The 72,089-nt window shown below is 35.9% G+C and overlaps 1 protein-coding gene across 1 annotated transcript; it reads left to right on the top strand.

Moving 5' to 3' along the window:
- The first annotated feature begins 31,130 nt into the window (after positions 1 to 31,130).
- Positions 31,131 to 51,689, top strand: GMNC (geminin coiled-coil domain containing). The gene is made up of 7 exons (XM_059165045.1): positions 31,131 to 31,187; positions 41,845 to 42,532; positions 43,759 to 43,799; positions 44,224 to 44,398; positions 46,146 to 46,234; positions 47,826 to 47,942; positions 49,466 to 51,689. Exons 1-7 carry the CDS (start codon positions 31,131 to 31,133, stop codon positions 50,084 to 50,086), a joined length of 1,788 nt encoding a protein of 595 aa, XP_059021028.1. The 3' UTR covers positions 50,087 to 51,689.
- Positions 51,690 to 72,089: the final 20,400 nt, after the last annotated feature.

Consider the following 72,089-nt stretch of genomic DNA (forward strand, 5'->3'; position numbering starts at 1 on the left):
ATAAGGAATTAAGATTGGACTCAGAACACATGGTTTATCTTTGTGTTCCACAAAGTTTAGAGCCTCAGATGGGAAGATTTGGAATGCTGGGTGTTGGAATCATCTGGAGACTTCTTTACTTACATGTAACATGCTTGCACAGTGATAACTCAAATGACTTCCTCCTTCCATATAATCTTAGAGCCTCTCCATGTAGCCGGCCTCTCTATATCACCTGTCCAGGGATGGTGGCCTCAGTGTAGTAGGGTTTCTAACACTGCAAACTCCAAGAGGGAATGTTTCAACGAACAAGATGGAAGCTTCATAGCTTTTTTAAATCTATGCTTACTTAGCACCACTTCCACCTAATTTGTCAACAGTCACAAGCCCATCCAGATTTAAGGGGAGGGAACATAGTTACCTACCTAAAACCACAATGAGAGATTAATTTTAGAGAAACATGCATGGGGTCAAGGAGTAGTTGAAGATGAAAAAAAAAAGAACTAGTGATTTGATATGAGAAGGAAAATTCTGGAAAAGCCACAATGTTTGAGAAATCAATCAGCAAAGATTGCGGATTTTGGGATTATTCTGGGACTGAGAAAAATAGTGAAATGAGAAGGAAGTTTAAAATTCAATTTATTAATCAATTTCATGGAGAAAATGCCATTAGTAAAGTAAAAATGTAAACAAATTGGGGGAAATACGGGACTGAGAAAAATAGTGAAATGAGAAAGAAGTTTAAAATTCAATTTATTAATCAATTTCATGGAGAAAATGCCATTAGTAAAGTAAAAATGTAAACAAATTGGGGGAAATACAGAACAATGTATTTACCATTGTATTTACCATTTATTTTAATACTAAAATTATTAAATTTAATAATTTAATAATATTTAATACAATTTAATAAATGGTAAACACATTGTATTTACCATTTATTTAATATTTTAATATTTTATTTATTAAAAATAAAAATATTTAATATTTTAATAAAAATATTAAACACCAAATATTTAAGTAATATTTAATATTTAATACCATAGTATTTTAATATTAATTAATGATAAAATAATATTATTATTGCAATAATTAAATTACCATTTAATATATTAATATTTAATAAAATAAATTTATTTTAATGGTATTTTAATTATAAAATACCATTTATTTAAATACTAAAATTTATTTTAATACTTTAATAATGGTAAAAATACCATTTATTTAATATTTTAATGATTTCACAAGTTAATAAGACCAACAGCCCAAGGGAGAAGAACATAGTGTTCTAATAATGAACTAACATGAGATGTAAGCCCGCAGCATTATGTGAAAATTGGGCATAACTTCTTATATAATTATTAGGTTAGATTAACAAGTAAAAATTCAAAAAAGAAATTCTTTTTCAGGTTTAAGAATTTTTTAAAGTAGTTTTTAAATGATGACTATGAAGCATAAGAGAAATTTGACATTTTTTCATCATGTTTGCTGAAGGCATCAGGTACATATTTGAGTTTCAAACACGTCTTGAGTGTAGCGTGTGCTTTGTTATAGAAGATTTTGTGTGGAAAAGTTGGAGGATAATTTTACTATGAACAGAATGAGAGAAGAATTTCATAAACTTTATACAAAAATATGTTTCAAATAATTTTAATTTATTACATTCACAGAACACATGGATATGCACACTGGTAATTGCTGCATTTGTAAGTTCATAAACTCAGGTTTCCTTTTGAATAGCAGAATACAGAGAAACCATCCGTTCCCAAATGCTGCTCTCTCTTTATCCCAACAGGTGGGCTTCAGGCTTTTCTATACACGTAGTTATTGCAGACAAATCTTTCTCCCTTTCTCTAAGCCATTCGCCCCTCCCGTGAGCTCCAGTTCTTTATGATGAGATGACTCATTAAGCTTTCTTCCCTGCAGGAAGCTGACACCCAATTAATGAGCTGACACTGTTCTGTGTCAGCTCTCACTAGTGCAATAAGGCTCTGTTTACAAACACAGGCTGTTGTGCCTGTTAGGGAGGGCAGGTTAAAATCCCCCTGCTGGGCCAGTTTGTTCAAAATCATAAGGCTTCTTTAAACAATGTCTTTGTGCCTTAAACATCAGACATACTGCTTTCAGCAGGATGCAAGTCACCCTAATGGCAACATCCTGTTTGGTGGGAAAGGGACCAATGGACTTAGCTTTTTTATTATAAATAATATAAATGGTAATATTTTATTGCAAAACTGTTCTCAATGTTATATAATGGTAGACAATTGTGTACTTTTAAGATAAAATTTCAGGTTTGAAGACTTTTTTTTTTCTTCCCCCAACTACAAATATGGTTAAATCTAAACTCCATCTGTGTTTTCCTCCCTCCAGTTAAAATTCCATCTGCCCTTCTCCATTTGGCAAACTACTGTCTTACCCCAGGCCCCACATAAAATATCATCTCTGTGAAATCTTTCTTGAATTCCTCGGGAAGGAGTAGCTCTTTGAAGAGTTCCTACAAGAATTTTTAAATTGTCCTATAGTGGTATATCACAACTAGCTTCCTTTTAATACTTCTTCACTAAAGAAATGGCCAATATATAGTGTAGTGCATGACACATAATACATGCTTGTTTAGGCTTCTAGTGCTGTAAATATGGATTTCCTACTATTGTGCTCTATACCTATTGGTACCACTGTTACTTCATCTTACACCTAAGGAACTCATTGCTTACTAAAATCATTTCTCTTCCTATTTAGTCTGTATTCTATGTCTTTCCCACATGACTAGTTAGTTATCTAGATCAACCATATCAGCACCTATGTAAAACTAGTGGCAGGTATAGTGCCAGCCAAGAGCCTTCTCTTCCAACCTTCCTGCTAAGTTTGGTAAAGAGAACATAACAGACTTCAACAAGTTCTGGGCTGTGAATGACAATTGAAAATGACCTCCAGCTATACATGTCACAATGGTCATGTCTCAGTCTCTGAGGGATAGAAAGAGAGAGAGAGAGAGAAATGCAGAAGTGAGAGTCCAAAAGTACTAGATGTAAATAAAACACAGGTGTCCTGATGTTGAGCATCAGGACAATGTGAAAATATTAGATGGTTTTAAACAAAGATGGATAATGAGATGAAATTTGCATTCCTAAAATATTATTTTTGTAACATTGTGGAGTTTGGATTGGAAGAAGGTCTCAAAGGATATGGGAAGACCCAGTTTGGAATCTACTAGCAGATGAAGATTATTGTAGGTTGGGCAGGTTTAGCGGTAGTTGTCAGTGGTATGGTTGTGACAGAGGTGAAAAGATGTGATAGGTTTGAGATTTAAGTACCAGTTGTTGGTGAGAGATATTATATGAGAAATAAAGAGGGGAAGTGAAAATGTAAGAAATATGTCCTGGGATTCATAGTTAGTGAGTGGTATAGGCAGACTTTGACCTGAGAAATCTACTCTAGAATTTGGGCACTTTATACTATCTCTCAGCACTACTCCATGCTAGATAAATACTGAAACATCTAAAAGCCAGCATATACTTCCTCAAACTGAGAACAGATATATACCTCCTTAAAGGAAGTGTTCCACCCCTGAGAGATTCATCAAATAGTCTTTTGGTCAAGTCAAGAAGATACCTCTCTAGACTTTGTTTCACTCAAGAAAATCCTAGGCAGAAGACAAATGGGAATGAGAGAGTTTTTTATGATCTTAGATGTCTCTTTTTTATTGAGAAAGTGTGTTGGAAGTAAATGGGGAGAAGGAAGGAGATAAATCTGGAATTTCTAGGTCTTAACTTAAAAAATCTGTAGCCATGTGGGTTTTAAGTGGCCAAGTCTTAAGTTTTAGCTGGCTGTGAAGTATGGCTACTCTATTGCTGCCACACTTTATCTTCAGTCTTATTTGAATATCTTGCTAACTTGAAAAGCACTTTGGACAAGACCATCAGGAAATGTGGGTTTAGTCACTAATTTGGTATGATAATCTGAGTCACTTGAATTTCTAATGTTCTTTCCACCACTGACTTTCTATAACTTATTAATTGTATTCTTCAGGTTTCAAAATTTAGACATTTGTTGCTAACTTGTACTTTTTCAAATATATTTATTTAATTCTTTGAGAGAGAGAGCAAACAGGGGAAGAGGGAAAGAGAATCTCAAGCAGACTCCCCACTAAGTACAGAGCCCCCAAAGGGGCCTCCATTTCATGACTCTGAGACCATAACCTGAGCAGAAATTGAAAGTTGGACACTTAACTGTCTGAGCCACCCAGGAACACTCAGATTTGTGCTTTTTAATTTTATTCTGCAAAAATCCATTATGGCCATATTGTGCAGTTATTGGTGTATAATGGAAACATGGATATACAAGTATTTATTTTTCATATGTTCCTTCTGCAAGAAATTTATCAAGTGAGACTTCAGACACAGTGCTAATTAGTAAAATATAAAGATATATTAATCATAATTGCATATTATAAAATTATAAGTGCATGGCACTCTATATATTTTATCATATCATTCTTGCAAGAATCTGTAAGATTATTAACATTGTTATTTTATGTTGAAAGAGACTAAAATGAAAAGTTAAGCAACTTGACCAAGGTCCTATAGTTATTTAGAGACAGAGTCAGAATTTGAATACATTTTTTTCCACATTCAAAGTTCATGTTCTTAATAATTATAAAATATTTTGTATCCTACATGATTGAACCTCCTTAAGGATCCATTTGGAGGCACTTAGAGCTAGCAACAAGCAATGTTTTAACCTGCTCCGTTTCCGACCTGGGCCGGTTCACCCCTCCTTAGGCAACCTGGTGGTCCCCCCCTCCCGGGAGGTCACCATATTGATGCCGAACTTAGTGCGGACACCTGATCGGCATAGCTCACTACAGCCCAGAACTTCTGGGCTCAAGCGATCCTCCTGCCTCAGCCTCCGGAGGAGCTGGGACTACAAGCGTGCACCACCACCCCCAGCACAATGCTTTAAGTATGCTAACAAGAGTTCAGAAAAAATGGAATGACTGCTTTCTTGCCAAAAGGAGAACTGTGGATCTGGGTTTTGAAGAATGAGTAGAAGGTTACCAGACAGGAAACCAAAAGCAAAATCAAAACCAAAACAAAGCAAAACACTGCACATGCAATAATAAAGAGGAAAGCGTGGTTTTGCTTAGAGAGCATGGAGTTTGGATGGAACATCTCCATCTGTGAATGATGGAAATACAAGCCAAGGCTTGAAAAGGAAGTGAGAGCAGGATCATGAAGACCCACATATATATTACAAAGTAATCAGGGTTTCACTTTTTCTGAGCATAACTTTCAAAGCTGTTTAATGGAAACTTTAGTAAACGTTAAAACTGCTTTCTCTGGTTCTTTTTTGCTTACAATGTTTCCACCACATCACATCACACAAACCAGCTTACTTGAATTTGCCAGGCATTGGTATTTTCTTAAGATGCGATTCCTACTTTTTAATTAGTCTATAATGTAGTTGAAAAGTGACATTACACATATACACACATGTATATATGTAAAATACTTAAAAGAAAACTTTGTATATATAGGTATACGTGATGCTTAAAATGAAGCTGCACAGTATATATAATTTTCCATAAAACAAAAAGTGACACATAACATTAATAAGTGAAATATGGTCCTGTATGTTAGGACCCTACAAATGGTACAGAAAACATATGAGCTACATTAATTCAGATGCAGGAGCAAGTTCTTAGAACAAAATAGGTCATGAAAATATACAAAAATATACAAAGAAATGCCTTGTCTTTCAGTTTCTTCACAAGTAAATTAGCTGTTACAGTAAATAGAGTGCTTAAAATGTAATAAATGATCAATAATATTAGTTAGATAATGATTCTTTGAGGATCAGGAATTGTTGATAGTCACTGAAAAGGTGGTGGGGGGAATAGGAGAGGATACAAAAGAAAGAGGTATGTCTGAGGCTATGACTAACTGGAGTGAATAGAGAAGTTGAAAATCCAGATAGAGTTAGATATGCCAGGATCATAATGGAGGCAGCTTAGGAGGATAATGGAGAAAAACCTGAATCCCCCACTGGGCCATTTTGAGAGTTTCCTACCTCGAGCAACTAACCATTCTTATGAAACTTAGCTTGTTGACTGTTAAATAGGTTTTATTATTCAGAAGTGTTTAGGAGAGTATATAGCATAGGAAAGAATGTATTATTAAAAGACACGATTAAGACATCTATCTTACACTGAACACCTGTACAACAACCCTGTTTATATCTATTTTTTGCAAGTGTATAATCCATTACTATATTGAAAGACTGACCTGACTCTAACATTTAGCCATTGATAAGAATGTCTTGTACCAAATTAGTGGTAAAGAGTTATTTCATACTAGTCAGGCCTACAAATTTTAGAAAAACATCCTACCAAGATTCAGGATCAAATGAAGGCAGTCGAGTCCTTTCAGGTCTAGAATCATCCAGAATCATAATGTATGTATCATACACATTAAAGAATTTTTGAAATTCTGCAAGAAAGAAGTCTTCTGAACTCTGTTTCTTCTGATTTCTTCACATGTATTTGAGCCCTGAGCCATTTTTATCATTAAGTATTTACTAATATTTAATGGAACTATGGAACCTGTGGCCCTGCTTTGTTAGAACCAAGGGACAGGGCTGCAGTCTTTCTAAAACTTGACTGAAACAGCATGATGTGCTTCCACATGGCTGTTCACAGGGCCTTAGTACTTCTTTACAGGAGTCTCTTCCCATGGCTTGCTGAGTGTCCCCAAGACATGGCTGTTGGCTTCCTCCACAATGAGTGATCCCAGAGAGATGTCAAGGCAGAAGCCATGATGTTTTCATGAGGAAGTATTATAGTAACCCACATGATTATGTTTGGCATAATCTATTTGTTCCAAAAGAGTCAGTAAGTCTAGTCCTCACTTAAGGACAGAAGCACTGGGCTCCATCTCTTGAAGAAATGAGTATCAGAGAAGTTGTGAGCATATTTTTGATCTACCACATTGCCCTTTTGAATTTAAGTGGAGAAACTCAGAAGCCTGCCTGTGTTCTTAGTCACCTCTTTGTTCCTCACTACCTCTTTAGGTTTTCACCGGACAAATCCCAGGCTCCCTCAAAAAGGAGTTTAAAACCATTATTAGCATAGAAAATTCTTAATTCAGAAAATGTTTCTGTTGCAAGTAAATGACCATGTTCCTTGTCCATGTTAACATAGCTAACGATTTTTGCAAATTCAGGTAAAATTTTACTGAGAAAGACTTCAAGCATTTAGATATTTTCTGAAGTATAATCAGAAGGTCCTAGGTTCTACTAACCATGAAGTCTTGACATCCTGAGACAATTGATAAATGTAGGAAGTTTGATTTAAGAATGGCTCCTATGCTAATCATTAAAACAACTGAACATTCCCTAAGCAAGATAAGGTTTTCTTACTTATAAATAAAATTACAGTACTAACAACTTGATTTTTTCTCATAAGTATACTGTATATTTCTATCCAATTATTCTAAAAATTTAAATATACAGATAGAAGTTTTCATATAAGAAACATGACAGACATTCAGGGTTTTGGTCTCAATTGTGTGAACTTGAGAATCACATCGCTGTAATCAATCTGGTTCTCTTGTAAACATAAAATAAATAAAATATGTTGTTGAATTAAATGGTCTAAATGCTCTTTTGTGCAAATAGTTTCTGGTCCTAAAAGTCCCACTTCTAGTTTAAAGTAAATCCTGGAAATATCTTAAATCTATAAGCTGTTATTTCTAAGGGGATAAATAAAGGATATAAGGTGTGTGTGTGTTTGTGTGTGTGTGTCTTTTAGAGAGAGGGAGAGAGAATGCGGGAGGGGGCAGAGGGAGAGGGAGAGAGAGAGAGACTCTTAAGCTGGCTCCACACCCAGCATGGAGCCTGACGTGGGGCTCTCGATCTCACAACCCTGACATCATGACCAGACATCATGTCCAAATAAAAAATTGGACATTTAACTGGTTAAGCCACCCAGGTTCCTCGAGGATATATGTTTTAAATAGTTAAAAATGCATGAAATAATATTCAGGAAAGGGTATTTTTAAAATTTGTTTGTTAAAAGCAAAATATATAATCCAAATGTTACAAATGATCCCATGTGAAACACGCAGGTATTCTTAATACTGATAGAAAGCTTTATCTTTATACAAATGTCAAATAGATATTTTGTCCTTGAAAATAAACTATCTTAATGATTGAAATGGCTTAATTTAAAAGATCAAACAATAAAGCAAACTACCAGGATGTAGGTGAGTAATACACATTTATATAAATAAGAAAAAGCGAACTGATTTATGCCCCCAGGTCTTAAAATAATACATTGCAGGGACTCAGCCCACAGCTTATAACAAAATAAGCATAGTTCATAACAAAATAAGTGGATTTAGCAGTATTTCAATATAAAGGAATTAGATCTTTTGGGGTCTGATCTTATTATTGATATACTCAATAAACTTCTATCAACTGAAATGAAGACCCTAAAAAAAGGGGTTCTTTTCACAGCAAATATTTAACACCTGCTGTATGCAAGGCACAATGATCAAGTGACACCAGTAAGTTAATCAGAACAATCACACAAGTAGTCTAATGAAAAGCCATCCTCTTTTGGCCCTACTGATAGTGTTTTTCAAAAATTAGAAGCTCTGCAGAGATAGAGCACTGATCTGTGAGTTCACCTCTCAGTGTGAGGCAGGCAGTTAGCAACCTTCCCTTCACCAAAAAGACCCTATTGAACTCTTTGGTCTGTGCAATTTCCTTACCTAATGACCTAAACAAGTTCTGTTTTTAGACTTGATTGATCCCCACCATTTTGAATACTCTGTTTCTGTGAAATAAAACCTGAGGTGTCAGACCACTTGAAGACAAAATTATGTGAGAATAATGCTTCTCATTATATGTCTCATTTTTAGTGAACATATATTTGCACAAAAATTGTGCCAGGCCTGATGCTAAAAACTTTATGTACAAAAACTTATGTACATTAACGTTCATCCTTACATCAACTACCTGTAGTAAATCAGGTAGGACAGGTGATATTTTCAGATGAGGAAACAATTTTCTCAAGGCCATATTGTTGCTAAGTATTACATCCCTGCCTCAAACAAGCTAACACAGATCCCATGCTCTACATTGTTGCACTTCTTGTCCTTCTTATTTGAAGTTTCCCCTGGCTATATTTTCAGCAAGATGTAGAGTTTTGGGTGTTTAAAATGAATTACAGCTAATTTAAAAAAGAAATTATGTAAAACCATTCTCAGGAAAACAATAATCATATTCACACACACATACACGCATATATTCACTCACACATGCTGTTCATGTGTACTTTGTGTAATGGCAGAGCATAGAAATGAGTCTACTTGGTCATATCTGTAAATCTTCTCCCAACTATTAATTCACTAATAAATGCTATAAAGTTGTTAGTGACAATCTAGTAAGGGAGGCTACATAATCAATTTTACTTAAGTGTCTATACTATTTGATCTATAAAACATCCATCTCTATTATCTATACTATCCTGAACAACCAACATAAGAAAACCAGTAAGTAAAGGACAAAGATTTGAAAATATTTAGCAGATCTTCTAAGAATAGTGTTTTCTGCTAGCTAAACTAAACCTCTATAGATATCATGGAGGTTTTTGGTTTTTTTCTGTATCCAGAAATTTAGTGTTTTAGATTAAGTTGACAAACCTCAGACAACAGGTCTAAGAGACAATGAACAAAAGCTGATGATATCCTTATTGATTATGGCTGACTTTGAGTGGGAGCCTTTATGGTACAGAAACTATAGCACCCTATATATTTGGGTACAAGTGACGGATACCAAGTACAAGTATGGTATACAAATTTGTGGATAATGGAAAAAATATCTTTTTGGTTACAGCTATGCAATTGAATACCAGACATGTGATTTTCCAATTTATCTGACAGACATACAATTTAAAGAATATTTCAAGCTATCCACTATTAATTTCCCAAGAAATCTTCCCTTTTATACAATTGAAAATCCACTTTATTCTTCATCAGACTTAGTCACAATTTAGTCTAATATGTCAGCTCCCTATCCTTTCTCCATCTGCCTTTTTCTCTAAGTGATTCAAGTATAAATAGTGTACTTGCATGGCTTGACTGAAGGCTCTCCCTTAGCCTTTTTCTCAAGGCTTCTCCTATGGCAATGAAGCCATAAGAGACTCACTCCGATAAAAGATGACATCTGTGCTTTAGATCATTGTGAACCATTTCAGGTAGGCCATGTGTTGTACCTTGACCTAACATCTCATTTCTCTTCCCACCACTGTGGCCAATTAAATGGGGGCCATGTAAGGAGCCAGTTGACTGGTTGTGTGCGGACTATCACCACAAGAGCTTAAGGGCCACAAATCTCTGTTATTACCAAGCTGTTGCTGCCAGAAGCATGCTGATTCCTGACAAAAAGAATAGATTAGGATCAATCAAATCTCCCCCAGGCTTGTCAGTGGGACTTTTAACCACACCTTCTACCTCAAACTTTCCCCTTTACCTCCTTCCAAACACCTACGCAGCAGCAAGCTAACAAGGTGTCTGCCAAACCATATGTTCATAATTAGTTAACTTCTTGTCTGTCGCTAGAGGCACCACTGATTCAGCAACAGCCCTCAAGGGTGTTGGGCATCCAATAAGACACCACCAACCAGCAACGGCCCCTCCCCTCAGCGGTAGGAGAAGAGGCATACTTAATTCCAGCTGTGGCATTGTTAAGTGAATTAACTTTATCCTCAATTTAAAAAGCCAGCATGAAATCAAAGGAGACCTCAGAAAAGAAAAATAGAGAAAATGAAAAAAAAAAAAATGCTTGTAAAGGTTAACTCAACAAGTCTGATGAATGAAACTCAACTGGTTGGCCCCATTTAGCCAATCACTGCAAAGCAGGTTTCTGGCACCCTTGTTACTTCTGGCATAATTCTTCCTTTTATTTCCCAGTTCTGTGGTTAAGGTCTCTTGTTACACACAGAGGGGATCGATGATATAATTGTTTATGAGCCAGTGGAACACATTTTTAGGTAGTAGTGAGGTTACCAGGCAATGAGAAATTAATGTTAGAAACAGCAGTGTACGATGCTGGCTAAGAAATCTCATCTCAAGGTAAGAAGTGCTACATGTAAACTTATATTTGCAATCTACTCTTTGAGGCTATAAATGTTTGAGTGTGTGATTTTCTTTATGAAAAAGAGTTGGCAAACAACACAAAAAGTTCTAGGGAAATAAGAATTATGAAATATTTTCCCACTAAGGAAAAATATCTAATACTTGATAAAAATGTATACTTTCATTAAATTTAAATGAGTCACTGATGAATTTACTCTACTTTCAGCAAAATTATTTATACAGATACTACAATAAATTTATCAATATGTTTTCTTAAAGGATTAAAAGTTAATACTGAAGGTGTATATGAACCTGAGGTTTAATAGCCAAAATTTGTCAATCTCATTTCTTGTTTTGAAGCTTCCGAGAGTTTGGGGAATAAATGAAAACATCTCTAAACTTGCAAAATCTTAAGGACAATTTTTAAAAATAATCTAAATATCATGAACTTTAATTTATATAAAGTAATAAAGTTATCTAAATTGGAATAAAATATTAGTTAAGTAAGAATATGTACTCCTAATGTATACACTTAAAATAAAAATTGCTATAAAATTGAGGGACAAAATGTAATTGGCCAAACAAACAAACATTTATGTTTTTACAAAATTGTGGATATAAACATACAAGAAGATAGAAAAGTTAAATTTAAAAAATAAGATTAAATACTTTCTGTAATAATGAATTATAAAAGAGAAACCAATTTATTATTTTAAGCAATGCTACTCTTAGATTATTGTGATTTTGATGCTGTTCCTGATGTTATTAGGAAATCCTTTCATAAAGCAATCTAAGAATTTTGGACAATGTAAAGAACAGGGACAGAACAAACCTATGATCTAGATAACTACCTAGAATAGGTCACTGTTTTTAGTATCAGCTTGAGATCTAATTTCATTGTCAATCACATAATCTCTACCATTATATTAAATAACCACTGAGGTTGGCCGTGGACTCAGGGGTCTTGAGTAACAGACATTGTCATGATGATACGTGGCTTAAAGTAAATTAAGAAACAACTGATGTGGTTTGGGACCAGGGAATTAGAAAGCATAAGCCAAAGGGAAAATGTAGAAACCACAGCTTGGTACAAGTTACAGGCAATTTTCTTAATAAACCCTTTCTCGATAATGTCAGACAAGACACATCAAGCGTCTTCCCTATCCTTTAGGGAACAAATAACAATCACAGCCAAACGTTTATTTTCAAAGACTAGTTAGTCACCATCCCCCTAAAAATAATTTTTTTTGCAACTTATTTGTCGTCAGGCAAGTTAACACTTAAAAGAAAAAAGAACAAGAAAATAATCTGCTAAAAATTGCCCATTGATTAATAAACCCCCTTTTCAGTTTAATCACTCCAAATTTTTAATTTTGATGCATTTTAAACAAAATAAAGCATGATGTGACTAAAAATATAATATTAGTTCCATAGCCAAGAGTATTTACGATTCTAAAGTAGGAGTTCTTTATTTTAGCTTTCAATGTGATTGGTTTTTAATGGTTTAATTTATAATGATTATTGTACAATGGGATATGGAGATATTCAGATTAGAAATAGGAAATAATGGTAATCATATCTTAAGAACAGATTTTGAGGAATCTTAACATCTCACAGCCGGATTACAATAAGAAATAGTGAACCCTGGAAGAAGAGAGAACGGTGATATAATGATGAATGGGATGTTTTAACAAAAAACTGACAGTGGTGAGCAGTGTGGATTGGAGCAAAGCAAGAGGTGGTTGAAAATGCTGAGCACTACATTTGTGACAGGCCCTTGGGCAAGGACAGCTTAAATAGGACTAGATGAAAAGAGACAAATATGAGATATATTATTATGGAATGAATCAGGTGACTACAGCTAATGAAAGGAGAAATTCAAGATGATAATGCCAGATTGGCAAGCTTCGTAGTGAAAACCATGACAGCTGCAAAAGTGATGTGAAGACAAAGATATTGGAAGTCAGTTTTTGACAGAGGAAATAGTGAGTATAGTTTTAGTCAGATTAAACTTGAGGAGTGTTATGCACAATAGGAATAAGAATCTGGCAGGTCTGGATTCTGATCGGCAGAGGGGAACATTTCAGTCTGAGAGTTACTGATACGATGGGGATTGCTGGACATATGTGGATGGTGTACTCTTCAAGGGAGCAGATATAAACCAAGAGGAGCGATAGGTCAGGCCCTAGGTGTTAACTCCCAAGATAAAGGGGCAGAAGGGAAAGAAGTTAGGAATGAGAACATAAAAAGAGCTGAAAAGAGGAACAGAAACTACTAGAATTAGTCAAATCCTAAAGATTAAAAAAAGATAAAAACATCTCATGGAGCCTTAAAGAAAATGGTTAAAAGTCCAGTTAAATCCAATTAAACATCACTGGAAGTTTTCAAATTCCATTTCTCAAATATGAAAGCCAGTGTAGTCAAATGGTATGGAGTCAGGAGTACACAGAGAGGCGAGATTTTATAATGTATTACTTAGTAGTTTATAACCATGCTTTTAGGGGAATGGGTCAGTAATTCTCCTTTTTTAATGCTGTTCTTATCCTAGTTTGGATATGGTGGTTATACTAGCTTGATAAGATGAATTGGGGTATGTTTTCTCTTTTTCTCTTCTCTGTGACTATTTGCAATAAACTGAGATTATCAGTTCTCTGAAAATTGTATTAAAAATTGGACTATGAAACCATCTGAGCCCAGTATGTATGTTAGAAGGGGGTTTTCAACTATGCATTTAGTCTCTTTAAAAGCTATCACTGTATTTTGAGTTATTTTTCTCTCTTGAGTCATTTTATTAATTCATATTTCTAAGAGTGATCATCCTAAGTTTTCAAAGATATTTGCATTAATAAATTCATAGTATGTTAAGAGTTTAAAAGACTTATTTATTTACTTGAGAGAGGGAGAGAGAGCATGTAGGGGAGAAGGGGCAGAGGGAGAGAGAGACACAGAGAATCTTTTTTTTTAATTTATTTGAGATAGAGAGACAAAGAGAACACATGAGTGGAGGGAGAGGCAGAGGGACAAACAGACTCCCTGCTGAGTGCAGAGCCCTTACCAACCAATGATGCAGGGCTCCATCCCAGGACCCTGAGAGCATGACCTGAGCTGAAGTCACCCAGGCACCCTGGAAAGAGAGAATCTTAAGCAAACTCCCAGCTGAGCACAGAACCTGACCCAGGGCTCAATCTTATGACCCTGAGATGAGGACCTGAGCAAAAAATCAAGAGTTGGACACTTAACTGAGTGAGCCACCAAGAAGCCCCAGCATGTTATAATTTAAAACAAAAACAAAAAAACAAAACAAAACAAACAAACAAAACTTAGTTATACTAAAGTTATAGCTCCCTTATTTCTAAAAATTAAATCTCTCTTTTCATAACCAGGGAATTATATATGTCTATTGGATTAGTTTCTTTCAGAAAACTACTACTAATTAGTAGTAGTTGATTAGGATTTTTTTTCAGTTCTTTGTTATAATTGCTCCGTTTCTTTATAATTTCTTTTCTTCTACATTTTAAAATTCTACTTTATTCTGGTTTTTGTTTTAGATTAAAAGATTTAGTTAATGTGAGATTTTTCTTTTTTCCCAGTATATTCATTTAAGCGTTTGAATCACAATCCTTAACCTTTATTTCACACACATTTTTATGCAAAATTATTTTATGTAATTCTAAACTTTTTATGATATCCGTGTGATATTTTTTTCTTTAGCTAATTTATTAAACATGTAGACATGGACTTTACTTTTTTCAGGAGTATTGGCTTTGGTTTATATCCTGATTCTTAATTTTCTTAAAGGGCCCATAAATTACTAGAGATTATTCACTAATCTCTGAGTCCAGCAAAGCTAAAGAGTGAGTTCAACAAGGCTAAAGACTGAATTGTCCAAGACAAAAAATGACAGAAGCTTGCACCATGGTGGGGAATGGAAGTGGAAATAATTGGAGTCTTGGAAATTCATTTAAGATTGAGACTTCATGAATGACTGTAAAAGGTGTAGAGGGTGAAGGAGGGGTCAAATATGGCTTCCTTGATAGATTCTGCCTGGATTGGAGGAAAGGTGGTTCCATTTACTGACCTGGAGAAGGTTGAGAAGGATGGCAACAATTGTGTTCAGGTTTGGACAAGTTGTGCCTATGCTGCTTGGGAGGTAGCAAGTAGGAGATAGGAAGAATATAACAAATACACAGATCTTGAGATTCCAGGAATCACTCAGGCTAAATATATAAATTTTGAAGTCGTCAAGATGTAGGAAATCACTGAAACTATGGCAGTGGATCAGTTTGCTCCAGAAAAATTTGTAGAAGAAGAAAAAGGATGAGACTGACAGCTTGAGCAATTCCAGTGGTCTCCTAGAAGGGGAGTTGGCAATGGAGACTCTGAAGTCACAGGTAAATTGAAGAGGAAGAGAACTTGTGGTATCCAGGTACACAAGAAAATGATGTTATTTTGACAAAAAGAAAATTATGAGCAAAAAGATGCCATTAATAATAAAGTTAAGATGAATAAATTGAAAACTATATTGATGCTTAAAATATATTATAGTAAATTGGGTTATAAACCCATGATTTTCAAACTGAAGTACCCTTAGTATTATGACATACTAATTACGACTAATAGTAGTATTTTGACTATTACTAATAAGGATTTTAATTTAAGAAATTCATATGAATTGTACACTTTTTGTTGACAGGATTAAATGGAGCTTTTAAATCCTTAAGTCTAGTAGAAATTCTAATAACAAAATACCTTGTGATGAGTGCCTACCCATGCTTCCACAAGAATGATAATCACTTTACACAAAGCACCTTTGGAAAAATTGTCATTTCTGGAGCATAAAATGATTTTATATAAATGCTTTCTTTAATATAATAAATATCTCCGTTTTGTTTTGTGATTTCTACCTTGCCAAGTACTTCCCATATTACTTCATATAATTGTTACTGTTGTTGAAAGAAAAAGGAGATTTCTCTTCTCTTCTCTTCTCAATATCTGCCTTAACCTTAGAGAAGGACACTTCTGTCGACAATTCTAACTTCTTTCTTCAGTCCCTTTCAGGTTTCTGCCCATAAGAAAAGGGTTTGGTCATTGACTCTTCTGGACATGAATCAAATCATGTTTTGCTGGTAGGCAAAGTTTCTTTTCTGAAAGAAGAAGGCAAATGCCTTGCTTTCTCTTTACCTTTGTGAAACCAGGTGTCAAAATCTTTATGTTCCCTATTCCCATGTGAAAAACACACCTAGTCACGCCACTGTCAGGGTCTAACTTTGCAGTGCAAGCCATGTATTTACTCTCTCTTTCTTCTGTCTGTGCTCCAAGGTGAAGGAGAAGAGCTATAAGCAACCATGTGACTAGTTGAATAAGTGGAAGTTGTTCTACAAAATAGCCCTTCTAGATTTAAAGAAATCTTACTTAGACATCCACTCCTAAGTGCATTCTTCCATCATATTTTACTGGAGGTACCCTGTATTGGGGCTTATCAGGTGAACACCCAAATTAGTGTGTGTGTGCACACGCACACACACACAGATACACACACATTCTTTTCCTCATTGGTATATTATCTTTTTATGTTTATACATTCCCTTAGCAAGTAAAATCAAGAGAAGAAATGAATTATTATTCATGTATTGCAAATTTAAAAACTGAAGTCCTGAGGTCTTAAAACTAAACCAAGGTAAAACTATTCATAAAAACCAGACCTAGGATTTATATCTAAATTTTTTCAGTTTACTTTTAGTCTTCTTATACCTAATCTGTATCTTTCCCACTGACATTATGTAATTAGTTAAATTTGATTAATAAAAATGTATGTAGCATTTTTTGCATTCTTATATAAGATCTTTGTCATTTGTATTCATCAATAACTCATATTATTTATTTTACTAACACCCAGTAGTATACGGACTTTATGGATTTCAGAAAAAAAACAGTGCTCCAAACTAGAGGAATAGCATTTTGAAAATGGGAGCTAGAGTGAGAGAGAGGGGAGAAAAAACATTAAATGTTAATCTAATTTCCATACCTGAATATGAAATGAAATATTATCCAATAAGTCACTGGCTTGTCATCTTTATACAAACATTATCAAAATATGAGTCCCTGGCTGATGTTCCGACATCAAAACCTTTACAGATCAAAAAAGACAGAGAAAGAGGACAAATGCAGAGTCACACTTAATAAATAGAACAGAACTATAACTGTCTCAGCCTTGAAATATTATAGTCAGAAATGGTAGCTGTTAGCTTCATGCAATTGATAATGAGTTCACAGTAAAAATCCATGTAACTTCTGAGGAGTGTAAACATCCTAGGAGTTCAAAAATGGAATATCTGATTATAGAGAATATAGAGCTAATGGAACAGAAAAAAAAAACAAATATTTAAGACTTGGATATAAATATTCTCAGAATTCTAAGGAAAGATGTTGGGAAACAAGAAGCAAGAATTAGAGATATTGATTGTCAAAAATATAATAGCTGAAGTGAAAAACTGAAAGAATTAGAAAAGAGAATGATACAGCCCAATATTAATATGGATGTTAGGCAGAGACGTGTCAGTACTTTCATACCAGGAATGCAAGGAACAAAGGAAAATAGTGCAAAGAAAGTAATAAATTAAAAGAATAACTGAGAATTCCTCATATTAAGGCGATAAGATCTTAGACTGAAAAGCTTGGTAGAGTTTCAGGCCTTAAAGAGAAGAAAATCTCAACACCTTAAAAACATACTGGGAGAAAAGTGGGAGACAAACTATGAGAGACTATGGACTCCGGGAAACAAAGTGAGGGTTTTAGGAGGGAGGGGGTTGAGGGGATGAGTGAGCCACGTGATAGGTATTAAGGAGGGCATGGATTGCATGGAGCACTGGTGTTATAATAAATGAATCACAGCACACTACATCAGAAATTAATGATGTACTGTACGGTGACTAACATAACATAATAATAATAAAAAAGGCATGCTGATATATAAGAATATCAAATATAAAAAAAAGGACATCAAAGATAAAATCTAAAGGATTCTAAGAGAATAAGAAAGTAGCTTTTTAAAAAAAGATTTTATTTATTTATTTGATACAGAGAGAGAGAGAAATCACAAGTAGGCAGAGAGGTGGGCAGACAGAAAGGGGGAAGCAGGCTCCCCGCTGAGCAAAGAGCCCGATATAGGTCTTTATCCCATGACCCTGAGGTCACCACCTGAGCCAAAGGCAGAGGCTTAACCCACTGAGCCACCCAGGTGCCACAGAAGTAACTTTTAAAAGCAACAAAGAATCAGGTTGTCTTGGTGTCTCAGTGGGTTAAAGCCTCTGCCTTCTGCTCAGGTCATGATCTTGGGGTCCTGGAATCGAGCCCTTCATAGGGCTCTCCGCTCAGTGGAGAGCCTGTCCCCCCTCTCTCTCTGCCCCTCTCTGCCTACTTGTGAGCTCTGTCAATTAAATAAATAAAAATCTTTAAAATTAAAAAAAAATAAAAGTAGCAAAGAATTAAATTAATGTTAGCTCTTTTTGATCTACAGATAAGTTGAACTATTTCTTAATAAAAATAATACAAATACTAATTAACTTTTCATCTTAACCTATATTTCCATAAAAAGATGAATAAATCTCTCTTTTTTTAAAGATTAATTACTTATTTGAGAGAGAGTGTGCAGAGGTGAGGGGCAGAGGGAGAGGGAGAAAGAAACCCAAGCAGACTCCATGCAGAGTGCGTGGAACCAGAAGTGGGCTGCTCCCACAACTTTGAGATCAGACGTGAGCCAAACCAAGAGTCAGTTACTCAACTAACTGTGGCACCCAGGGCCCAGGAAGATGGGTGGCTCCTTATTTGTTCACAAACTTGCTAAATCTGCCTTTTTGGGGATATAAGTAATGAGCAGATAACATTTTAATTTGAAATATGTCTTTATCAACTTGCACTTCTTTATTTTTCATAACATAGTCTTCAAAAAGTACAAGGGATATCATAATTCCCCTTTTATAATGCTATCAAACAAAAAGAATCTTAGTTGTGAATAATGGCTTTCAGAATCCTACTCATGATTGTATTTCTCTTCCACTGGCTCCTAAAAGTGCTCTCTCCTATGTTCATAAATTTAAAAGGTAGATGATTCTAAATCCAGTTGGTTTTTAAAGCAAATGAAATTAGCCTCATGCTAGAAAGTCATATTAATACAAACTTTCATATTTGATGCAACATGTTTTTTTTTCACATTTACTTTAAAATAAAAAGTAGAATCACATTTTTCAATCAGAATGTGGACTATCATTAAGAGACACACATTCCTTACTTAAATCTGGCTCTATTAGAAAAGTCTTCAGGAAGCCCCCTCTAGTGTCTGAAGGATGCAACAGCTCACTGGGGAAGGATTTGAGAGACAAGGATGTGAGAATTTTAGATTGTCTCCTCTAATTTGGCTCAAAGGGACCATGGAAATCATCAACTCCAATATCCATTCAGTTTAAAAATTGGAAAATTAAATGTCCAGGAAGAAAGTGCTTTGTCTAAGGTCACACTGAAAGTCAACAGTATTTATCAAGTAGTAGAACTCAGGTCTCCTGACTCCAAGTTCACGGAAAACTCTATTTTGGCCTGTGGACTTGGATTTGGGTCAAGTAGGCCCACAGTGAAATAAAAGTAAGGAATTTTGAAGATATGGGATTTCTTTAAAATGTAAAGGATATAGAAATGAGGAAATATTCATTGGGATAAAAGAGAAAAAGAGAAGGTTAACAAAAAGGGCAAAGGAATCATAGTTCTTTAAAGAACAGGAATCCAGGGATGGGGGAGAAGGAGGATGGGTTAAGATTTAACATATGTCAGAATTTATCTGATAGGTTATTGGAAATTTTTTTAAAATATTAAAATATTTTATTTGTGAATCTGAAAATAAGATCACTAATGAAGTTTAGCTACTCATTTCCCACTTATTAAAAGTTGTCACCTAAAAAAAAAAAATAGGTGCTACCTAGCACCTATCTTATTTGTCACCTGTCTTAGTAGAGTTTACTGATAATGTAGAACATGCAAATATCATAACAAAGCAATAAGCCTTGATTTTCCACTCTACTCAAGTTCATGATGATGGACTGGCAGTGGCGGTGTGAGCTAAGCTAAAAACGGTCCTCATGTATTATCTTTGAATAGAGTGTGCAGTTTTTGGTCTCCCCATCTTTCCCTCAAAATGTATAAAGGGCAAGGATCCTCTAGAAAATACTCTAAGAATTACCTCTAAAAATGTCAGTTTGAAACATCCTAGTTACTTTATCCCTGAGTGTATGACTTTTGTCTGCACACTATTGCTGGAAGTAGTCTGCATAAAATATTTAACTCTTCCTTGTTACTGGGCATTGAATGTGATGGTGTGCTGTAGAGGTAGAGGTGTGTGCTGGGAGCTCATAATCTTATGGGGAGAAACAAAAGTTTGAAAGAAAAGGTGGGAACATATTGTGTCTAGTACCTTTTAATTTCAGTCTTTTCTGTGCCTTATAAATGATGGAATGTGATGCTGGAGCTCTCTTGTGATGTGTTCCTAATCTTGCCAGGTACTAAGGATACCTTACACAGGAGTTCCTCCTTACCCATCATACAGATGCAGAGGTAAATGAACAAAGAATATACAGCTTGAATCACAACTTGACAGACAGATAAAAACGTTTTAGAGATGAGGCCTCCACATGGAACAAACAGTGCAAGCAGTGAATTAAGAGAGTGCTAGACATGCTTGGGGAAGAGCATGTCAATGGTTCAGAATTTCTCCGTCTCTGTAATATATTTCATGGGACGGAATTATAAAACTCCTTAAGTCTGGCTTTTTACTCATTAATTGAGCTGGTCTGTGCCAGATAAGAACAATGGTAGTGACTTAGAAATAAATGCACTGTGGCTGCCTTTACTGAATCTATTTATAGCCACTCTCATCATTTGCATCACACTTTGTAAAGTCCCTTTTAAAAATAAAAAGGGCTTCATGGGAATTTCATTCTCTACCTCATCTTCAACTTTCATCATTGTTATCATAGATGAAGTTAAATACCAAATAAGTAAAATATACTGAGAGCCAAACCTGTGCCAGGCACTGTTCTGCGTACTTTCACATGCATTGTCTCATCTTATTTTTATAAAACACTTTCATCAGTGGGCAGTCCTATTGGTCCATCAGTATAAGAGAAAGAGTCAAAGCATCAGAGCATTACCAGCAGAGCATCTCCACCATCTCTCTCAGCAAGTTGCTATATTTAAGTTAGTATATACAATATTTTATTATTCCTATATTTTAGAAAATATTTTATTTATTTATTAGCCAGAAAGAGCATGAGTGGGGGGGTAGGGGCAAAGGGAGAGAGAGAAGCAGACTCCCTGTTGAGGAGCCTGATGCAGGACTCAATCCCAGGACCCTGGGATCATGACCTGAGCCGGAGGCAGAAGCTTAACTGTCCGAGCCACCCAGGTACCCCTGATCCCATAATTTTTAAGTGTGAAACATTGAAGTGAATCTCACAGAGTTATACTTATGAAAATTTTGTATATCTCATGGGAATACCATTAAAACTAAAAATGCTCTAAATGTTTTCCAACTAGCGAATGATTCTACCATGCTTCAAGATATAGGATACCTACTTGCAAAGTACAAGGAAAGTATAATGGGTACACCCATCCTTGTGGAAGATGAGACAGACAAGCGATCTAAGTTCAAATTGCAATTCTACCCCTATGGCAAATACTATTTCCTCCAAGATTCCATTTTCTTATTTCTTATTTTTAAAAATTTTTTTAAACTTTTTAATTTTTTTAATTTTTTAAAGACTTTATTTATTTATTTGACAGAGATCACAAGTAGGCAGAGAGGCAGGCAGAGAGAGGGAGGAAAGCAGGCTCTCTGCTGAGCAGAGAGCCTGATGTGGGGCTTGATCCCAGTACCCTGAGCTGAAGGCAGAGGCTTAACCCACTGAGTCATCCAGGTACCTCTATTTTTTATTTATTTTTAATTTTATTTATTTGAAAGAGATAGAATAAATGAACAGGGGGAGGAACGAAGGGAGAGGGACAAGCAGACTCCCTCCGTGCAGAACAGGGAGCCCAACAGGGAGTGAGGACTCCCCACTGAATGAGGACCCAGAGGTCTTGACCCAAGCAGAAGTCAGAAGCATAACTGACTGAGCCACCCAGGTACTCCTCCAATTTTTTACTTTATAAAACATGGTGGAATAACTACCTCATTTTAAAATCACATAATACAAGCTCTTATTAATCAAATATAGTTGATTCTTTTCACTCTTTGTCACAGCTTCCCTTTTTTAATCTGCATTCACCATCCTACCCAGAAGCTTTCATTCAGTCATAAGAGGGACCCAAGTCGGGCAAATTATTCTACAACCAAGTACTCGGAAGGGATGGCTAAATTAAGTTATACATTATATTCAAGAGGAAGAGATTAAAATGCATTTAACTAGCTTTGGGATGTCTTTCATAACTTCTTCTTGTCACATTATCTGATGATAATCCACATGTTTTCAATACTTTTCTCATTTATTCTTGCTATGCTTGATCTCTTCCTTCCATAAAGCACCTAGTCTCTTGACTGTCTTCCTCAATTATTTCAGCTCTCTTGAGAAATTATTTCTTTGTGATCCAATACTTCTACTTGTCCTTTACCAAAACCTTAAAATCTGTCACTATACCTATGTTCCTATAAAACTTTTCAACAAACCCTCAAATACAGATCAATCCAAACATCCTTTTGATCTGTTTCTACCCCTATGTTACTGATGACATAATTTAGTTACTATACACTCATGGCCTTTCTCTTTATCTGAACCCTAGAGCTGACTGTTTCCTCTCTGTTTCCCTTCTGTGGCAATTTTTAACCGTCATAATTTCCCACAAGCCTGTATCTCTGTCTCTCAATGGATTTATTATCTCCTTTTTTTTAGAGAAAAATAGAAATTATCCAGTAGATACTTTCTTAATCTTCTTTCAAATGTCACACTAGGGAGCCTGGGTGGCTCAGTCATTAAGCATCTGCCTTGGGCTCAGGTCATGATCCCAGAGTCCTGGGATTGAGCCCCGCATTGGGCTCCATGCTCAGTGGGAAGCCTCCTTCTCCCTCTCCCACTCCCCCTGCTTGTATTCCCTCTCTCGCTGTCTCTCTCTGTCAAATAAATAAATAAAATCTTTAGGAAAAAAAAAGGTTGCATCACATCAATTTTCCACATCTTTTTATCGCTAATTATTCCCTTTTCTTATTGAAGTTCTAACCCCTATGCTTTTTCTGAATTTTGAATCTTCTATCCTTTCTGTCTTGAAAGATACTTATTTTATTAAAATTTTGCATTTGGATAGACTATGTTCATGTTTATAAGACATAATGTCATTAGGATAATAATTCTTCCAAAAATGATAAATAGATTCACTATAATCCCAACCAAAACCCAGCAGTCTTTGGCAGAAACTGAAAAGCTGACATTGAAATGCAAATGGCCAAGAATAGTCCAGATTTTTTTTTTTAAGAGAAAGAAAGAGATTGAAAGTGAGAGTGCTAGAGGTGTGGGGCAGGAGGAGAGGGAGAGAGAATCTTAAGCAGACTCCGTGCCCAGGGCAGAGATGGACGGTGCTGGGCTGGATCTCCTGACTCTGAGATCCTGACCTGAGCTGAAGTCAAGAGTCAGAACCTTAGTAGACTGAGCAACCCAGGTGCCCCTAGCCTGGATATCTTTTGAAATGAATAGAAGATAAGATTTCAAAACTTAGTATAAAATTATAGTGATTAAGACAGTGCATTACCAGAGGGGAAAAAACAAACAAACAAACAAAAAACAAGATGAGTTGAACAGAATAGGAAGTATAAGGTAAACTCAAATATATGATCACTTGATTTATGACTTGTGAAAGTAGTAACACTGAAGTGTAATGGAGAAAAAGTACAATCATTTTAACAAAAATACTGAGTCAGGTGTATATCTCTTGATATAGAGAAAGGTGAGAGAAAGGAGAAAGGTGAATCTTAACCTCAACCTAACACAATAAAACATTATATCAGATAGATTTCAGATATAAATGCACAAGGTAAGACAACAAAAACTTCAGAAGAAAATATAGGGGTATCCAAAGATTTTAAAAACAGGACACAAAAGAATTATCATAAAGGAAATATCAGTTAAATAACATTAACGTTCAGAATTTCAGGACATCAGAAAAAATCAATTGGAGTGCAGAATTAAAACACTAAGTAGGTGAAGATACTTTTGTTGATAATGAAGCAAATACTCCATTAACTTTTAATAGGATTAATGTATGATAGATAGATTTTGGAGTTCTCATTAAATATTTGATTACATTTAAGTACCCACTAAATGATAGGAGCAATATACTAGAATCTTTATGCATGTTATTTCATTTATTCCAAATCACAACCATGCAAACTATGTGGTAATATATTTATAAAGAAATTAAGAAATATATTTATGAAGAAGGATTTAGTAATTTACTCACAATCTCACTTCTAGTAGGAGACAGAGCTACGATTTAAGCCACAGTCTGAGTTCAAGGTCCAAATTCTTTATAATGTGTCTTGGTTGACTTTATTCAACATCTAAATGTGTGCATATTCTGTATGACCCACTTCACAGGTAAAGTATATCTTAAATTCTAAATAGAAAGAGATTTGAGTATAATTTTTATGCTATTATCCTCAGTGGTTTCTTAAATTTGAATAATCTAACAGCTAAGTGGGCTTAAGACAATGCTGAAGGGAATGCAGAAGGAGAAAGGAAAACTTCAGTGAAACGGAAGAAAAGGAGATCTAGAAAAACTCTGATATATAAAAAGACATAGAAGTGAATGGTAAGACATTATATAGCCCAGAAATAGAAAAGTGGTATTTCTGTGGAATGGAAAGATAATGCTAGCCTAGAAATATGGAGAGATGTATCCAAGAAAGAGCTGTGCTAGGGTCTCCAGTGTGAGCCAGACAAAGTCCTGTGATCTCTCTGCTAATAAGTTCTTTGTCTACAGAATGAGAGAAATGAACTAAAGGATCTCAAATGTTCTTTGCATCTCTGATATTAAATGAATTTCTGTATGTCTACCACGTGCTACACATAGGGCAAAGAACATACATAGCCATTGCAGAGTAAACCAAATCTGTCACAACTGATGCTTTTCTTTTCCATATATTTTTCAAAATTAATGATTATTTATATTTAAGTCAATGCTTTAAAGAATTGAATTTATTTAAATCATAGTGCTTTTTTTCCCTATGAACTTTTGGTTTCACTTCTACCAGTCATGTGTTTCATATTAAATTGTATTGAGTTCAGTATTAGGAGGACCATGATAATTATTTAGTGGCCCATGTGACTATCTTGGCCATTCTAAAGTATATTTCTCTCACATTTACATCTTATACTTAAGTTTCTTTAATGTAAATAAATACCATTGCACAAATCTCTGGGCCACAGATAGACATACATACTTAAGTACAGTGTGAATCAGCCAAAATCCTATAGAGGGCAGTATGGTTTTAGCTGACACAGTATTAAATCCAATTTTGATGTAATGAGTGTAAAACTCTTTCTTTAAAAAAAAATAAAAGGGTGAGGGGCAGAAAATTTCTAATTATAAAGTTACATATAATCATTATAAAATCTATAGAATATGCCACAGTAAATATAATTTTTAAATATGCAGTAATTTATATTTTAAAAACACACATATACACATATAATCACATATATAATTATATATATAATTATAATTATATGTAATATATATAACCACTTAAGTTATATATATGTATTTAGTAATACATATATATGTATATGTATGTATGTATGTGTACATATATAATCAGTTCTGTAACCCTAAATAGTGAGCAACAACAGTTACTTAATGCTTTATGGAGTAGAAAATGGTTAACTTTACAGAACAAGCAAGTTAAAAAAAAGTAAAAATAAAAACTAATTCTTCTGATTTCTTGGATCTTAGAAAGATCAATTTTCATCAATATGAAAATAAAATGAATATTATTCTGCCAAAAATAGCAAACTGATAAAAGCATAAAACAAAATGAAACATACAAAATACTTTATCAATTACTATTTAAACTGGAAATGGACTACAATCTCTCATAAAAATACTTATGTTTTTAAACTGGATTTTAAAAAAACTAGCTCTATGCTATTCATAAGAATCAGGATGAAAATTAAGGAAAATCTTAAAGCCAATGCAATTAAGGCAGAGAAAAAGAATGGCAATGTCAGAAAGTGGATTTTATGATGAAAGCACTAACAAAATATAAAGTGGATTGGCATGTGTTAACAAAAGACACGGGGTGCCTGAGTCGCTCAGTCAGTTAAGTGACAGACTCTTGGTTTTGGCTCAAGTCATGGTCTCAGGGTCATGCGATTAAACCCCACATTGGGTTCTGCAGAACCCACATTGGGTTCTGGACTCAGTGCAGAAGACAGCCGCTCGCTCTCCCTCTGCCCCCTCCCCCATGCTCTCTTTCCCTCTCTCAAATAAATAAATAAAATATTTTGAAAAAGACACATTTTGTGAGGAAGATATGCAGTTAAAGACCTATGTATGACAAATAATATGATAGGTAAATATAAGAAGTACATATCAGAATATAATATATATTATATGTGTCATATATAATATATATAAGTTGATGAAAAAATATTAAAATAAGAACCAGCAATATGTTTCATTTGAAATTTGAGTAAATCTAAGAACTTTGTGACTATTCACTTATAATCTTCACCATAGTATCTTTGTGAAATTGACACAGTCATAACCTCTGTTTATACTTGAGAAAAAAAGATAAATAAATCAAACTTTTTTTGAGAAGTCCAATAAAAAATGATAAAGCCTTCATTAACCTGTTCAAGGACAAAAGAATGGAAGTAAAATACATAAGATTAAAGATAAGACTTAACTGCAGAGGATATTAAAAATAGTAAAATGTTATGATACATAATTATATAGCAACACATTTGAGAACCTAAAGAAATGAATGATCCTTTGGCAAGCTATATAATTACCCCCGCTGAGTGAAAAAATAAGTGGAAATTTTTATTTATTTTTATTTTTTCTTCTTTTTTAAATTAACATATAATGTATTATTTGTTTCAGGGGTACAGGTCTGTGATTCACCAGTCTTACACAATTCACAGCACTCCCTAGCACATACCCTCCCCAATGTCCGTCATTCAGCCACCCTATCCCTCCCACCTCTCTGCCCTCCAGCAGCAAGATGGAATCAGAGAGTGAGAGAAACCATAATAGACGCTTAATCTCAGGAAACAAACTGGAAGTGGAAATTTTTAAATGATTGCTAATAAAAAAAATGAAGGAGTAAATTAGAGATATTAAAAAGGAATTTGATAAAATTAGTCTTTCTAATAATAACACCAAATAAAATTAGAAGAAATGAGTAAATTTAATACTTCACTATGCAAATAAAACAACACATATTGTTATAAATAACAACGCTTTTTACCTCATTTTTTGTAAGATAACAGACTGCCTAGTGAAGCCTGCTTTTAACATGAGTTTTCAATATTGGCTGGAGGTGTTCTGAAAACAATAGGGTAAAGAAAGAAAAAAGTAGTAGTGATACTAGAAAAGAGAGAATTTCACTTCTTTCTGCTGTTTTTTGTGATCATATCCATCAAAGGAGATTCTAGAAAAATCTATTAAAGTTAATATGAGAATTTGTAAAAAGTCTGGATACAGGACATGTGTTTAAAAAAAAAAAAAAAAACCACAGTGGTTTTCTTTTTAGCTTTGAAGCACATAGGAATGGAAAGAGGGAAAAAAAAAACCTCAGAGTCATAATAGCACACATACACAGCTGAAAATATTTAGAAATTAACAGTGTAGAATAGGACCTACATGAAATGTGTAATAAATATATATGAAATTACATATGAAATATGTATGTGTGTATGTATATATATAAATTGTGAAGTACATAAAATATTCTGAACAACTGAAAGAAAGAAGCTGAAAGCTGCTAATTGAAATGTGAAATATTACAGCCAATTTAAAAGAAGCAATCTAGCTATATCTATGAAAATTATAAACCCTTTGACCCAGCAAATACTTTCCTGGAAACTTATCCCTAAGAAATAAATCACTCCTACATAAGGATATATGCATGGGAAAAGTTTATTATATGATATTTATGGAAAAAATATGGAAATAATCTGCATACCCATTGAGAGAAATTACTGAATATATTATATAATATTATATAGCCAATATAATATTTTAGCTACTATATTATTTTATAGCCAACAAAATAAAAAGAATAAAATTATTGCAGTTTATTTCATTTCTACAAGGTGAGAAAAAATATTATATGGACAAATCTATATAATATCCTTATAATCTTTTGTAAAACGATGTTAAAGTGTAAAATTATGCTAAAAATAGCTGTACAGGGTATGTGGGCATGTATTATATATAAATGTCTATCTATTTAATTATGCAGGCATGGATAAATAAAAATAAATGGGGGACAATGTCCAGAGCAGGGAGAGACAAATGATCACTATGGCTGTATAACAAATAACCTTAAAACTTAGTGGCTTAGAGCAATGATTCTTGATTGAGGGTGATTTTGCCACCTCCCAAAAGACATTTTTTGATTGTCATCATTTACTCATCATGTTACTGTAGGCAAGAGGCCAGGGATGCTCCTAAATGTCCTACAAGGCACAGAACAGCCCTCCACAACAAAGAATTGTTCTGTCCAAAATATCAGTAGGGTGAAGCTGAGAAATCCTTGCTTAAAGAAATGACAATATTTATTTTGCTCAGGAATCTGCAATTTTGTCAGGGCAGAGCTCAGGAGAATGGTTCACTGCAGTACTACCCAGGGTCAGGCTAGAAGACCAGGCTGAAAGCATGTGAATCCTCTCTCACTCAGGTGGTTTGGTTTTGATAGTGACCATGTGTTAGGACCTGAGACTGTCAATTGGAACGCCTATCTTCTGCAGCCTGGTCTTTCTCATAGCAGTTTTGCTAGGTTCCAAGGTTGAGTATTGAGAGGAAGAGACAGAGAGATTGAGAAAGAGTCATAAGACCTTGAGATGATTATTTGGTTGAGGCAGCGCCAAAGTCCCATATAATTTCAAAAGGAAGGAAAACACACATTGTGATGAGAGTGGCAAGTTTCTAAAAGCACACATGGGAATGGAAATACTGCTGTGCCAATTTTTAAAAAATATATCTGCCATACAAGCAACGAAGAAAGATACATATTTTTAAAATTAGGGTGTACAAATAATGAATGTTGGAACACTGAAAAAATAAAATTAAATTTCTTCTACCCACTTACAAGATGGGATTGGGAGGGAGACAAACCATAAGTGACTCTTAATCTCACAAAACAAACTGAGGGTTGCCGGGGGGAGGGGGTTTGGGAGAAGGGGGTGGGATTATGGACATTGGGGAGGGTATGTGATTTGGTGAGTGCTGTGAAGTGTGTAAACCTGGTGATTCACAGACCTGTACCCCTGGGGATAAAAATATATGTTTATAAAAAATAAAAAATTAAAGTCTAAAATAAATAAATAAATAAATAAATAAATAAAATTAAATTTTAAAAAGTTGGGACAAAAAATAAAACTGATAAGAAAAAAATGACTTCTGTAAAAAGTAAAAATGCATGTGGACATTTTAGAATTCCTGATAAGATTAACAATTTTACACATCAGTAACCATTTGTTACTTTCTTCAATGAATATTTGTGTCTTTTGCACATTTTTTCTATTGTGATTTTAGAGTTTCCTTATTTATTTGTATGTATAGTTTATTATGAATTTTCTTCCACCTCCTCCAGTAAACATTTAAACTTCTTCTTTTTTTTTTTTTTTAAAGATTCTATTTTTTTATTTGACAGACAGAGATCACAAGTAGGCAGAGAGGCAGGCAGAGAGAGAGGAGGAAGCAGGCTCCCTGCTGAGCAGAGAGCCCGATGTGGGGCTCGATTCCAGGACCCTGGGATCATGACCTGAGCCGAAGGCAGATGCTTTAACCCACTGAGCCACCCAGGCGCCCCAACATTTAAACTTCTTAAAGGAATAGAAAAATACAAGAAGCTGGCATAGAAAAAATAAGAGAGACAGAAGAAATTAAAGAAATTCAAAGACAGCAGTGAAGACCAGAAAAAGGGTAAAAATTAGTGTGATAAAACTTTTACCTTCCTATAGGCTCTACACTTACACAACTAATGGAAGAAGGGAAACCTGGACCGAATTCTCAATATATATATTTCTTTTAGTATAAAAAACAAAGCTGGCCAAGGGATGGTTGGGGAACCATGAGAAAAGAATATAGTATTTAATAAAATACAATGATTTCAATGAAATGACAAGCTTCATAGGTCCTCTTAACACAGAATTGGAAACCAAACCTTCCCAATATTGTGTGCCTTGCTCTTTGTTCATAATGTTATTTATGAAATATTATTCAGCCATAAAAAGGAGGGTATCTTGCCATTTATGACAATATGAATGGACTTTGAGGACATTATACTAAGTGAAATAAGTCAGAGAAAGTAAAATACTATATGTTCTCACTTGAGGAATCAAAAACCAAAGAAACAAAAAACCGAACTCGCAGACATAGAGACTAGATTGATGGTTGTCAGATGTGGGGGCTGGAGGGGTTGGGGAGGGAGGCAGATGATTGAAGATGGTCAAAATGTCAAAATTCTAGTTATGACAAGTAAATCATGGGGATATAATGTCTAGCATGATGACTATAGTTAATAATACTGTATTGTATAATTGAAAGTTGATAAGAGGACAGTTCTAAAAAGGGGGAAAAATGTATTTATGCTTAGAAAGTTCTCCTGCAGGCAGAGTCCAGATTAATAGATTCCTTGAAAAATTAAAAATAGAGCTACCCTATGACCCAGCAATTGCACTACTGGGTTTTTATGCCAAAGATACAGATGTAATAAAAAGAAGGGCCATATGCACTCCAGTGTTCGTAGCAACAATGTCCGCAACAGCTAAACTGTGGAAGGAGCCAAGACGTCCTTCTACGGATGAATGGGTAAAGAAGATGTGGTCCATATATACAAGGGACTATTACTCAGGTATCAGAAAGGAAGAATACCCAGCTTTTGCATCATCATGGATGGGACTGGAGGAGATTATGCTAAGTGAAATAAGTCAAGCAGAAAAGGTCAATTATCATATGGTTTCACTTATTTGTGGAACATAGGGAATAGCATGGAGGACGTTAGGAGAAGGAAGGAAAAAATGAAGGGAGGGAAACAGAGGAGGAGACAAACTATGAGAGACTATGGACTCAAGGAATCAAACTGAGGGTTTTAGAGGAGTAGGGGGTCAGGGGATGGGTTAGCCCAGTGATGGGTATTAAGGAGGGCACATATTGCATGGAGCACTGGATATTATTCACAAACAATGAATCATGGAACACTGCATCAAAAACTAATGATGTACCGTATGGTGACTAACATAACATAACAAAAGATAATAATAATAAAAAATAAATACCCCCCCCCAAAATATAGTGCTTTTTGTGTTAGAAATAGCCTAAATAATGATGCTTAAACAAGTAGTGTAATATGGCTAATGTAACTGCACTTTAATTTCGTATTATTTAAGTTTTTCCAATGTTATTTAGAATACTTATTAGAATAGCTTTTTAACAGTTCTGAATTATTATAAAATAAAAACACAATAGCTAAAGACTGCATCTTTAACATGTGACTTCCTAATAAACACTGCAAAATTATTATAATCACTAACCATTCATAAAATAACAACACTGAGTAATAACCAGTTTGGAAGGACCTTTGGAGATCCAGGTTCTGGTTTAACTTTGCATTAAACAATAAGTAACTTTGGGCAACTCCTTAGAGCTCCTGGGTATGTCTTAGGAGATGAGAAACCAGATGATATGAGGTGTACAGCACCTTGCTATTCTTAAAATTTTAAATCTCCATATCTTAAACCTTGGGAATAATACAGAAGAATGAAAAAGGATATTTTTGTATTGTTTTTAAATGAGAGTTAGTTTTACACAAGGGTTTGGGAACCTATATTGTTTAAGGTGTAACCGGTTGGAGGAAGTACTTCAATTTTGTAGATCCTCAAATTTGGAAGGCCCTTATTATTATTATTTTTTTTAGATTTTTATTTATTTATTTGACAGACAGAGATCACAAGCAGGCAGAGAGGCAGGCAAAGAGAGAGGGAGGAAGCAGGCTCTCTGCCGTGAAGAGAGCCCGGTGCGAGGCTCGATCTCAGGACCCTGAGACCATGTCCTGAGCTGAAGGCAGAGGCTTTAACCCAGTGAGCCACCCAGGAGCCCCAGGAAGGCCATTCTTTTATCCAGTATTTGAAGATGTGGAAATAAATCTAACTGCACTCACCTAGTTAAAACCTTTCAATAATTTCCCACTGTGGTTAGGATAGAGAATGATGCCTACGTGACCCAGTCTCAGCCTATCTCTCCAGCCCCATTACTCAGCAGCGTTTCTGTTTCCAGTATGTGTTTTAGGGCTTTCTCAGGTGCTCTTGAGTCTTCCTGGTTGCATATTTGCCGCTCTTTCTCCACCTGTTCAATTCCTACTCTTCAAGTTTTTGCTAAAATATCGTTTCCTCAGGAAAATATACCTACCTAGACACCTCAGTCTCCTCCCAGCTTTTCCCTCCTAGGACAAATAGTTTAGGGACATGGTTCAACACTCACATAGCATTTCATAATTCTTGTGTGTGTGTGTTTATTGCTGTTTTAATTTATGTCAGTATTTGTACAGTATTTCCTCCTCGGGTATAAACATCATAAAGACAGAGACTATGTATATTTTGTTCAGTGCTTTCTCTCCGGTACTTATGTAAGGCAGCAGGAAATGGAAGAGAAGCTCACTTGCTTTTTGAGTGAATCCTTTCTTGCATTCACTAACGAACCTCCCTGCTTTCCAACCTTAGAAGGAATACCTCCAAGGTTGGAGAACCCACCACTGCCTAGGAAAAACAATTTCTTTTTTGACAACCCTACTAGAAGGAGCTTTAACAATTGAATATAAAGCTATATCCCTGTAATTTTTACTTTATGTTTCTGCTTCGACCTCTGGCTTTCCATTGAAAAAGTGATTCTTGAGGATCATCAACTATGTAGGACTTTCACTGTTCTATACATACATTTTCAGCAAAACATAGTTGTAGCTCCAATGCAAAAGTAATGCTTGCATCATGCCTGTAGAGCTAACTGAAGAACAAAAGATGAGAACAAACTTTTTTCCACAAACAACAAAAGCAATACACTTAAGTTATGGCTTATTAGCCTCAATAAAATAGAGGATTTAGTGAACCAGTTTTCACCTTCTTCTTCTCTTCTGATTGCCCAATTTTGGTCCATTTCCTCCTAATATTCTTTAAATTTATTTTTTAAATTTTACATTTTATGAATGATATTATCATCTGCTTTAGCTGTGTATTTTTTTTTTTTTTAAATTTCTGGAAATCCTGATCTGGTCACAATCTGAAGTTTTCACAGGCATCAATGTGGAGGAAGCTCAATTTGGTGATCTTTACCTTTGAACTTAACCCTGATAAGTTATGACTTAGTGTAACGTGACCCATGAAAGTGGTGTACTCCAAATTCTCCTTTTTTGTCCTTTACTAAATCTTGAGACTTTAAGACCTAGGCTGGACTCGTTATATCCTCTTACTAAGTGTGCTCTTCCTACTTACCACAACTAGTTCTGAGGATCTAAGTGACCCTGAGAATGGAGGAAAAGATGCTCTAGGATTGGGAATTAACAGGGATCCTCCCCTATTATGAACATTCTTTCCCATTGCTGCCTCTTTCTACCTTCCAAATCACCCTTCATCCCAATTTTACCAAATCTCAGCAAAACTGCCCCCGTATAAGAAAGGGGAAGGAGTTCTTTGTCCCTCTTAATCTCACAAAGCAAACTGAGGGTTGGGGGGGGGGGTGGTTAAGGAGAAGGTGGTTGGGTTATAGATACTGGGGAGGGTATGTGCTATGGTGAGTGCTGTGAAGTGTGTAAGCCTGATGATTCACACACCTGTACCCCTTGGGGCTAATAATACATTATATGTTAATAAGCAAAAATCTTTGTCCATGGAATTAATTTTTTATATGCATGGAAAATCAATTACAAACATAGATTTCTAATCTCAAAATCATGTTGAATTTTGAGTTCTTAGTTTTGGAAATAATTTTAAGGAGCACATATTCTTGGTATTACCAGTGGATGAAAGAAATAGAAAACGTCTGAGGTTACTGGTAATCCAAACTTTTTTCAAATTCCTCTAGTGACCAAGAGCATACAGCTCAGAGTATCAGGTTCTATATTTACATAGCACTGAGTGTTCAAAATGTCTTTCTTTTTTAAACTAGTATCTGGCAACTTGTTAATTCTACCTACTGGCACTGCTTCTTTTTAATCTTTCACTACATTTTCTTTTGAAGATTATAATCACATCCAGTTAATTTTTTCTTCTGTATGTGAAAAAATGGACCAAATCCTTCTTGTATTTTATTGTATTTTTATCTTGGTGCCAAAGCCCCACTAATTCTTTGTTGATTCTGGTGTTTTGGAACAATGCAGTATTTAAATGAAACAGTTATTTTGTTATATTTTTTCCTCCTTTCTGTAGAGTTCCACAATTTTTAAAACAGTTTTGAGTTTTGGGGGAAGAAGAAAATAAAGCATTTCTCACACTGCAAATTTGGGTAGAAGTAGAAACATGGAATTCTTGTTTTAGGTAATATATACACAGACATTATCACTACTGTTCAGGTTGTTTCAATTTTAAATGTGATGTTATCCCACAAAAATATACCACTAATAATCATCTGTATGATTTCATGTATATTTGAATAACTTTTTTCTGATTATGAAAGCAAAACATGTTTCCTGTAAAATTTCAGGAATATGCAGGAAGGTGTAAATAGAATCATAATCACACTTCCCTTACAAAACCACAAACATCATTAATATGTTAGTATATTTTCTTTTGTTTATTTCTTTTATATAAATATACTTGTATACCTTTTAATACATTTAATATAATATTGCTGGTCCATGTCTTTAACTTTTCCCAAAAACATTTTCTATGAATATGCAATCCGTGATATGGACATACTGCAATTTAATGAAAGAGTTTCTTATTATTGGATGTTTAGAAAGTTTTTACAAGTGTTTTTTATACTGATATAATAAAGTTGTACATGATTTCTGTTAGATATATTGCTTTTATAAAATTTTTCTGTGCTTGCTGATAAAAATATATGGATATTCTAAAGTTCTCAGAATATATTTGCATATGGCTGAATTCCATGTATATTTTTTCTCCTGATTACTTATGTTTTATTACATACCATACAATTATTTCTTCATATATTTATTTACATATAATTACACTCCTGGGGCTCCTGGGTGGCTCAGTGGGTTAAAGCCTCTGCCTCTGGCTCAGGTCTTGATCTCAGGGTCCTGGGATCAAGCCCCACATCGGGCTCTCTGCTCAGCAGGGAGCCTGCTTCCTCCTCTCTCTCTGCCTGCCTCTCTGCCTACTTGTAATCTCTGTCTGTCAAGTAAATTAATAAAATCTTTAAAAAAATAATAATTACACTCCTTTCTTTCTGTGCTATGTTAAGAAATAAATAAGCAGCAGACACAAAACACAGGCACATGGAAAAGAATGTTCCCTTTAACACTTAAAAATGTTTGCTTGTCAAACATGACTTACATCTGTAGTTTTAGTAGGCTTCCTAATATGCATTTCTGAATAATACAGATTGGTTGCCCTATCACAGGTGACACTGGCCAGCCACACACAGGTGATGCTGTCTAACTGGGACAGAGCTTTCCCTGAAAGCTTCCTTCAGGGGAAGATGCTGTGGATGTTGACATCACTGTGGAAAACACATTTCCTTTTCTTCTTTCAATTTCATCAATCAAATAAATCTGTTTTCATGGAAATCATTGACCCTTTATAAAAAAGCCAGGAATAGAGAATAAGTCTTTGTTTCCCAACATCTTTACACTGACATTTATAAGTATTTCAAAGCAGTGGGTGTCATAGATTTCTCCAGAAACATGCATGGATATGTACGAAAATATAAAAACATGTATATGTATACACTTCTAGACCGAGACTAAAGAATATGCAAAGAATAATTGCTAAGAAAAATTTTTTAAGATGAAACTTCTACGTTATGCAACTTGAGTTTTTACTAAGTGTGTGCTAGGACAACAAACTATTTTTTTCAAGAGCTTAGTCAATTTGCTTGCTTATTTTTTGGTATCTTTTCTCCTATAAATGAAGCTATTAAAATTTGTTTGTATGTTTAAGATTGGCTATGATTTGGTCATGCAGTTCTAACCCTGTTATTCCAGAGGTGGCAGCCAGAAAGATTTCTGATTGGAGGAAGCAAAAACTGTGTTCACCATTGCCCTCTAAGGATTTTGGAGTTTTACTTTATTGCTGGTGTGGTTCTCTATTTATATTCAAATCCTTCTCTATACTCATTCTAATGGCATTTGGCATTATTAATTTCATACCAATTACAATTCTTGGTATTGTCTCAGATATTTTTTGAATGTATAAATTCTTCCACCCACTAGAGGTTGGCATTATGCTTTCAGGTTGTGAAAAAGAAATATGCTAGGGCACCTGAGTGGCTCAGTGGGTTAAGCCTCTGCGTTTTGCTAAGGTCATGATCTCAGGGTCCTGGGATCCAGCCACACATCAGACTCTCTGCTCAGCAGGGAGCCTGCTTCCCCCCCACCCCCACCCCAGCCCCCTGCCTGCCTCTCTGCCTACTTGTGATCTCTGTCAGTAAAAATTGCAATTTAAAAAAAAAAAAGAGAGAGAGAAATATGCAAAATAGATTTGGGTTAGAAACACCCAAATTTATTATTACAAACTTTGATTTGACTACAAAGAAAGTGATTTTGCCACAAATTATTGGGTTAATAAGAAACAAATTAACATTTTATAGATTATGGATTTCAAAAATATGGAATTTTAAATTAACTGTAGCTTAACATTTTGTATCTAAATATATTTCTTTGTCTTCCGTTCTTGAAAGAGTCACATTATTGCAGATTCTCTGAAAATTCCAGGGCTAGAAGGAATCCAGTCCCAGCTATTCTGTTTTGCTGTTACATTCTGAATCAAGCTTTTTGAAGTGACACCCTTATTTCTATTATCTTCCAGATAAAATTGGATATCATTGTAGCTGCCAGCTCACCTTTCTGGTTTTTCATGCTTCAATCAGCAATCCATCCACCAACCACTAGATCAAAAATCCTTGACAGGGATTTTAGGATCAATAAAGGCAGTGAAGCCCAGTTTATGAAAATACTAGTGCTCCTGAAACAGAAATTCCTTTTTCATTTTTTTTTAAGATTTATTTATGTGATAGAGAGAGACAGCATGAACATAGGGAGGAGGGTAGAGGGAGAAAGAACCTCAAGCAGACTCTGGGCTGATCTAGCCCTGAGATCACGACCTGAGCCAAAACCAAGAGTTGGAGGCTCAACTGACTCAGTCACCCAGGTATGCCAAAAATTCCTTATATTTTAAATCACAGTCAGATAAACATACCTCTGATATAAAAGTCATTATTTTCATTTTTTCTAATGTAGTTGGACTAATGAGGTGTAGAGTTGTATTTGATTTTTGGTTTGTTTGGGGTTCCACATCTCTAACCTTTGTTGTATAAGAAGATCGATTTCTATGTTTTGTATGTATTTTTATAGTAGTGTTGAAATTATTTTATTACAGTTTGGTCAGATAGATTCTCACACAGCAGATCCCTGCCAGTGCACCAAGGCATGATGAGTTAAAACCCCATGCTCCAGGTGGCCTGACAGCATCTAGAAGAAATGGAAACCCCCAAGCCCATTGAGATAAGCCTCAGCTATTTATTCCAGCATGCCCACAAATACTATTTCCAAGTGTCATTTTAAGAGAAAAGACAGAAAACAATGTTACAGAGTGCAGGGAAGGCTTGCCTCACTTTCTACAATGAATACAGATCTTTATTCCTTTGCTAGTTATCCCTCAAATATGGCATAATATTTGAAAGATATACCTTTAGACTTGAGAATCTTCAAATCTGTGAATATAATTATAGTGTATGATCTGTCTTAACATAATACAACAAAGTACAACTGAAAAATTAAGCAATTACTTAATGAGTCAAAAAACAAGGGTTAAAACTGGTTATAAAACTATTGAAATAAATTCTGGCTGGAACACCCAATAAAGTTGTATCATAAATTTTTATCTCCTTGCCCCCCCTCCCCCACCACACACACACACACACACACACACACAGCTTTAAACTGCACAAATCTTCCTAGGCCCTAATTAAACATCTTACTCTTTAATTTGTCCAAGGTCCTTCACTTTTCTGGCTAATAACCTGATATAATTTTCTCAAACTTATTCTTTTTCCTTTTCTCTTGCCAGAATTGACAGTTAACTTTCTTTTGTATAAATATCTTTGTTCAGATAGGAACAGATTCACCATGGCATGTTATTGTATATGTGTGGTTACTAGAAGCTCTGCTGACATGTGGGTGGTAGGGAATAGTCAAGACTGACCATATCAGCATGATTGATTTCCACACATTATTCTGGAAGGGTGAAACTCAAAACTATGCCTCAATGAACTAAACACGTCATCATTCTCCAGACTTGCTAAAATAAAATATTCAAAGGCTAAGTCTCCCAATGTAAATCATCTACCGAACTGAATTTTCTCTAAGGGTTTGGCTTTTCTTTCCTTATATGTGAAAGCAGAAATACAATCTTTTTATTGCCTGGAGATTCAGCTGTTGAAGCTATAGGAAGAGGCCATGTTTGTAAAGAGAATTTCTGTCTTGTTCTTTTATTATATATGCTACTGAATTCACTAACGAGGTAATCAAATAAAGTGTCCTCCAGGGGTGAAATAAAAGAACATTCCATATGCCAATCTGTTTATTTCCTTGGCCCACCACTGATCACACACTACCCTTTCCTGTCTGCAGACTTGGTTTGTGTGCAGGTCAAATTACCTTTGATTTTATTATTTCTTCATCCTGGCAGGAGGTAGTACCCCAGGTCAACAATTGGACTGTTATTAGCTACCTCTCTTTTAACATCGTCTCTTCAGCCACAATACAAAAGACAGTTTTTACTGATCTTATTGTCTATAGAAGAAAAAATAATCACTAAAGAAGTTGTGCCTCTTTCTTTCAAAAATATGAATTAAGAAATGGCCAAAGGATTTCACATTATTCTTACTTGCCTCATAAAAACAAAAACAAAAACAAACAAACAAAAAAAACCTTCAAACGAACAACCAAAAAATAACGCTTATACCCAAGCAGTAGATCTTTTTCTTTTTTTTAAGATTTTATTTATTTATTTGAGAGAGAGAGAAAGTGTATGATGGGGGGGAGGGACAAAAGGAGAGGGAGAGGGAGAAGCAAGCTCCCCACTGAACAGGGAGCCTGAGGTGGGTCTCCTGCAACTGAGACCCCCAAGATGCTCCCCTAAGCAATACATTGTAAATAAAATGATATGCTTAAATCAGACCTTAAGGATTTGGAAAATTTTCCATCAGTTTATGATTTCAGGTAAGCTTTATCTTATGATTTATGTTCAATTGCCAATAGCTCTTTGTGGCTTAACTTTAGGGATCCACTAATACCATATACACTCCCACTCCTACTAAGCTAAAGCAGCTAATGATTTATGACATGTCTCTGTGCTAAAAATCCATCAAAGACTTTTTAAAAAATATGTCTAGCCCTCAAAAAGTCTGTTTAATAAGTGTAGCTTTTATTTTCAGTTATTTTAACAGGTAAGACACAGCAGCATATATGCTCAAAGAGTCCTCTACACATAACAATAATAGCTGCTCTTTGTGACTTGGGCAGTGAATTTGGAGTTTTCAAGGCAACAGTGGTCAGCTTTTTTTTTTTTTAAGATTTTATTTTTATTTATTTGACTGAGAGAGATCACAAGTAGGCAGGCAGAGAGAGAGGAGGAAGCAGGCTCCCTGCTGAGCAGAGAGCCCGATGTGGGGCTCGATCCCAGGACCCTGAGATCATGACCTGAGCTGAAGGCAGAGGCTTAACGCACTGAGCCAGCCAGGTACCCAGTGGTCAGCTTTTTAATAAGCCTCTCAGGTACATATTTCTTTCCTAATTTACCACGGGAGCTGAGAATTTAGAGACCATGATAATATAGCCCCAGGTGTTTCAGGCTCAGAGAGTAGAACAAGAATCAGACCGCAGTTACATCTGTACCCAAAGCCTATGCCCTTTTGTTTCATGCCATATTTATTCAATTTCACCTTTTGCGTCATTTTTAGAGTCAAGAAATCATATTATCTAGAGGTTCACATACCTAATTTATGAGTTTCCAAAAACAAAACAACTCAATGCTCCTTTTTCTCCCCCTGGCTCTCATCAAAAAAGTGATTAGGGTTTTCTTTGCCCTGAACAAGATCATCGATTCTCATAACCTAAAGAGGTTTTGATCTGTTTCCCCCATCATCTCAGGGTCATAGTGCCAGGGTATCCCCACCCCTTGTGCCATGAGAGTGGTCACTCACTGAAATGCATCATGTCGTTTAACCCTGTGTAAGACCCATGAGTTTTCTAGGCAGTGATCCCCAAAGTTTGTATTATTCACTTAAAAATGCTTGCGAACAAACTGGTTTAGAGAGAGGACTGTGCAAGCCAGATTCTGTTTTCTTAATCCTTACACCATGCCCAAATTGGTTTGCTAGGGCTTCCAGAATCAGGGATGAGATGGCTTAAACATTTTCTCACATTTCCTGAGGCTGGAAGTCTAAGACCAATGTGTTGCCGGGTTATCAGTTTCTGATGAGGCCTCTCTCCTTGACTGGCAAATGGCCACCTTCCGGCCTTATTCTCACATGGCCTTTTCTCTAGGCATGCCATCTCCTGTGTCTCTTCCTCTCCTTATAAGCCCCAGTCTTACCAGATTAGGGTGCCAGCCTTATGATCTCTTAACCCTGATTCTCTTTTTAAAGGACCTATCTCCAAATACAGTCACATTCAGGGTTGGCGACTCAACATACAAATCCTGAGGTAACACAATTCAGTCCTTACAAATGCCCATTACAGAAATGGCTATAAGTGCAGTGAGAAAAAAAATAAAACAGAATTGTGATAGTTAGGAGCATGGATGCTAGGCCAGAGGTTCAGACCCAGAGTCTGCTGCTTGCTAATTGTATAATCAATGGTCAAAAATTTCTTAACTTCAGTGCTTCATCACAGAAACAGAGACAATAAGCACACCTGCCCCCTAGGTTATTGCCAGTTGAAATAAAAGTGGGCTATTAGTAGTAGATGGATGGTTTTTAAAATGGCTTTACCCCTTTATCGCTTGTGGATTATAACCTCATAGGAATCGTGAGAGTAAAATGCAAGAGGAAAGATGGCAGGAACCAAATACTTCGAAAAATATTTTTCTTAATTGTAATAACGTATTCTATATAATCGTAGTTGTAAAGATAGGACCAAACACAGAGACAGACACTTTAGGTTCTTAAATTTGTAGCTTAATTAATGTTTTATTGAGCACCCATGACCGGTGAGGAATTATTCGAGGCATCCAGGAGACCACATTGAACAAAATGGACAGGAACGGCTATTCCCCCGGAACTTTCATTCTAGAATGGCTATAGATCATCTTCACATTTCACACCCACTTCAGGAGTTGGGGGAAAGGAGATCCATCAAATAGTAGGAAAAAAGCCAATCAATTCACAATGTCATTCAGTAAATTGGTATGGATCACGTGGCCGGGAAATACACAGGAGCAGTTTTGTGTCTGGGGGCTGCTGCACCTGCTCCCCAAGTGCTGCTCTGATCCCCGAGACCCTGCTCTGGGCTTTCTCTGACCTTGATGCCCGGGCCACAGGGCCGACAGTCCACCCCGCCCGGCTCGGGGAGCCGGGTTCGCCCAGTCCGGCGGGCGGCGCGGTCCCCGCCCACCCCAACTCCCCGCCGACCGCGGGCAGAGAGCTGGCAGGGAGCGGGCACCGCGCGGGTTTTGAAGCCGCGCGGCGCACCGGGCCACTGAGCGCCGCGGCAGGGCTCACAGGTCTTAAGGTCCCCGCGCGGCCGTCGCCCCGAGTGCCGGTGACTTTGGCTTCAGGTCTGCTGACCCACGTCACCAGTTTGACAGCCTCGCACCAAATCCGAGGGCGGTGCTCGCTCGGAGTCCCAGGCGTCACTGGGAGTTCCCGCAGATTAGAACTCGCCTCTCCTAGCCCCTCCCCTCAGTCCCATTTAAAGCTCCCACGGCTTTCCGAAAAATTGAAGGCTCAGTTTCTGCAGCGCCTTCTTCCACTGCAAGATGGTAAGTGAGGAGCCAGCGTTTAGGTAATGCGCTGGGGAAACCTGGGGGCTCTGAGAACTAGTAAACTCTGCATTTAGAATTTCTTCCGCCTTGGATGCAAGATTTCTGGGCTACCTTGCCCAGTAAAAGGGGTCTTTTCTGCTGCGTCATCTGCTTATTTCCCCCCATCTTCTCTTTCTCATTCCCCATCTCTCTCATCCTTCTACCCACTGTGTTATTTCTACTTTCTGTACTTTCTCCTAAACTTTCTCTTCCTCTATACCTGCACTCACTTTTCTTTCCACCTGTTTCCTCTAGATTAGACGCATATTTGCAAACATTTGGATTTGAGTTAGTCTAGGGGTGTTTGAGATTTGCTTTCTTCTCGGGTGTCAATTGCATAATAGTTCAGCTTTGATTTCAATAATAACCTCAGGGAAAGAGCTTACAAACATGCTTTTAGAATAAAAGAAAATAGTCCTTGATAAACTTTGGGCTGAATTTCTTTGGTCTGCACTGCCCAAGCTGGACTTGCTTCAAGACTGGACTTTTTCAAGACTTAGCTTACTGGGAATATTAACAAATTGTGACTTAATTAACTTTTCTCCGTGTGTCTCTCTCTCCTTATTATTTATTTTCTCTCTGTTTATGTTATGCCCAAGAAAGTCCTCAAGTCAACAAAAGACTTGTAGTGGTCAAAAAGAGGTTTGTCCAAAGCTGAGCTCTGCTGAAATGAATGGCTTTTTACCTGATTAAACATTGACAAATAATTCAGAATGGACTGTTGTACAAATTAACCCAGGAAAGCTGCATATCTGCCCTTGCTTGGATATTTGGAAAGAGTGTGTGTTTGAAGTTTGAGGAGTCGGGGGCAGGAGGTTGTTCACTGGCTCAGAACACAGTGCAGAATAGATGCCAGACAGTTAGTAGTGGCAAGATAACTTTGCAAGGGCATAGAGACCTAGTGCTGGAGAGAGCTAGAGCCTGCTGTCTCGGCTAACATATTTCAGCTCTGATGGTATTTTTACTTGGAGTGACTATATGTGCTTGTGCTTGGAGGAGCAAATGTATTTAGTTATCTCTGGAATGTATCTATATGTCAGTAAGTCCATTTCAAACCATTTGGAGCACCATAGGATCCAGCAGCATTTAAAGCCGGAGGAAGGAGGAAGGAAGAAATGGAGTAAGTTTATAATTGAGAAACTAAGAAGCTAAAATAAGGAGTTTTCCTTATATGTTATATTCAGTCCATTTCAGCCTTAGCATTCTGGGCTCTGTGTCTTCCAAGGTTATTAGAAATATAATTAAGTTATTTATTAGAAAGAGCCAAATAGTTCTTAGGTCTTTCAATCAGTAAGTAGAATTCCTTTTACATAGATCCTGCATAGCCTGTAAGATGACTCAGTCATAGAAACAGAGAGTACTCCTGGATATTTACAAATTTGGTCCATCCAATACTAACCTGTTTTTTTTGCTGAGAGGTCCTCAGGAAAGTACTGGGTAAACCAAGAGGCTGATTCCCTTTTAGTGATTATGTGTTTTGGCTGCTTGAATTAATCTGGAATCAGTGCTTAACACCTGTACTGATTTTTGATTCATTGCATGTAATTCGTGTCTCTTTCTTCCATCCTTCTTCCCCTCCAAATCCCAATCACCCCATCTCCTGGGACCTTCCCCACCCCTGCTCTGATCCTTCCTACTGACTTTCACAGAACACTGTTCTGCCTTGCCAAGACCAGTACTTTGTAGGAGGTCAGAGTTATAATTGCCCGTATTCCACTACAACGTCAGAATCTAGTGTTGACGTTTCCACGGAGACTTGGGTCTCTTTCTGGGCTGCTGGTCTCCTGGACAACAGAGAGCCCCAACAAGCACCACAGGCACTGGGTAAGTTCTGCTCGTCTGCTTTCCTGGTAGGTCTGAAGCCCTTTTCCAGCACCCATAGTTGCAAAGCATCATGGGCCAGAACCCTGTAGAAGAAGAGATGCTATGGGAAGTTGAAGAAAGCCCACAGACTCCTGAATTTCACAGCCTAAACAAGCTGCTTTTCTATACTTGCCAGATAGTTAAAATGGGAGTCTTGTCTTTGTCCACTGGACAGTATACAATATGTATTTCTCCCCACACTTAACAGTTCCTAGAGACTTCCAACCCACTAAGGGATTTAGGGTTGTGTCAAAATTTTATAAACAAATACTGTCAAGATACCAGTTGGAGCATTTCTTTTGGAATTCAGGAAAGTTCCCCTGAGTTTAAGAGGGAGACAAGGAAAACTAATAACTTACTCTTTTATTTCCTAAGGAAATTCTATGAAGAGCATCCTGTAAAAGGAAAAAAAAAAATGATTCCTTTTGCTCAAAGAAGATGTCAGCTTTGGAAGGAGAGATAACTTTGTGATGAAAATTGTATATTAATTATCACCTGGGGCTTAGTAAGGAGTATTTATAAATATTAAAGGAATTTATATATTAACAATCAGTTTCTAGAAAAACTGGTAGACATTTCAGAATTAAGTATCTGAATTCCTGGTTCAGCCACATTATTTTGTGTGCATGTGAATTTGAGAAAAAAAAAAAAAAAGAAAAGCCCCAAAATATTGAAACACACATATATATCAGGAAGGGAGTTGTTCAACTTTAGTTTTCTGCTGCAAGCAGCAAAGAAGACAGAATGCCCAAGAATATGAAACCAAACTGTATAAAATTTGATTCCTGTCTCCCTACTCATCATTCTAATTCAGTAAAAAATATTTCAGTAATATGTCAGTTTCAATAGAGATGGGGAAGAGTCAGACTGTACTAGATGAGGAAAATAAAATAAAAATAAACCAATATAGAATGCCCAAACATAGTTTTTACTCATAGTTTGCTATCAAATATGGAAAAAAAAAAAAAAACCTCCACCAATGCATAAAAGACAGTTCATGGTATAGTTTGGAGATTTTCATCAAGGTCTTCAGAGAAACAAGATCCAAATTATTTTAAAGTAGGAAGTGCCACCACTTCCTACACTGAGTTCAGGGTACAGTTTGGAGATTTTCATCAAGGTCTTCAGAGAAACAAAATCCAAATTACTTTAAAGTAGGAAATGCTACCACTCATAATTCTGAATACTCTCCATCAGCTTTAACTGGCATGCAAATAGGCAGAGATTTTCATCTGGGGAGAAATAGTAACATCAAGAATAGCATTTGATTCTAGAACCAAACACTATGTTATCAAACACGAAACCTTAGAAAGTAAGATAGAAACTTGGAAAACATAGTGGAATTGCAATGTTATGCTGAGTTGGGGAAGGATCAATAAATATCTGAGTGAATTTGTAGTACAGATGGGATGGTTTTTATAAATTTAGCTGGTGGAAATTTATATATTAAGAAGAAATATGGACCTCTTAGCTCCTAAAAATTCACCCTTTCAGCCATTTGGGCATGTAGTCTATAAATATTTGTCTTTCACAGCACAGTTATCCCTTCTGAAAGGCTTTAAATATGTTGTTTCCTGTGTAGAGGCTATAGCTATTTTTAGAAAGGTAATTGAATCTATTAAAATGTCTGAAATCCTTCAATGAGCTCTGTATTACACAAAAACTGCAAGGGTGTTTTCTCACTTATCCATTTGGTATTTTCACAAAGAATCATCCTGTGACTCCAGTTTCCCTGCTCCTAACTCGTGTTCATGGGAAGAAGCTCAGCTTTCCTCTCAGCTCTACAGAAACAAGCAGGTATGTGTAGCTCGTCAGAATACTGAGACTGGACCGACATGTTCCATGTAGTCTTTTTTTTTTTTCCCACTTTTACTTATTTATTTGCTTATTTAATTTATTTGGTTATCTATTTATTTTTGAGTCTAACAGACTCTCAATGTTATATTAGTTTCAGGTGTATAACATAGTGATTCAGCTTCTCTATACATTATCCTCACCACAAGCGTAGCTACCATCTGTCACCGTACAACACTACGATAATAACGTTAACTGTATTCTCCTTGCTGTGCCTTTTATTCCCATGACTTACTCATTCCATAGCTAGAAACCCTTATCTGTCCCTACTCTTCACCCATTTGGTCCATCCACGCACCCCCTTCCCTCTGGCAGCCATCAGTTTGTTCTCTATATTTATAAGTCTGATCCTGTTTTTTGTTGGCTTGTTTGAGTGAAATCATACGGCATTTGTCATTCTCAGGTTGACTTGCTTCACTTTGCATGCAGTTTATTCTTAACATAGTCTCTTGATGTCACCTTGCTTCTTTTCCCTGGTTAAATTCATATATTGCTTTCAGCTTAGAGCCAAAGTGGATATATGTCCAGAGGATGGACATGAAGATAGATGATCAGTGTCACAGGGAAAAACAACAACGACAAAGTCAACAACAACATCCAAAACCCTGTAGGAGGACCTACAGTCAGGCCCTGACTTCACACATTGTAATTATATGACCTCTTGAATCCTCTTTTACCTTACCTAGGACATTGAAAGATTTATGATGCCTTCCTGAGAGGGTTGTTGCCAAGACCAAATGATATACTGAGTGTGATTGTATTTTTTTTTAAGATTTTATTTATTTATTTGACAGAAAGAGATCACAGTAGGCAGAGAGGCAGGCAGAGAGAGAGAGAAAGAGAGAGAGGAGGAGGAAGCAGGCTCCCCGCTGAGCAGAGAGCCCTACACAGGGCTCGATCTCAGGACTCTGGGATCATGACCTGAGCTGAAGGCAGAGGCTTTAACCCCCTGAGCCACCCAGGCACCCTGTGTGCTTGTATTTTTAATCTATAAACATAGGCCTTCACTTGGAGAAGCGATGATGATTATTTAGGTTTTGCAAAGAATGTTTCATTTTCCATGTTTTATTTGTTGTTGTTCCTGAGAGAGTAATTTAATCTAGTGGATATACAAACAGATCAATCTGAAGATGAGGGAAGCAAACCCCCTCCTTGTTTTTCTTCTTTTCTTAACATTCAAGGAAAGAGTCCAGCGAAACCTTTCTGAACACATTTTTCTATATTTAAACAGTTGCACACAGCTCATTTTCCTATAGACCTTCCCGATCCCCTTGTGGTTACAATCTTAAAAGTCATATAATCTCTTCAAATACTTTGCAATGAATAAAAAGTTCAGAGCACAAAACTGAACAATGGGGTGGTAGGTGGGTGTAGATTGAATTTAGGCCTTAGAGGACAAGGGCTCCCTGAGGTTTGGTTCATAAAACAAATAGAGTAATAATCAAGTTTAAGCAGGTTAAGGATCAGTGGCATTATTATAAGGTTACAAAGTCAATATAGTAGAGGGGCCTTCACCATTGTATGCTTTTTGCAGCTCCAAGATACTCTGGTGCAGAAGGAAGAAGAACTTGCTAGGTTACATGAAGAGAATAACCATCTCAGACAATACCTGAATTCTGCTTTGGTTAAATGTCTTGAGGAAAAGGCCAAGGTATGTAACTACCCCCTTTGTAAGAGCCGAGCAGTGATTTGAGAACCGAGACCACTTGGCTAACACTGCTTGATTAAGTGTAGGAGGTGTATTGAACAGCATGGCTTCAAAGGCATTCATAGGCTAGATGGATTTTTCTGAAAGAAATATAGCACTTCCTCAAGAATTTTTATGTATTATTTCTTGGAAGAATCCAGACTGCATATTTTAGCCATATATTACCCAAAGAGTTGCTTAAGAATCGTAAGCCAGTCCAGGGAATCGCTAAGACAGCAGAGGTTAATCAAAAGGTAGAGTTAAATGGATGGAACACTGGAGTGGGAATCAGATCTGAAAGACACTTGTTTTTTTTAATTACCTGCTTGACTTTGAGTACATTTCTCTGTCACTCAGCCTCACTTACCTTCATCCGTAAATGTAGGGGCTAAAAGATTCTTTAAGAATCTCCCAGCTCTGAAATGTTATGAATAGGGCTGGAGCCCAGATCTTTTGACTGGCAATTATGTATCACCAATTACATTATCTTTTAGTGAACTTTTTTATCTTATCCTTTTAGAATGGACTATTTCTAACTCAAGGACAAATAGTTTGTCCATAGTCTCTTTCTGTTCTTCTTCTTTTCTTTTGTGTTTTGTATTTTTGTTATCTTTTTGCCGTTCTGTTATCATTATTGCTTTGTCATCAATCTTTACCTTGCCACTAGACAAGCTGCATTATTTGACATTATTTTATTTAAATTGATGATGCTTCTTACCACTTCACTGGAAATAACAGTTGAGAGAAGAAAGGGTATCATATCTGATTCCTTTACAATTCCTTTACAATCCAGTCAGCTTTGTTAAGAAAAGGAGCACATCTCACAGTTAGGAGCTTGGGCTCATAACTTCAGCCACCATTTTGTAAAAAAGGACATGCATTAAATTAGTAAATGAGATTGATTAGACAGTATTTTTGTTCAAAGTGTGGAATAATACATATCATGTGAAAGTGGTCTGACAGTTAGCAGAATAAGAAGAATCAGTGTTAGATATTGTTTCAATCAGCCGCTCTGTCTAGATTCAGATGATTAGATTTAATGTAGGCTGCACGGCCCTTAGTAAGACTCAAATATGTCCATGCCTCAGTTTCTTCACTAAAGTGGATTTTATAAAATGAGATGAATATACATGTAGTCAGCATTCAATACATGATAGTTACTGTTATTGTCATTATTATAATGATAATTATTTCCATGAATTGAAAATTTAAAGAAATTATTCATTTCTTTCAACTTTTAAATGATTAGTAAAAAACATGAATTGTGGTTTCCAGGTAGTTACTTGTCACTTTATATTTTAATTTAAAATCAGAAATGAATCCAATTACTTTTACATAGTGTATGTGTGAGAGAATAGAATTTTAATCATGTTTTTAAGGAATTAAGATCATTAGTAAATATGTGAAGGAAGTTTAATTAGATAGCAGTAAAGAAATTATCTTGGTTGACTATCTGACTGTGTATTTTCCAAATACTACTTCCTTAGAAATTGCTGTCATCAGATGAGTTCTCCAAAGCATTTGGGCAATTCAGAAAGGGAAAGAGGAAACCCAAAGAGCAAAGATACTTTCCTCCTGAGATCCCCCACCACAAAAATGCCAAGAGAAACCTCTCTAGTGAATTTGCTAACTGTGAAGGACAACCTGGGCCCCCTGTGGACCCTTGGGTTCTTCAGACCCTTGGGTTAAAAGACCTCAACACCATCGATGACACTTTATCAGCTAACTACAGTGCCCACTCCTCTCATCCGAGAAGAATTGCCAGCACATTTCCTCCATTTCTGGATGATGCAGTTGATTATGAAAATGTCCCCAGGGAGGATCTGCCAATTGACTATGGAGGCAACCCAGCAACCCCCTCACATGGCACTGCTGGGCACAGGGAAGATTTTCACTTCCTCCCTCAACTTTCAAATCCCCCAGGAGGGCTGCAAACTTCTCCTTACTATACTTCTGATGTGTCACCCAATAAAACAGAGATGGCCTTTTCCACATCCCTGAGCCCTCACTGTAATGTGAAAACTCATTCCTTCCACCAGGGACAAGCCTTTGTTTGTCGAGATGAGGAGGGAGGCTGGAAGTTTACCTGGGTCCCTAAGCAGTCTTAGTGACCTCCCTTCTATCATGAAAGACTGCTATAAACTCTGTTTACAAAGACCTCTCTTGCACTTGAACCTGACTATTTGGAACACAGAAGCTTTTGCCCTGACTGTCTCCTGCCACTTTAAACGTCACTCTCAATTACCCACTTAAATCCGCAGAGAACAGCTTCCACGAATCCATAATGAAACATGCCTGATCTTCTTTCACCTAAATTTGACTTGTTTACACACCAACACCTGCTGTTGACTTCATCCCTTCGCCCTGTACCTGAAAAGGTATTTTCCAATTGCCCGAATATTCCTTCGAGGCCTACATATGCTGTTCCAATTATAACAAGTCTAAGAGCTTTTCTCCTTTCGTCAAGCAGTTTAAATGTTCATAGTCTCTACCCTCTCACTTTTATCCTGTCCTGTTCTTCTTCATTTCTGAAAACTGCCTCGAGAGTGAACACTATTATTGCTCCAGGTGTTTGTTCTTGAGTGCTCCGATCTTGGGGGTGGGGTAGAAACAAGGGTCTCTGGACATCATCATTCCCAAAGACATAATGTAGATGCGAGCAGTGCCACGTGTAGAGCAGTTCAGGAAGTTATGTGCCCTGTGAAGTTGACAAAGAGCCTCTTCAATGAGTTGCAAATCTACTGAATAAGAAATACCACTGATAAATTAAAAGATGAAAAATAATTAAAATTAATTCAAGATATGCCACAGTATATCAGCTTCTATATGCACCTGGCATTGCCTCTTTAACCAACATGACTCAAATTAGAACATGGCTAAGGGATGCTTGATAACAAGTTGTCATCTTAATCGCCCAGATGCTGTCAAGGGTCTGGTCCTGCCAGTATTGTCTAGCCAAACTCTGTGGTTGTCTCCCTCATTCATTCACTTACTCATCTACTCAGTTTTCCATTCATTGGCCCACGCAAAATATTTGTACAACATCTGCCATGTACCAGGCGCTGTCCTATGGGGTGGTGATGGAATAAATGAGAGCAAGTTAGACCTTGTGGCCACCCTCATGAGACTCAGAGCCAATATTTGCTGTGACCTTGAGAAACCTAATTCCCAACAGTGAAGATTCAGTTTTCCTGGCTGCAGAATACAGAAGATAGATGAGACCATCACTAACATTCTATAAACTGAGGCTTGGTCCATCAGCTTTACTCCAACACTGCCAGCCCAGCTCACTCTTCTCTTTAGTTTTGATAGACACTATAGGTATGTTGGATGAGCTTTACATACAATTTTTCTTAAACATGAGCCATTTGTAGTCGACACAAGAAACCATTGCTCTGATCACAGTATTCTTTTTCTGGTATGAGCCCATGTTATAGGTTAATTCAGTCTAAGTATGTGAGAGTAACTTGCATCTAACAAATAGAGATAATAATTTTTAAATAAGTGTGCATAAATATAATATAAATTTTGACATCAAAGATTTCTCTCTTTCTAAATAAAAAAAATATATTCTTAGTGCTTATGTTAGTTTTCCTCAAGCTCTCTATCTTTTGCAGAATAATTTACATATCAACGACGTGTACCTCTGTTTTTTGGAGAAAACGTCAGTTAGCAATAAGATTCACCAGGGTGAACTTCTTTCCTGTTTTTCTGTTCCCACCTCTCAATAAGTCATGTTGTACCATCAGTGCCTGAGAACATGACTGTGCCCTTTGGGATTCTTTGTAACCAAGACATGACTTTCATTGCTGTTGCTGTTTGGTTTTTGCTTTATTTTGGTGATTGTGAGCAAGTAATCTGTTTTAGAAAGTTTTCTTAACCTCTACTTTTCTTTATAATCCATGAAGTTTCAGAAACTAAGATATTAACTAATATTATTCTCCAGAGTATTTTCATGACTTAGGAAGAGGTAGAACACACTCTATTTTCTAAAACAAAACAAAAGTAGTAACAAAGAAGTGCTTAACACTGCAGTATCTGTGCCCCTGGTGGGTGAAATTTATCTTTTTAAAATAACAAATTTAAGAATTAAGATTAATTAAATTTGATTGTACTTTAACACCCTAGGAATCAAGAAAGCAACATAACTACTTCAAAAGATTAAATGATCTAGCTGTAAAACAAAACTGATCAGTCAACAAATACTTATTTTGCATTTTTGTGTGCCTTATCACAAGTTATATACTGTGAGGAAACACCCAGGCTTAGCACAGTGCATTTGGTAGATAAAACAGAGCCTTATAAAATTTAACTATTTTTAAATGAAGCTTGATCTCAGCCTGGTTTAAAGAAATTACAGCACTCCTGTGATAAATTATGGTAACTTGCTCTGGCTTATACCATGGATGAAAGAAAATTACCACATCTTCTTGGGACTACATATCTATAGACATTTGCTACTCATTTGCATTATGTATAAAAGTTCTTTTGTTGATGTTTGAGAAACTGGAAATTTCTCTCACCTAAGTATATATTCTGTTATGGTTTTACCATGCCACTCCTGTAATCTACAGGTAATATTTTATTAATGTAAGAGGAGAAATAAAAACTAAGAACTTGTGCTTGTGATGAATAATACCTTTATGTTGTATGTAACATTTTCTAGTATAATAGATTTTCTTCTCCTAGGTTTTAACCATAATCCTATTGATCTGTACCTCTTTTGTATGACGTATGTGGCCAGACCAATCTTCAGCATTTAGGGTCAAAGAGTTCTTTTCCTTATCTAGGATACATTCACGAGGCCTTCGGATGTTAATGGTCTAAAAAGTCAGGTGCAACCTAACCTCCCATAAAAACTAGTATCTGGCATCAATTTTTAAAATGTGGTGACATTTCCAATGTTCTCTGATCACGTGAAAATAAAGCCTATTTGTATCTTGCTAATATCTGGAGCATAAAGGCACTTGAAAGCCTCAGTTATGTAGGTGACAATGAATGGGATTAATTTAAAACTGTGGTGGTGCTAAACCATAATTTTGAAAAACTGGATAAAAAAAAACTGTGAATCAATGGGAAAAAATTGCTCCATTTTATCTATTTCAAAAAAAGATTTTTTTTCAATGTGACAAATTAATTCAACAACCAACCTATATCACAGAATCAAAGGAACCAATAGAGTTTAGACATCCAGTGATAATTTTTTACAAGTTTACTTCTTGTCTATAAAGTCAGGATACACAAATTTACATTTATTTCAGTTTACCAGAAGATTCATGTGCATAAATATTAGATGTCTCATTTTTTCTTTATTTTTCATGAAACCAAATAAAATTGGTTTACAAGTTGCATGATGTAAGTATATTTCTTAACATATTTGTCATATTTTATCTACATTTTTTTTGTTACATGAGCAAAAACAGACATCCAGTTATAATTCTTATGGTGGATATTCTATAAATGTAAAATATAATTTAACATTTAATATTTTAAATGACTTTGATTTGTTTGTGATTTAAAATATTTCTAATTATATGTGAGTCAATTTTGTAATGAATTAATGTCTAATAAATAAAGTAATGGGAAAAACTTACTCCTACTTTTGGCCCTTATTTTAGAAATGTTTTTTAATGAGTTGAAGAACAGATGAAAAACAGTTGTCAGTTCTCATTTCTGCCACAAATATGCATTGAAATAATACATATTTTAATTTCCCAATAGTGGTAAAATTAATAATAGAGGTGCTTATTAAAAGGATAATAGCCTGTGCCCAGCTCTCTAGGAAATAAAGGATAAAATAGGTGCTCAAACCAACTTGTCTATAATTGAGAGAAACATAAACATGCTTAATCAAAGCAAGGGAATAATTAGCTCTCATAACCGACAAGTCTATGCTTTAGCTATACCTGGATCTATAGCTCAAGGAATATCGTCAAGAATTTGGTTTGGGATCTAAAATAAGACTGATGAATACGGACAGATTATGGAAGGGTGTTGAGATAGTACTTGTTACACAAAAGCATAACAGAAACCAGGGTGGGATAGGCAATGTAAATTTGAAGAGTAGCAAGCTATATCCCATAAGTTTTCCGGTTTTGTGACTTTCTCCTTGTTCTTTACACTGTAATTCCCTAAGATGAATAAACCCTCAGTTAAATGTTCTAGAAAGAACAATCTGGTAATCATGGGCAGATTTCCCCTGTGTTCACTAGATAGGCCCGTATCCATCCCTAAGAGGAAGATTGATATAAATAGAAAATGGTTTGAGACTTACATGTCAGGCCAGGAATCCATTGCTACATGGAGATTCTCCTATTATCAGTCTTGGATAATCTGGTTGTTATTTAGTGTCCTTACAGGGATATTTGATTGATTTTTTTTTTCTTGGAGACCATTACATCTATGACTCACTCACTTTAAATGACCCTTGAATGCCATCAGGACAGGTTATTGGAAACATCAGGAAGAAGTAGGTATCTTGAATCCCATTTTACAGATGAGAAAACTGGTTCTAAGTTTTTTTTTTTTTTTATGCATCATGTTCTAGTAAGTATTTGAAACCCAAGGTAAATCCTGGCACTGATTTTGGGTCCAATTCTCTACTATATCACACAGTCATGATGTTTGGTACCAGTAAATGGGCTTACAGTCCTGTCTGGTACAAATGATTGTAGGTCTCAGAACCAGGGCCCTTAAAGTATGGAGGGGCTCTGACATCTTTGCTTACATTCATTGGAGGGCTCACCTGCGTCCAGGTCTCTTAATCCTATCATTGCTAAAAGGGATTGTTCATAAGACACTGAATTCATCCTCTATCATTTCATTAAGAAAGAAGTGAATAAATTGAGAATTATTGCAGAAATTTGGGATAAAAAGAGTAGGATGTAAAAGATATGCTACTTATGGTAAAAAGCGTTAGTATGCTTCTTAAATGAAAAAAGTTGAATAAATGAAAAGAGAAATATCTCTTCTGATTGCTTTTGCTAATAGAAAAGCTTAATGTAGCACTTCATAAACAATGTTCATGCAGGCTCTCTCTTCTTCACTTGTATAGGAAACAGATTTTACACCTGTTTGAGGCAGGACCTTACTCCCTCCTGGCAATCCTTTTAAGTATAGCTCCAAAGGACAGTAAAGTAACTGAAGAAGCATATTTACAATGCTGATCCAACTCCTAACACAAAGGAGGCATTCAATATGCTCACTTTGGAAGTCAGGGGTTAAATAATACCTTTTCAGGCACACAGCAGATGTGTTTTTTTTTTCTCCCTTCATCTCTCTTCCAAGCTTATAATCTGAAATAATAAGTTGTAGAAAGGGTGTTTCAAGGTGATTTCTTAATACCCAGTGCCTGATCCCCCTGGGATGAGACCCAGGATTTCAGATCTATAACCATGAGCTTTCTAAAGGTAATGTTTCCTTAGGGTCCCCCAATTGCTCTGAACCTGAGACCAGAAGCCCTCTAATAACTGTGCAACGAGAGGTTAGAACCTCTTGTTTCAGTCAGGCAAAAGGCCAAAGAACACCCATCTTTTCATTTGGTCTCCTGAGATTTGCTACTTTACAGAAGCCACAAAGTCATTCTTCTTCTATCCCTGGCACACAAGGGAGTTGCCATGGGTGGAACAAGGGAGTGACATCTGCACAGTGCAGCCCATGGTGCCATCCATTACTAGAGCTGTGCGTGCCCCCTAGGAATCTCAGCCTCCTTTGACAGTGGAGCACCATACTGCCAGAGCCTTAGCCCTTCTTTCTCTTGCTTTTAAGGATCATAAGTAGTTCACCCAACCCATTCTAGGGTCCTCACTCCACACTTCTACAGTAGCTTTAATGAATATGCTGCTTTCTTTTGAAATGATAGAGGATGCATAGGGTTTCTTGTGAACCATCCTGTTAGCAACAATAGAAGGAAAAGGACTGGAGACATACAATAGCACTTTGTCACATGCAAATAGTATCCTTTTCAGGACCTTAGAATGAGCTTTTAAGAGATTGTTTAATATCTATAATAATTCTTAGAATTTATTCATATAGTAGATAAGAATATAGACAAAGATTCACACTCCCCTTTCTTATTGTGCAGTGATATCATGCACAAAGAGCTCTGCTCAACAAATCAGATTCCTTCATTCACAGGTGCATGACCTCAGAAATTAATTCCATATTCCTTAGCCTCAATGTGCAGTTGATCCTTGAACAGCATGAACTGCACTGGTCCACTTGTATGCAGATTTTTTAAAAAACTACAGTACAGTATTAAAATGTTTCCTCATCCTTATGCTTTTCTTAATAAAATTTTCTTTTCTCTAGTTACTATATTGTAAGAATATGTACATAATATATAAAACATACAAATAGGTGTTAGTTGACTATGTTATTGGTAAAACTTCAGGTCAGTAGTCATCTATTAGTAAAGTTTTTGAAGGGTCAAGCATTGTACATAGATTATCAACTGTGGAGGGGGTCAGTACCTCTAACCCCCATGTGGTCCTAAGGTCAAATTGTATTCAGCTGTAAAATGGAGGTAATGTTGGCTCTATCCCACAATCTTATATTATGAAAAGATCACGTCTAAGTTAAGATTCAGTCATTTATCACAACCTTCACACAGAAAAAAATTACATTTCCATTTAATTTTGAGTGGAAACTTTCATACTTCATAAAATGCAACACTAAAAATCACTTATACATATTTCTACTGATTCACTTCAGTAAATACTCACTGTTTTCCCACTATAAAAGTATAATTTTATGTTCTATGTACCATAGCCCATGCCTTAAAAGAGTTCACAAGTTGGTAGTGGAGGGAAACTAAGAAAGAATTCACTGAACACTTGAGGTCAGAGACATTCGTTGGGTATAAAGTTAGAATTGCGTCAGTATAGGTAAAGGTAGAAGGGGAAAAAAGGAGAAAATCTCAGCAGGCAAAATATGAGGAATATTTAGAGAATGATGACTAGCCCAGGTGACAGCTGGATAGACTTCTATAAAATAAAGTATCCCTTGGAATACAGTAAAAAATTCTGTACAATGAAACATGCTGTAACCTCTAAAAATGTTCTGCTAATAATAAAAATAAGGTGAAACCTATAAAACCCAAAGGGTAAGGACAGTAACTTAGATAAATTATTTCTATCCTTAAAATGATTTCACTAAATATGTTCATGCTTATTGACAATGACATTAGAATAGTAACTAGTAAGTGTCAACTTTTATACATCCCTTTTAAAATTCTCTCAGTTTCTTTAGACTGAGTGAGGCTGACCCTTCAAAAAGGTAAGGGGATGTAGATAGTAGATATTACCACTTGACCCTCATTCATATCACTGGTTTTGTTTCAGGATCCTAGGTTTTTTATTGTTTGTTTAACAGGCTATTTTAAATTTTCTTTGAAGATCTTAAATGTGCTACACATATAACATGAGGACTACGGAGAATATATAGTGACAGTCATTGCATTTTTGGAATTATATTTTTGGAATTATATTTTTGGAATCTTCACTGATAAGAGTGTCTGCCACAAGCATTTTCCCATTAAAATTAGGGTAAGAGAATTTCTTCTTTGGAGCTAATGTAGGTATAGGAGGGGGGAATCATATAAAGATTAAAAGACACAAGTGAGAAAAAGGATGTGAACTTTTGCTTCTTGAGTAGACCCTGGCCACAGCAGTATGATCTTGTATGGCAGGGGAAGTGAAAGATGAGGCAGTAGAGCAACTGGACTCCCAAAGTTGTTCAAGGGAAAGGGATTCCTGTGGCCGATCCACATGAGAGAAGCTGCTGAATCTGAGAACTCTGTCTCGTAGGCAATGGACATGAGAGGCAAGAGACTCTAGGGTAGACCATTGGTGGTGTGAGCTGAAGTTAGGGGAAGGGAGTTTTTTAGAAGGGATTAAGCCAAAGCTATGTAGTTCTTCTCCCCTAGAAAGTTCACATAAATAAATCCCACAAGGACCATGATCATACAATCTACTCTTCAATTTGTGACTTCTTTAGAGTGATAAATACTAACCTGGAAAGAATTTTAGGACAACACTTATTATAACCTTACTCTATCACAACCAAACCAGACATACATCCAAAATATACAGAAAAGTCAACATTTAGATGCCTGCGTAGAGGATGTAGAGGAAAACAGACAGTCATATGATCCAGGAAAGCAGCAACTATGAATAATCATAGGCTAAACCTCATCTGGTTATGTAGATATGTACTCAAATTAAAATAGGAAAGTTGGGGGTGCCTGGATGGCTCGGTGGGCTGAAGCCTGTGCCTTCGGCTCAGGTCATAATCTCAGGGTCCTGGGATCAAGTCCTGTGTTGGGCTCTCTGCTCAGCAGGGAGCCTGCTTCCTCCTCTCTCTCTGCCTGCTTCTCTGCCTACTTGTGGTCTCTCTCTGTCAAATAAATAAATAAAATCTTAAAAAAAAAAAAAAAGAGGAAAGTTGGAGCAGCTCTCCCTATTCTAAAGTGCCTTGAAGTTTAACCTACTTTTCATGAACTTGGACTTATTTTCATGGACAAAAATGACCTAAAATTGATGAGATCTATCCACAAATGGTAAAGGTATTTCAGTGCAATAAGACTGAAACCATCAAAAGGAAAAAAAATAAGCTACATCTTCTCAATATTTCAATGAGTCCATGTTTCTCAATAAGCCACTTGTAAGTGTTTGTGGGGAGTGAAAATTAAATTGAACAAAGAAATGCTATAGGCCCTTTTGAAAATAACTGGGACTCATTTGTAGCTGGTAATTGAAATGTATAGTAAAATAAATGTAAGTTACAACGTATCCTTCTTTTGCATTGATCAAGTGTTTAGAAGCAAGTTACAAATTACCAAATATATAAAGAGCAAAAAAGAAAAAAGTTAAATTTCTACAAAGTACTTTACCTTACATGTTTGTATACACATTTATACATTTCATTAAAAACATGAACTGAAAAATATATAAAAAAAAGTTATGTATATATACATTATATGATCTTTATATTATATATGCAATGTTATAACCTTTCTTATGAAGCACTAGCATTTTTTCTCATTATTAAGACCTTATACAATATGATTTTCAGTTAATATTTTGTATGACTATTATGTGAATATACTGTAACATATTTAACTAATTACTTATTGTCAGATATGAAGAATGCTTTCTATTTTATTTTTTACCTATAATGTAACAGTGTACACTCTTGTAGGAACATATTTTCCCAGTTTATTTCTTAGAATTTCAGTTGCTTTATGAAAAAATATTTACACTTTTAAGGATTTGAAAATAAATAGCAAAAATGCTCCAGGACTTATCTTGGAATCAGAGTGGCTAAAAAAGTACCTATTTAAGTCTTCTAGTTTTGAAGGACCAGAAATAATTTCTTGAGAATATTGCCCATGAAGAATTTGTTGTCTTATGAGGCAAAGTCTTGCATCTAATATTGCACACATGTATATCTGCATTTGTTATGGGCCTCATATATGGAGAGGACATTCAGATATATGATGGACATGAAAATTTCAGGTATTGTTTAGAAGCATAATTCAATAAAATTACTTCGATCAATAGAACCAACACCTTTTTTTTTTCTTCTAAAAGTTGTGATTGAGACTCTTAAACCCTCTAGATGATTCTGTCAAGTGACAAGAATTTCAAAATTTGAGTTATGAGGGGTTGATTGTGAAAATAAGTAACTGCCCCCCCTCCCCACAAGTCTCCTGTTCCACCCTCTCCAAACTACCACTTTACACTTACATTTTCTTCTGGAGAATTTAGACTTTTCTTTTATTGAAGTATCATATCGCCTCACCTGTGGCTTTTTCGTACTCATATGGTTTAGGAATAGAGATATTTACTCTCCTTCTGACAACAAACTAGTTTCAGGCATGGATCCAAGAGTACCAGGCTTAACCAAGAGCTGTAAATTTTTAAAATAATCTACACAATTTTTAAAAATTAATTAATTTATTTTTTATTTTTTTTTTATAAACATGTATTTTTATCCCCAGGGGTACAGGTCTGTGAATCGCCAGGTTTATACACTTCACAGCACTCACCAAAGCACATACCCTCCCCAATGTCCATAACCCCACCCCTCCTTCTCCCAAGCCCCCTCCCCCCAGCAACCCTCAGTTTGTTTTGTAAGATTAAGAGTCACTTATGGTTTGTCTCCCTCCCAATCCCATCTTGTTTCATTGATTCTTCTCCTACCCACTTAAGCCCCCATGTTGCATCACCACTTCCTCATATCAGGGAGATCATATGATAGTTGTCTTTCTCTGCTTGACTTATTTTGCTAAACATGATATGCTCTAGTTCCATCCATGTTGTCGCAAATGGCAAGATTTCATTTCTTTTGATGGCTGCATAGTATTCCATTGTGTATATATACCACATCTTCTTGATCCATTCATCTGTTGATGGACATCTAGGTTCTTTCCATAGTTTGGCTATTGTGGACATTGCTGCTATAAACATTCGGGTGCACGTGCCCCTTTGGACCACTATGTTTGTATCTTTAGGGTAAATACCCAGTAGTGCAATTGCTGGGTCATAGGGCAGTTCTATTTTCAACATTTTGAGGAACCTCCATGCTGTTTTCCAGCGTGGCTGCACCAGCTTGCATTCCCACCAACAGTGTAGGAGGGTTCCCCTTTCTCCTCATCCTCGCCAGGATCTGTCATTTCCTGACTTGTTGATTTTAGCCATTCTGACTGGTGTGAGGTGATATCTCATTGTGGTTTTGATTTGTATTTCCCTGATGCTGAGTGATATGGAGCACTTTTTCATGTGTCTGTTGGCCATCTGGATGTCTTCTTTGCAGAAATGTCTGTTCATGTCCTCTGCCCATTTCTTGATTGGATTATTTGTTCTTTGGGTGTTGAGTTTGCTAAGTTCTTTACAGATTTTGGACACTAGTCCTTTATCTGATATGTCGTTTGCAAATACCTTCTCCCATTCTGTCAGTTGTCTTTTGATTTTGTTAACTGTTTCCTTTGCTGTGCAAAAGCTTTTGATCTTGATAAAATCCCAATAGTTCATTTTTTCCCTTGCTTCCCTTGCCTTTGGCGATGTTCCTAGGAAGATGTTGCTGCGGCTGAGGTCAAAGAGGTTGCTGCCTGTGTTCTCCTCAAGGATTTTGATGGATTCCTTTTGCACATTGAGGTCCTTCATCCATTTTGAGTCTATTTTCGTGTGTGGTGTAAGGAAATGGTCCAATTTCATTTTTCTGCATGTGGCTGTCCAATTTTCCTAACACCATTTATTGAAGAGGCTGTCTTTTTTCCATTGGACATTCTTTCCTGCTTTTTCGAAGATTAGTTGACTGTAGAGTTGAGGGTCTATTTCTGGGCTCTCTATTCTGTTCCATTGATCTATGTGTCTGTTTTTGTGCCAGTACCATGCTGTCTTGATGATGACAGCTTTGTAATAGAGCTTGAAGTCCGGAATTGTGATGCCACCAACATTGGCTTTCTTTTTCAATATCCCTTTGGCTATTCGAGGTCTTTTCTGGTTCCATATAAATTTTAGAATTATTTGTTCCATTTCTTGGAAAAAGATGGATGGTACTTTGATAGGAATTGCATTAAATGTGTAGATTGCTTTAGGTAGCATAGACATTTTCACAATATTTATTCTTCCAATCCAGGAGCATGGAACATTTTTCCATTTCTTTGTGTCTTCCTCAATTTCTTTCATGAGTACTTTATAGTTTTCTGAGTATAGATTCTGTGTCTCTTTGGTTAGGTTTATTCCTAGGTATCTTATGGTTTTGGGTGCAATTGTAAATAGGATGGACTCCTTAATTTCTCTTTCTTCTGTCTTGCTGTTGGTGTAGAGAAATGCAACTGATTTATGTGCATTGATTTTATGTCCTGACACTTTACTGAATTCCTGTATAAGTTCTAGCAGTTTTGGAGTGGAGTTTTTTGGGTTTTCCACATATAGTATCATATCATCTGCAAAGAGTGATAATTTGACTTCTTCTTTGCTGATTTGGATGTCTTTAATTTCCTTTTGTTGTCTGATTGCTGAGGCTAGGACTTCTAGTACTATGTTGAATAGCAGTGGTGATAATGGACATCCCTGCCGTGCTCCAGACCTTAGCGGAAAAGCTTCCAGTTTTTCTCCATTGAGAATGATATTTGTGGTGGGTTTTTCATAGATGGCTTTGATGATATTGAGGTATGTGCCCTCTATCCCTACACTTTGAAGAGTTTTGATCAGGAAGGGATGCTGTACTTTGTCAAATGCTTTTTCGGCATCTATTGAGAGTATCATATGGTTCTACACTATTTTTTTTATTATAAATGCAATCCAGGCTCATTTTCAAGGACCATATTTTATGAGTTAATTTATTATAAAATGAAAGAAGGAATCTCTGGGAAGATTGGGTGGCTCATTCAATTAAGCATCTGCCTTTGGCTCAGGTCATGAACCCGTGGTCCTGGGATCAAGCCCTGCATCTCGCTCCCTGCTCAGTGGGTAGCCTGATTCTGCTTCTCCCTCTGCTCCTTTCCTCTGTCATCCTTTCTCTTTCTCTCTCAAACCAATAAAATCTTTCTAAAAAGAAAAAGAATCTCATATATTGTGGGTAACAAAGTAAATTATTTTACCAACCACACTTTTTCTTCTTTTTCCTCTAAAATATTAGAAAGTGTAAAGAGCAGTGATTTCTGTTATTTTAAATGTATTCAACTTCACTTTATATATGTAACTATATTAAGGTTTCCCTTTGTGTTTTCTCCATTTGCTTAAAATATTAGAAAATCATGTAAAAGTCTAAAGCAGTGTTGATTAGTTTCTCTAAGACTCTACAATCATCACTTGTAGATTATTATATATTTTTAGCTTGATGAAAGAGACAGAATGCCAAAAATTGCTTCCATGCAAAATTTTTGCATTGATAAATATCTTTTCTGATGCTCTTAATTAACCATCAAATTATAGTTTCATAAAAGATCCCCTAATAATATATTGCACTTTTATATATTCATATGCATTTATAAGCCTTAAATTCCACTTTTTTTATACAAAGGAAATGAGTCATGAAATATATGCTAAGTGACATAAGCATAAACACATTTGAAACTTCATTACATGAAAAAAATTAATAAAAATGTATACATAAACACAGCAAGAAACAGAAATGAGATCAACAATAAAAAGTGTTTTGTGTGGGGAGCACCTGGGTGGCTCAGCTGGCTGAGCAGTAAACTCTTGATTTCACCGCAGGTCATGATCTCAGGGTTGTGAGATTGAACCCCACATCTGGCACTGTGATGAGTGAAGACTTTGCTAGAGAACCTATACATCTCCCCTGCCCTTTCCACAACTCTCTCTCTCAAATAGATAAATAAATCTTTTTTTTTTAAGTGTTTTGGGTCAAAACCAGTGGAGGGAAGGAGAATTTTGTATGACTTTTTTTTTCTCATTTATATTTCTGTTACTATCCAAACCAAAACAATTTACAGAAAAGCTAAAGAGACCTAATAACCAAAGATAATGAACAGAGGTCATGGTGATGAACATATGATGAATTTCCATCTTCCCAAAGCAGTGAATCAAATAGGGGCAATGAAAAGTGGGGGGGAAATTTAAAAAGTTATGTGACTGAGTTAGACATTCAAGCAAAAAATACTTGAGCTATTTTATTCCTAGATGAGACAACGATTTCTAAGCCATGGAAGGGAAGAATTCCAGATTTTTGTTTAAATCACTCTTTTAGCTATCCAATTATATACCCTGAATTCATAATTTTTAATAAAATAATACCACTACTAAGGTTAATATTATTAAATTACCAAACTGCATTTAATAGAATTATTTATTAAATTTTAAATACTTCTTATGTTAATTTATTAAAATAAAAAAGCAGCCTGTGTCTTCATGTACAGTGATCAAAAATTCATATGTGCATGTTTATGGATTTAAAAAAATGTGTAGGGGCGCCTGGGTGGCTCAGTGAGTTAAGCCTCTGCCTTCAGCTCAGGTCATGATCCCAAAGTCCTGGGATCCAGCTATTGGGCTCTCTGCTCAGCAGGGAGCCTGCCCCCTCCTCTCTCTCTGCCTGCCTCTCTGCCTACTTGTGATCTCTGTCAAATAAATCAATAAAATCTTTATAAATTTTTTTCTAAAAATGTGTGGTAAGAAACAACCTCTTGTGGGAAAATGAGCAGAGTTCACATTGTAGTGTGGGAGGGGGTCTGGTACACAATTTCCTTCCAGAATCTCAAAGGGAACACTGGGCAGAAACCTTTGCCATTTATGTTGTTGCCATTAACCCTCATCTCTTAATATGGCTTTTCTTTTGAAAGAGGAGATTGTAACAAATATCTGACCATCTGTTTTTCCTTTCCTTTCCCCTTCTCCTTTCTCTTCCAACTTATCTATAATCAAGTTCTAAAATCCTGCCAAGGAAATAATTTTTTCTCCTTGAAATGTGGCTGTCAATCTTTTGATTTTTCTGCAATATTATTTTGAAAGTCACGACAGAATTTCAACACTTTTTTTCCCCTTTGTTTTACTATCATGACAGTTCTGACCCTCAACCAAGACAGAAAGAGAGATGACTCAGCTTGTAGAGATGCACATAGTGCATCTCTACACTTTATAAAAATAAAAATAAAAATAAAAAGCATATTAATCTCTAGAAAATATTTTCTTAAATCTGAAAGAACTAAGGAAGTTCTCAGTGCATCTTTACTATCTCATAGATTTTTGTAATCTAATAATAGGCTTTGGCATTTACTATAACCAACACTGAGAAATATTGACATTTTGGATGAGTTTTATTGATCTTTGAGTTTCCAGTTCTACAAAGAACAGTTAAAGCAATCTTCACATCATGTCTGGAGTCAACTAAAACTTAAAACTGTTAATTGATAAGTTCCAAAAAGAAAAAAAAAAAAGCTGATTTCCTCACAATTTATAATGGATTATCATTTTCTTCTTAACAGTTGTGTGGCTTTAGGCATATTACTTAAGCTCCTTAGGAGTTTGGCTCATTTATAATATTAACAGTGTCTAACTCGGGTTTTGAGGCAAAAAGTAAATCAGTTATATTGAAATATTTAAAATTGCTTCTGATACATAGTAAGTACACAGACATGTTAATTATCACTATCACTATCATGATCATCTATAAAGAAAAGCATCAGCATAGAATATGAAATCCTGGAAGTAAACTTAATGAGAACTGGAAGATACTTTCAAAACCATCTGGAACAACTGTACATAGCTCCTGTTACAAGTATAAACAGAAAGTTCGTAATTTAGAAATGGACAAGGACCCTGTGACTAGGAAGAATGGTCAACTAAATTGCTATCTCTCGTTTTCAGGGTATCATTGTGCTCTTAGGTTGGTCTCTTTACCTATTGTCACTGCTGCTATCAACAGGTTATGTTAGACCCTTGAGGGATGTGACTTCCTTAAATCTATGACCACTGATAAGGTTCTTGGGTTCACTTTATCATTGAAAGAGCAAGCTAATGATTTATTTTTTTTATCAAAAATGTGTATTATTTTTAAAATCACACATTTATGAAAGAAATAACAGAAAACAGACAAGAAAAAAGAGCAAGCACAACTCTGAAACCACTATGCACATTTCTGTATACTTCTCTTTCTTCTACACACAGATGTGTACACTTTATTTTAAAGAAACCAAAGGATTGTGTGTCTTTTCTTTCTTATGTAAAATTGTATACTTAAAAATAACTTCGGTAGAAATCTTTTTTCATATACAAAGAGAGGTAGAAATTTTGGAATAGATGATCTTCAAGGTTTTTTGTTTGTTTGTTTGTTTGTTTGTTTTGTTTTTAATCCTGAGGACTCTATGATTGATTTTTTACAAAGATGTTTATTAAGGTAAAGCTGCCTGAAGACTATAAGTGGATGTTTAAAGAATGATTATAGCTGGCTATTATATCCCTTTGCCAATAACTTTTGAATATGCATTTGTTGGCATAGAGAAAACAATTGGGGGAAAAAAAAATACTCTTAATCCTATTGCTCTGACCAAGGTGCTGAAATAGGACCCTGAAATTGCTTCCCAACTGTCAAGTAGCATAAGAAAGTGGTAATTGTTTTCCATTGTATTTCTAACTCAACCAAATGAAGCATATAGTAAGGTACTAAATAATTCTCTATATCAAACTTGCCCCATCCTGGCAAAGAAAAGCAGGTTACTATAGCCAAAATTATAACTGAAGATTAATATCAAAGCCATGTTAACTCCCATTTAAGAATACTGATATTTAGAAAACAAGGAAATTTATGTGACACATTGAAGAGACCATATCACAAACATATATTCACAAGAGATGTTGCAAATAGCTATTCCAGTATATACATTAGAATTACTCTAATCTTAATGTCATTACTAAATAAAGCAGTGAATTTATGAAAACATTATATTTTCTCACCTCTATCTCTGAATTTAGTATTAAATTTAGGCGAGAAGCCAGATTCACTTCTGTGCCAATGTCTTTGCTCTCCCAGGATTCTCACTTTTCTTTTTCTAATGAAAACCATTCTATTTCTAAAGTCTTCCCTCATTATTTACATATTTTTCCATCTAAGTGTCATTAAATACATTCAACATATATATCTTAAGGGAGAAAACTCAATTTCATGGCTGGCCATTCAGTTATTAAATATTGTCAACATCACTCTATATTTCATTCACTCAATAAAAATTACTTAGCACCACACACCAGACTATGTATTGAGGGAAAAAAAGAAAAAAAAAAAAACAGTGAGAATGGGGGATAAGACAAATACAAATATGTTTAATACACATGTTTTAAAATAGTACATTACATACGAGAAAAAATGGTGTGGGTACTAAATATGGAAAGGAATTAACTACTTCTACTTTGGGAGAAGTAGTTATTGGAAGAATATGAATAAGGACGGGGGAAGTGGCATTTAATCTGGGCCCTAAAGCATTGTTAAAATCTTGACTAATGGAGATTGGAAGAGCATTTGAGAGGACAAAAAATAGTGAAAATAATATTATGCAGGAAGAAATTTAGGGCACACAAGTAAAGTGATGGTAAATAAAACTGAGAAATTAGGTGGTAATAAAATTTAGAGAGCCTCTGATTCTATTAGAAAAAAATTTACTAGGCTTAGACTTATTCTTTTGAAAACAGAGACACTTTCTCTTTTGAGAAAGAATTGTATCATCATAATTATGTTTTGGGAAGATAAAGATAGCAATAAATGTAGTGGCCAATGAAGAGGAATTAGAAAAATAAGGAGTTATGTACATACTCTGTATTGGCAGCAATACAGAAAGAAAATTCAGAAAGGATGGCATGAATTCTTAACAACTTTTCTAATACTCTGTAATTTTCATAAAGAAAATACTTGATTGTTAATTCATTATGATCATAATTTTCAAATGAAAGAAAATATTTATCTATCATCATAGTTACTCAAAAATTGTTCATTGAACAAATACAATGTTAATTGAGGGTTTAATATAAGATAGTGAATTTTCTCAATTTAGGGAATAAATAGGGTTATCATAATACATAACCTGAAATTCTAGTTTGGGACACAATGTATAGATATAAAACTTATGTATCAGTATATAACAGCATAGATTAAAAACATATTGAGAGGATTTAGCAATATGATATAAAAGGAAGAACCCTAGAGTAAATCTGGAAGTCTGAGTTCAAACTCTGGGTGTCACTTGTACTTTGTGTGAACTTGTGCCATAAATCAGTTACTTCAAGACCTAGATTCTGATACAGAGTTTTGCATGCAGGAGATTTTCATAAGCCTGTTCTCAGGAGCAACACCTCTAAGTAAAATACATCCAAATCTTGGAAAAGAGAAAAAAAATTGATGATGTGGTCAAAACAAACTCTTAGCCAAATACATGGAAGGTCCAGAGATGAGATGGCCCTTTAGAATTGAAGAAAAAGCTGAATTTTGTAGCCTGACCTGGGATGGCTTCCTTCAGCTGAAGTCAGTTCCTGGAGAACTGAGGGAGGAATGTCTTGATCCTGAAAGATATTTTGGGTGATGAATCAGCTATAGCACTCCTTATGATGTACTCCTTGCAACTGCTTAGATCCACTTGCCTCAATAGTAAGTTCATCCCATTTGGAAATATCCCCTATGATACTCTAGTTGAGATTTTCCTGGAAAAACTTAGAAGAAGAGTTTTAAAATTATGATGAACATATAGAAGCTCATCTTGGGACTACAACTGATACTCATCATATCTTTTATTTATTAGCCATTCTAGATGCACCTAAACTTCTGCTAGCACTTGTAATATCTAGGTGACTAACCTTACAGTGATCCAACCTGTCATCCCTGTGTAGTATGAATCCCTGATCACCATGATCTTCTCACTACGGTCAACTACAACTGATGTACTTGTCCACTTACCATTAAATTGGTCAAGAGAGTACTAAGAGTTGCTATAGTGAGTGAGGGAGATGTCAAGCATTCCTTCCTTATCAGCACTGTGTTATAGTCCCCTGCTCTTCTCCTGATGACCAGGATAAACTACCCATGCCACTGTTGTGATTCTTTTCCTTATCTCTCAGTTTCTTGGCATAAGGAGCTCAAACAGCCCCAACAGCTTAAAGTTCAATAGGATTTGTACTGTTCTATTATTGGAAGTGTTCCTCTTCTAAGAAGATGGCATCTAGAAAACAGATACTAAAGAACAAATCCTCTGAGTCAGTGGAAGTAAGTGTAAGTAGACCACTCTTACCTTCTCTCCTTTGATGTGGACCCATATATTCTATCTAATGTGGATCTAGAGCCACAAATGGGCCACTGATTTAGGGTATAAACCACATCTTGAGGGGCAGCATATCAGCCTTGTGGGTTGTTGCCCCCAAGTTGGTACCTCATCTGCATCTGCTCTATTAAGTTGGCAGATTTGGGGTGGAATGGTATGTGGATGAGTCATATGTCCACTTCCATACCTCTTGGGTAGTTTCCTTTTTCTGAGGTAATACTGTGCAGTATTCTGAGTGCTAGATTAAAAATTCATGTGCCTTTAGATAGTGGTATTGGCCAAGGCCCTGAGGACTACAAGGCAGGCCTCTAACTTTAATGTGTATCTATCTCAGTGAAAATGAATTGGTGTTTTGTTTTTTATTTTGTTTTGTTTTGTTTTGTGTGTGTGGTGAAGGTGGTCCAATGCAGTCATCTTGAAAATAACTAACTAATTGGTCTCCTTGAGGAGAGCTCCTGTTCTATCTTGGTCTCTACTGAAGGCAGGTTTATATTAAGCAATGACAAGCACCAAATCAGATTTGGGTAGCTAAAGACCACGTTGGTAGGTTTATGTATGCACAGCCTCCATCTCTACCAGCAAAGCTGCTCCATTTGGGAGCCCATTGTGTTGCACTCCAGGCCAGTGGGACTTTTCCCATGGTAGGTGGTGTTAAGTTGTAATAAGAAGATCTTCACAGGGGTGCCTGGGTGGCTCAGTGAAGCCGAAACCTCTGCCTTCGGCTCAAGTCATGATCCCAGGGTTCTGGGATTGAGTCCCTCATCAGGCTCTCTGCTTAGCAGAGAGCCTGCTTCTCCACTCTCTCTCTACCTGCCTCTTTGCCTGCTTGTTGTCTCTCTCTTTCAAATAAGTAAATAACATCTTAAAAGAAGAAAAAGAAGAAGAAGACCTTCTAATAAAGGAATTTTTGTGTATATTATGTCTAAGAGTAACATTGGGTATAGAATCAGAGGTTACCACTTTACTTTCCCTACTTCAATAGCTCCAGTCCCATAAGCCAAGAAACCAATATGGGGTTCTTCTGAGAACAAAGTATGTCCATTCCAATTATGCATTCTAAGAAAAAACTTCTGTGATATCTGTGAACCCAAAAGAGTTAATATCAGCTAACCTTGAACCAGAACTTCACTTATTATCAGGTTCTCAAACACACAGACACCTACCTTAATAGTAAGACCATGGTAATGACTCAGGATTTTAAGTGCTAACATCAACTTGAATGGTGTTCTACAGTTCTCAAAATGCCACAGCATTCACATTTTAATAGTGTATGATTGTCTGATTAAATAGCTGTAAGTCCTTTGGGAGATTGAAGGAATCATAATTATATATACATGCCATGATATTCAAAATCATTCCTTATGTGGACACAGCCTCTCCATTAATCAATGGTTAATTAACGGGGCTTGGTATCTGTCTCAGATTGGAAACTGGGCAAGGGATCCAAATATTTTATTGGAGTGACTGCTTGTGCCCTTGGTGGCTGACTACATATATTTCCCATAGAAACACTGTGTCCTTTGAATATCTACCTAGCTCTTGGACTGCACATTGACATGGGAACTCATGACTATAATGACTTCAAACTTGCTGTCATCTGGCTTCCCTAAATAAGAGTATCTTATCCTTATTGCTACTGGTGAACCAAATTCTTAGCTTTTCTTACCATCTAACCTGGTTGAGAGAGGATGGCCATCACTGAGCTTTTCAAATGTACTAGTTCCACTCTCATCAGTGCATTGTTAATGACGTTGGTAAACAAAGTCCTGGGGGCTCTTCTGTAACATAACCAGCTATTGCATTTTCTTGTCTCACTTAGTAAATCCACTATATCATGCCCACTTCTCTAATCATTCCTTCACCATCTGCTTTAGTATTTCTGGCATTTCTACTTTACTTACATGCAGGCTATCATTTCTCCCCGGTATCCAACAGCCATTTTAACAGTGTATTGTATCATTATTAATGGTTCTTCCTAAATTGTAAATCTTGCATCACTTACATTTATCAACTCTCTGCTCCTCTTTGACCCAACACATTAGGATCCATTTCACTATACATACCCATGATATCCTTATGCATATTTTAAGAGAAAAGCCAAGACTTTCAGGGCATAGGAAGAGGGTTTATAAATGATAATTATCTGTTGAGACTTAATGTCTAGCTATTGGCATTCTAGGTTAACTTGATGATTGCATTTACATATATTTTATGTTTACAGAACATGGGCACATGAAACATAAATCTTGGTGCATTTTTCAATAGATCACCACTTGTAATGTGGACAACTTTGAGCACGCACACACACTCACATTCATATATATATATATATATATACACACACACACACACACACACACACACACACACACACATACACACAAACACACACACACATTCTCCCTCCTCCTGGACTAAGAAGTAACAACAGATTTAACCTAGGTCAAGGGATGAGAGGCAGAGAAGTTCCAATCTTTTAATGTTTAAATGTCTCCAGTTATGCATGAATGAGAAGAGTGAATTCAATTTGCCAAATAGGTCAGCAGACAGTACTATGAAAGATCAGAACAGTCTGGTCATGGATCACCTTTTCTAGCACTGGTCCATTACCCACCATTTTAGTTGATGAACATTTAATTATATCAAGCCTGGATTATCTAAGATGAAATAGTCTACACTGCAAGAAATAAGGTGGTTGCAGGAAGACAGAAAAAATGTTAATTTAAGATTGGAACTCCTTGGAACCTAATTTATCAAGGCAAGTTAGAGTACCACAAGGTCATAGAGTCACAAGGGAAAAGCAATAATTATTGCAGGGATAAAATATATTTCCAATTTCAAAATAGCTTTTACATATGAAATTAGCAAGATTGTGACTAGGTGTTAAAAAGGAAATACTACTAATTGATAATCTCTTCTGAGAGACTAAGCTGATTTTTAATGACTGTCAGAGTTTTAGGGTTTTTGTCTTACTGTCGACACCATGGCCAAAATGTTGTATTTTACTGCAATCTAAGTATACAAATATGTCTTTGACTTTCAAAATTTGACATTTTGTCTATCATATTTAATCATGTAGGGTATAGTCTTCCCCTGTGCCATTCCCCATCTCTACATTTTGAGGAAATCAAATCTCACATCCAAAAAAATTTTTTTGCATGGTTTGGTTGGAATAATTAGTTCTTTTAGAGGTTTGATAAGAACACTTAAAAATAGGGGAATATTGATTTCATTAAATGAATAAAAGGAGAGAGTGCTTTTAAAAGCTCTTTAATTAATTTTATTTTAAGTGGCTCTATTAAGAAAAAAAGTTTTCATATACGATATGGGGAGGCTGGCATAAC

The sequence above is a fragment of the Mustela lutreola genome, chromosome 2 (genome assembly GCF_030435805.1).
Source record: "Mustela lutreola isolate mMusLut2 chromosome 2, mMusLut2.pri, whole genome shotgun sequence".
NCBI classification, from domain to species: Eukaryota; Metazoa; Chordata; class Mammalia; order Carnivora; family Mustelidae; genus Mustela; species Mustela lutreola.

What these genes read in the sequence shown, in the direction of transcription:
- GMNC (XM_059165045.1), top strand. Translation starts at nt 31,131, where the DNA reads ATGTCCGCAACAGCTAAACTGTGGAAGGAGCCAAGACGTCCTTCTACG. An exon ending in ACAAGCACCACAGGCACTGG is followed by an intron (nt 44,399 to 46,145) that starts GTAAGTTCTGCT and finishes ATTTTCACAAAG; the next exon opens with AATCATCCTGTGACTCCAGT. An exon ending in AGCTCTACAGAAACAAGCAG is followed by an intron (nt 46,235 to 47,825) that starts GTATGTGTAGCT and finishes TGCTTTTTGCAG; the next exon opens with CTCCAAGATACTCTGGTGCA.